The sequence below is a fragment of the Lepidochelys kempii genome, chromosome 1 (assembly GCF_965140265.1).
Source record: "Lepidochelys kempii isolate rLepKem1 chromosome 1, rLepKem1.hap2, whole genome shotgun sequence".
In the NCBI taxonomy this organism is placed as follows: Eukaryota; Metazoa; Chordata; order Testudines; family Cheloniidae; genus Lepidochelys; species Lepidochelys kempii.
In genome coordinates this window covers 213,096,592-213,168,680 of record NC_133256.1, presented here as the reverse complement: position 1 = coordinate 213,168,680, position 72,089 = coordinate 213,096,592, and the positions used below count along the sequence as shown (strand labels likewise).

Genomic DNA, 72,089 nt, shown 5'->3' with positions numbered 1-72,089 from the left:
GTAGTTATAGAAAACCAATTTCACCATATACCATGTTCTTTCGATCCCAAGAGATCAGTCACTTAGCCAGGTCAATATGTAACTCAGATCTTAACCAATAATCATGCTGATGCCAATCCTTTAGAAACTAAAAACTAAAGGTATAATAATAAAAAGAAGAAGAGAATTACAAATGGTTAATAGATCATATAAATACAAATGATATTTTTAGTGTTCATAGATCAGGATCACAGCAGTGATGGAATAAACTGCTATCTTGCAAAAGTCTCTCTGGAATTACTCAAACAGATTAGGGGTCATCAGTCCTTTTTCAAAGCTTCCTTGTCAAAAATCCAGTCCAGAGAAATGAACCACAAAATGAAGGGCTAATAATTGTGGATTAGGATCAACATTCAATATAAAGGACCATCATAACACATTAATGAAAAAGCCAAAACAAAATCAGTGAAAACATTTGAAACTTAGAAGATATGTAAAATTTATTTAAATTTTTTAAATTTTTTCGCTGAAGGAGATTTTTCCAAGGTTAAAATGCCTTGCTTGCTTGTTCTTTATATGTTATTAAAAACCCCAGTTGGGAAAGAAGGGGGTAGTTACGGGTGACAGCATTTATTTTGCCGTCGTTGAAGTCTGATTCTACTTCTTCCCAAGAAGAAATAAGAAACTCACAGACAGGGACAAAGGAAAGAACAGTGAAAATAAGGGGATGCAGCATCTGTCTCTCTGTCATCTTTGCTTGCAGTTTAGTTCCTGGAAAAAAATATCAGGAATGTCACACAATTCGCACAACTGTATTAGCCACATTAAGACATGGCAAAATATTTCAAGGATCAAGCTAACTGGTTGTTTATTGCCTATCATCTTTTGTTTGTTTGTTACAGCAGTGATGCAAGGGTAAGTTTGTCCTGGCAAGCTAAGCCAGACTTTTATTAGACAGAAGGCAAAAAGAGAAAGGTAGACAAGAGGTAGAAGAAAGTACAGATGGAGGAAGAAATTAACACACTTGGGAGGGGGTAACAGAGGAAACATTAGGTTCACATTCCAGGCCTTCCTGAGGATTTAGCCAAACCCAATGAAGGTGGTGGTGTAATGCGTTTGCCTTTTCTCCCCAGTCTGGCTAAGGCATATTGTAGGTTTATGATTGTCATAAATATAAAGGGAAGGGTAAACCCCTTTAAAATTCCTCCTGGCCAGAGGAAAAATCTTCTCACCTGTAAAGGGTTAAGAAGCTAAAGGTAACCTCGCTGGCACCTGACCAAAATGACCAATGATGAGACAAGATACTTTCAAAAGCTGGGAGGAGGGAGAAAAACAAAGGGTCTGTGTCTGTCTGTGTGATGCTTTTGCCAGGGACAGAACAGGAATGGAGTCTTAGAACTTAGTAAGTAATCTAGCTAGGTATGTGTTAGATTATGATTTCTTTAAATGGCTGAGAAAATAGCTGTGCTGAATAGAATGACTATTCCTGTCTGTGTGTCTTTTTTGTAACTTAAGGTTTTGCCTAGAGGGATTCTCTATGCTTGAATCTAATTACCCTGTAAGGTATCTACCATCCTGATTTTACAGAGGTGATTTCTTTTTACTCCTATTAAAAGTCTTCTTGTAAGAAAACTGAATGCTTTTTCATTGTTCTCAGATCCAAGGGTTTGGGTCTGTGGTCACCGATGCAAATTGGTGAGGATTTTTACCAAACCTTCCCCAGGAAGTGGGGTGCAAAGGTTGGGAGGATTTTTGGGGGGAAAGATGTGTCCAAACTATGTTTTCTCAGGAACCCAGATAAAGTTTGGTGGTGGCAGTGGAAATCCAAGGGCAAAGGGTAAAATAATTTGTACCTTGGGGAAGTTTTAACCTAAGCTGGTAAAAGGCTCCTTAGGATATTCTCAAAAAGAAAAGGAGTACTTGTGGCACCTTAGAGACTAACCAATTTATTTGAGCATGATCTTTCGTGAGCTACAGCTCACTTCATCGGATGCATATCGTGGAAACTGCAGCAGACTTTATATACACACAGAGAATATGAAACAATACCTCCTCCCACCCCACTGTCCTGCTGGTAATAGCTTATCTAAAGTGATCATCAGGTTGGGCCATTTCCAGCACAAATCCAGGTTTTCTCACCCTCCACCCCCCCACACAAATTCACTCTCCTGCTGGTGATAGCCCATCCAAAGTGACAACTCTTTACACAATGTGCATGATAATCAAGTTGGGCCATTTCCTGCACAAATCCAGGTATTATTCTCACTATAAAAACAATGGCAAACCAAAAAGGTATCAGCACTGACCCCTGGTACAGTCCAACACTTACTGGAAATTCTCTGCTGTAGCCCCATTTTGTTTTGATTATGGTAGTCACACCATCATACATATCCTAGATAACACAAACATAGTCTTCTGGCACACCTCTCTATCACAAACTCCACAAACTAATTCTCTTGGCACATGACTGTATGCCTTCCTCAAGTCCACAAAGACCATGCCCAGTTGCTGTCTCTTTTTTCTGAACTATTCCATGAGGTTTCATAGAGGAAATAGGCATCCTTTCTGGCATAAATCCATAGTGACCCGTCCAAATTTCAGCTGTTCCACACAGACCCTTTTCAATAATCTCCCACACTTTTATAACACATGAAATCAGCTTAAATGGGTGATAATTAGCACACAAAGTAATATCTTCTTTATGTTTAAAAATGGGCCCCACAAAGTTTTTACACCATTCATTTGGCATTTTCTCTTTCTTAAGAATATCACTGAACAGATTTGTAAAATACTTGACACCTCCTTTCCCAATGACTTCAACACATCTACCAGTACTTCAGCTGCCCAGGTTCTTCCTCTCCTTTTTCACTTTCCTAAATAACTCTACAACCTCTTCCTCAGGGCTGGCCTTACCATCAGGCGAACTGAGGAGGCCGCCTCAGGTGCCAGACTGTGGGGGGCGCCACTAGGACCCAGAGTGTAGGAAATTGTGTCTGCTGCTGGTGCATATGTATTCTCTCTGCTCTAGATGCACAGAGATGGTGGAGTGCTGTGCTGGAGGAAGGAGGGCACTAGAGACATAACAGGCAGGCAGGAGAAAAGGGGAGAGGGAATAACAGAAAGCAGAAGGATCTGCAGGGGGAGAGAGGAGGAGGAGCCTCTTATGTACCTCTCTAGCACCCCCAGGAGCCTGGACTGATTAACACCAGCTTTTCAGGGAGCTTCCTGTTTCCTGCTGCTTCCCTGAACCCACTTGAGGAGAACAGGTAGCCAACTGAAGTAGTAGGAGCCAGTTAGGCCCTTAAGACGCTGATATCTTCCCTCACTCAGGCCCTGCTACCAGCCTGCTTATTTGTCCCCTTCAACTCAGTGTTGAGAGCCACTATAGCTGGCACAGAACAGCACTCGTGAGTGAAAGAAGAAAACATCCATCTGGGGCAGCATTCAGAAAAAGAAAGAAAGCAAAGGAAGCTTTTCTACCTAAGCAGGAAGGAGCTCTCTTGAGATACATAGACACAAATGTTCACAGTGAGCCTTCTGGCCCCAGTGAGGATGTGAGTGGTGAGGAGATGCCTGATCTTCCAGTTTGTCAGAGTGCAGGTGACCTGGCAGCTACTGCAGCACCCATATCTCCATCTCAAAGGGATGTAACCATGCACATTCCTGAAGAAAAGTGTAGATCAGAGAAGAGTGTGGTGGAGGCGCAAGAAACAGCAGCTGCTGAGTTTAGTTCCTTAAGTCTAGATGATCCAGGACTGTAGACCCACTTCAGCAGTAGCCTGAGGGACTTCCTTGTACTGCATGGGCTGCAGCAAGTGAAAAACTTCATGTTCCCCAAAGACAATGAAAATAGAAGTTTCCATCCAACACATTACTGGCGTGAAATCCCCAATGGTGACAAAGTGGAGAGGCCATGGCTTATGTACTCAAAACCCCAGAATGCTGCATACTGTTTTTGTTGCAAACTCTTCTAGTCTAATGTTCCAGCCACATTAGGTTCTACAGGAACAAAGGACTGGAAAAATCTGGCTAGAAATCTGGCATGCCATGAGAGAAGGCAGCAAATCACCAGAGAGCATTCTATCGGTGGAAAGAGCTTGAGATGAGACTAAGGTTAAAGGCCACCATGGATGATTAGCATCAAGAGAAGATTGCATCAGAGTCTCTTTACTGGCAAAATGTTCTGAAAAGGCTCATTGCCATTGTGAGAATGCTTGCTACCCAAAACCTAGCACTGCGTGGCACTTCACATCAGCTGTACGTGCCAAACAATGGAAACTTCCTTAACATTGTGGAGCTGATGGCTGAGTTTGATGCTGTACTCCAGCAGCATCTAAGGGTATATCTACACTACAAAATTGCCTCCAGGACCACAAGCAGGGAGGAAATGCTGGATGGATCCTCCTGGAGATCTCCTGACTGTGTGGCCTTCTCCAGGGTTTACCTCAGGAGGTGGAGATCTGACCCTGGCAAGAAAATAATTATAGTCAACTATCAACATCCATACGGAAATAGGAGATTCCTTCTATCAGTATCTATCCTCCACTTTCCCCTGTACAAATGAGATCTCCCTCTCTGTTGTCCTTCAGACTGTGTCCCTTACTCCTCACTTTTCATACACACTCTGCTTCCCATTAACCCCACTAAGTACTACAGGCCACTATGCTCTGACCCCACTGAGGAGTACCAAAAGAAACTACACCATCTGCTCAAGAAACTCCCTGCTACAGCTCAGGAACAAATCTACATGGACACAACCCCAGAGCCCTGACTAGGGGTATTCTATCTGCTACCCAAGATCCATAGATCTGGAAACCCTGGACACCACATCATCTCAAGCATCGTCACTCTTACAGCAGGATTATCTGGCTATTTGGACTCTCTCCTCAGACCCTACGCTACCAGCATTCCTAGCTATCTTCGAGACACCACCAACTTTCTAAGGAAATTACAAGGCATTGGTGATCTTCCTGAAAACACTGTCCTGGTGACCATTGTCAAGGTTCCTCCCCCACTCTGAACTCTAGGGTACAGATGTGGAGACCTGCATGAAAAACCTCCTAAGCTTATCTTTACCAGCTTAGGTCAAAACTTCCCCAAGGTACAAAATATTCCACCCGTTGTCCTTGGACTGGCCGCTACCACCACCAAACTAATACTGGTTACTGGGGAAGAGCTGTTTGGACGCGTCCTTCCCCTCAAAATACTTCCCAAAACCTTGTACCCCACTTCCTGGACAAGGTTTGGTAAAAAGCCTCACCAATTTGCCTAGGTGACTACAGACCCAGACCCTTGGATCTTAAGAACAATGAATAATCCTCCCAACACTTGCACCCCCCCTTTCCTGGGAAATGTTGGATAAAAAGCCTCACCAATTTGCATAGGTGACCACAGACCCAAACCCTTGGATCTGAGAACAATGAAAAAGCATTCAATTTTCTTACAAGAAGACTTTTAATAAAAATAGAAGTAAATAGAAATAAAGAAATCCCCCCTGTAAAATCAGGATGGTAGATATCTTACAGGGTAATTAGATTCAAAAACATAGAGAACCCCTCTAGGCAAAACCTTAAGTTACAAAAAAGATACACAGACAGAAATAGTTATTCTATTCAGCACAATTCTTTTCTCAGCCATTTAAAGAAATCATAATCTAACACATACCTAGCTAGATTACTTACTAAAAGTTCTAAGACTCCATTCCTGGTCTATCCCCGACAAAGACCAGCATATAGACAGACACAGACCCTTTGTTTCCCTCCCTCCTCCCAGCTTTTGAAAGTATCTTGTCTCCTCATTGGTCATTTTGGTCAGGTGCCAGCGAGGTTACCTTTAGCTTCTTAACCCTTTACAGGTGAGAGGAGCTTTCACCTGGCCAGGAGGGATTTCAAAGGGGTTTACCCTTCCCTTTATATTTATGACAACCATACATGTAGAAGCTCTTTATACCAATATTCCACATAAGAATGGACTACAAGCTGTCAAGAAAAGTATCCCTGATGAGGCCATGGCACACCTGGTGGCTGAGTTTTGTGACTTTGTCCTCACCCACAACCATTTCAGATTTGGGGACAACTTATACCTTCAAGTCAGCGGCACTGCTGTGGGTCCCCGCATGGCCCCACAGTATGCCAACATTTTTATGGCTGACTTAGAACAACGCTTCCTCAGCTCTTGTCCCCTAGGATCCCTCCTCTACTTGCGCTACATTGATGACATCTTCATCATATGGACCCACGGGAAGGAGGCCCTTGAAGAATTACACCTGGATTTCAACAATTTCCACCCCACCATCAACCTCAGCCTGGACCAGTCCACACAAGAGATCCACTTCCTGGACACTACAGTGCAAATAAGTGATGGTCACATAAACACCACCCTATACTGGAAATCTACTGACTGCTATACTTACCTACATGCCTCCAGCTTCCATCAAGGACACATCACATGATCCACTGTCTATAGGCAAGCCCTAAAATACAACCGAAATTGCTCCAATCCCTCAGACAGAGACAAACACCTACAAGATCTTTATCAAGCATTCTTAAAACGACAATACCTACTTGGGGAAGTGAGGAAACAGACTGACAGAGTGAGACAGGTACCCAGAAATCACCTACTACAGGACATGGAAAATAACAAGGAAAATAACAGAACTCCACTGGCTATCAAGTACATCCCCAGGTAAAACCTCTCCAGCACATTATCAATGGTCTACAACCTATCCTGGAAAATGATCCCTTACTCTCCCAGACCTTGGGAGGCAGGCCAGTCCTCGCTTACAGACAGCCCCGCAAGCTGAAGCAAATACTCACCAACAACTACACACCACACCACAGAAACACTAACCCAGGAACCAATCCCTGTAGCAAACCACGTTTCCTACTCTGTCCCCATATCTACTCTAGCGGCACCATCAGAGGACCCAACCACATCAGCCACACCATCCGAGGCTCATTCACTAGCACGTCTACTAATGTTATATATGCCATCATGTGCCAGCAATGCCCCTCTGCCATGTAGATTGGCCAAACTGGACAGTCGCTACATAAAAGAATAAATGGACACAAATCGGACATCAGGAATGGTAACATACAAAAACCAGAAGGAAAACACTTCAGTCTTCCTGGACATTCTATAACAGATTTGAAGGTAGCTGTACTTGAACAAAAAAACTTCAGAAACAGACTTCAAAGAGAAACAGCAGAACTAAAATTCATTTCCAAATTTAACACCATCAGTTTGGGCTTGAACAGGGCCTGGGAGTGGCTGGCTCCTTACAAAAGCAGCTTTGCCGCTCCTGGAATTGACACCTCCTCATCTATTATTGGGAGTGGACTACATCCACCCTGATCTAATTGGTCCTGTCAACACTGGATCTCCACTTGTGAGGTACTCCCTTCTCTTCATGTGTCAGTATATTTATGTCTGCATCTGTAATCTTCACTCCATGCATCTGAAGAAGTGAGTTTTTACCCATGAAAGAATCATAGAATCATAGAATATCAGGGTTGGAAGGGACCCCAGAAGGTCATCTAGTCCAACCCCCTGCTTGAAGCAGGACCAATTCCCAGTTAAATCATCCCAGCCAGGGCTTTGTCAAGCCTGACCTTAAAAACCTCTAAGGAAGGAGATTCTACCACCTCCCTAGGTAACGCATTCCAGTGTTTCACCACCCTCTTAGTGAAAAAGTTTTTCCTAATATCCAATCTAAACCTTCCCCACTGCAACTTGAGACCATTATGCCTCGTTCTGTCATCTGCTACCATTGAGAACAGTCTAGAGCCATCCTCTTTGGAACCCCCTTTCAGGTAGTTGAAAGCAGCTATCAAATCCCCCCTCATTCTTCTCTTCTGCAGGCTAAACAATCCCAGTTCCCTCAGCCTCTCCTCATAAATCATGTGTTCTAGACCCCTAATCATTTTTGTTGCCCTTCGCTGGATTGTCTCCAATTTATCCACATCCTTCTTGTAGTGTGGGGCCCAAAACTGGACACAGTACTCCAGATGAGGCCTCACCAATGTCAAATAGAGGGGAACGATCACGTCCCTCGATCTGCTCGCTATGCCCCTACTTATACATCCCAAAATGCCATTGGCCTTCTTGGCAACAAGGGCACACTGCTGACTCATATCCAGCTTCTCGTCCACTGTCACCCCTAGGTCCTTTTCCGCAGAACTGCTGCCTAGCCATTCGGCCCCTCGTCTGTAGCTGTGCATTGGGTTCTTCCGTCCTAAGTGCAGGACCCTGCACTTATCCTCATTGAACCTCATTGAAACCCCCGATTTCTTTTGGCCCAATCCTCCAATTTGTCTAGGTCTTTCTGTATCCTATCCCTCCCCTCCAGCGTATCTACCACTCCTCCCAGTTTAGTATCATCCGCAAATTTGCTGAGAGTGCAATCCACACCATCCTCCAGATCATTTATGAAGATATTGAACAAAACCGGCCCCAGGACCGACCCTTGGGGCACTCCACTTGATACCAGCTGCCAACTAGACATGGAGCCATTGATCACTACCCGTTGAGCCCGACAATCTAGCCAGCTTTCTACCCACCTTATAGTGCATTCATCCAGCCCATACTTCCTTAACTTGCTGACAAGAATACTGTGGGAGACCGTGTCAAAAGCTTTGCTAAAGTCAAGAAACAATACATCCACTGCTTTCCCTTCATCCACAGAACCAGTAATCTCATCATAAAAGGCAATTAGTTTAGTCAGGCATGACCTTCCCTTGGTGAATCCGTGCTGGCTGTTCCTGATCACTTTCCTCTCATGCAAGTGCTTCAGGATTGATTCTTTGAGGACCTGCTCCATGATTTTTCCAGGGACTGAGGTGAGGCCTGTAGTTCCCAGGATCCTCCTTCTTCCCTTTTTTAAAGATTGGCACTACATTAGCCTTTTTCCAGTCATCCGGGACTTCCCCAGTTCGCCACGAGTTTTCAAAGATAATGGCCAATGGCTCTGCAATCACAGCCGCCAATTCCTTCAGCACTCTCGGATGCAACTCGTCCGGCCCCATGGACTTCTGCACGTCCAGCTTTTCTAAATAGTCCCTAACCACCTCTATCTCCACAGAGGGCTGGCCATCTCTTCCCCATTTTGTGATGCCCAGCGCAGCAGTCTGGGAGCTGACCTTGTTAGTGAAAACAGAGGCAAAAAAAGCATTGAGTACATTAGCTTTTTCCACATCCTCTGTCACTAGGTTGCCTCCCTCATTCAGTAAGGGGCCCACACTTTCCTTGGCTTTCTTCTTGTTGCCAACATACCTGAAGAAACCCTTCTTGTTACTCTTAACATCTCTTGCTAGCTGCAGCTCCAGGTGCGATTTGGCCCTCCTGATATCATTCCTACATGCCCGAGCAATATTTTTATACTCTTCCCTGGTCATATGTCCAACCTTCCACTTCTTGTAAGCTTCTTTTTTATGTTTAAGATCCGCTAGGATTTCACCATTAAGCCAAGCTGGTCGCCTGCCATATTTACTATTCTTTCGACTCGTTGGGATGGTTTGTCCCTGTAACCTCAACAGAGATTCCTTGAAATACAGCCAGCTCTCCTGGACTCCTTTCCCCTTCAAGTTAGTCCCCCAGGGGATCCTGGCCATCCGTTCCCTGAGGGAGTCGAAGTCTGCTTTCCTGAAGTCCAGGGTCCGTATCCTGCTGCTTACCTTTCTTCCCTGCGTCAGGATCCTGAACTCAACCAACTCATGGTCACTGCCTCCCAGATTCCCATCCACTTTTGCTTCCCCCACTAATTCTACCCAGTTTGTGAGCAGCAGGTCAAGAAAAGCGCCCCCCCCTAGTTGGCTCCTCTAGCACTTGCGCCAGGAAATTGTCCCCTACGCTTTCCAAAAACTTCCTGGATTGTCTATGCACCGCTGTATTGCTCTCCCAGCAGATATCAGGAAAATTAAAGTCACCCATGAGAATCAGGGCATGCGATCTAGTAGCTTCCGTGAGCTGCCGGAAGAAAGCCTCATCTACCTCATCCCCCTATTCCAGTGGTCTATAGCAGACTCCCAGCACTACATCACTCTTGTTGCACACACTTCTAAACTTAATCCAGAGACACTCAGGTTTTTCTGCAGTTTCGTACCGGAGCTCTGAGCAGTCATACTGCTCCCTTACATACAGTGCTACTCCCCCACCTTTTCTGCCCTGCCTGTCCTTCCTGAACAGTTTATAACCATCCATGGCAGTACTCCAGTCATGTGAGTTATCCCACCAAGTCTCTGTTATTCCGATCACGTCATAGTTCCTTGACATCACCAGGACCTCCAGTTCTCCCTGCTTGTTTCCAAGGCTTTGTGCATTTGTATATAAGCACTTGAGATAACCTGTTGATCGCCCCTCATTGCCAGTATGAGGCAGGAGCCCTCCCCTCACAGACATTCCTGCCTGTGCTTCCTCCCGGTATCCCGCTTTCCCACTTACCTCAGGGCTTTGGTCTCCTTCCCCCGGTGAACCTAGTTTAAAGCCCTCCTCACTAGGTTAGCCAGCCTGCTGGCAAAGATGCTCTTCCCTCTCTTCGTAAGATGGAGCCCGTCTCTGCCCAGCACTCCTCCTTCATGGAACACCATCCCATGGTCAAAGAATCCAAAGCCTTCTCTCCGAAAACCACCTGCGTAGCCATTCGTTGACTTCCACGATTCGACAGTCCCTACCCAGGCCTTTTCCTTCCATGGGGAGGATGGACGAGAACACCACTTGCGCCTCCAACTCCTTTATCCTTCTTCCCAGAGCCACGTAGTCCGCAGTGATCCGCTCAAGGTCATTCTTGGCAGTATCATTGGTGCCCACGTGGAGAAGCAGGAAGGGGTAGCGATCCGAGGGCTTGATGAGTCTCGGCAGTCTCTCCGTCACATCGTGAATCTTAGCCCCTGGCAAGCAACAGACTTCCCGGTTTTCCCGGTCAGGACGGCAGATAGATGACTCAGTCCCCCGGAGGAGAGAGTCCCCGACCACAACCACCCGCCTTCTCCTCTTGGGAGTGGTGGTCGTGGAACCCCCAACCTCAGGAGATCGCATCTCATGCCTTCCAACCAGCGGAGTCTCCTTCTGCTTTCTTGCCCCAGACATATCATCTGGTCCACTCTCCGCAACGGTACCTGTGGAGAGAACATGAAAGCAGTTAGTTACCTGTGTCTGTGTTACTGGAACCCGGACATTCCGCTTACCTCTTCTGGAGGTCACATGTTGCCACGCTTCTTCACTGGCCTCTTGGCTTCTCTGTGCAACCTGCTCTATATCTGTAGAGCTTTGTGCCCCTAGAAGCCTATCCTGAGTTTTGTCCAGAAAATCCTCAGTTTCTCGTATGCAATGCAGGGTTGTTATCTGTTGCTCCAGACCTTCAATCTTCTCTTCCAATATGGAGACCAGCTTGCACTTTGTACAGACAAAGTCGCTTCTGTCCTGTGGAAGAAAGACAAACATGGCACATCCAGTGCAGGTCACAACAGCTGAACCCCCCCCTTCCATATCACCTTCCTACTATGAGCTTCCTCAGAGCAGTTTGCAAGACGTAAGCCTCACTGGGCTCACTCCAGGCGAACTCCCAGGCAAACTCCTGCTGTGAGCTGCTCTGCTATCCCCTGCTGCTCAGCTGGTTCGCGAAGCTCTGGCTATTTTTAAACAGCCAGGCTTCCCTGACGCAAACAAACAGACACCCTAATGCCCGCCCCCTGCAGGCTAGCAGCCAATCAGACACTCACTCAGGCTCTCACACTGCCCTCCCAGCAAACACATGCTCGGATACTTCCTCAGCAAGCACACAAACACACACTCGGATACTTACCAGTCCCAGGCAAACTCCTGCTGTGAGCTGCTCTGCTGTCCCCCGCTGCTCAGCTGGTTCGCCGCCGCTCAGCTGGTTTGCGAAGCTCTGGCTATTTTTAAACAGCCAGGCTTCCCTAACGCAAACAAACAGACACAAACAGACACATAAGAAAGCTTATGCTCAAATAAATCTGTTAGTCTTTAAGGTGCCACCAGAATCCTTGTTGTTTTTGTGGATACAGACTAACATGGCTACCCCCTGATATTACGAAATTAGGTCAATATTATAGAAGTCGATTTTTAGAAATTGATTTTATACAGTCAATTGCATATGTCCACACTAAGTGCATTAAATCGGTGAAGTGCGTCCTCACTACCGTGGCTAGCTTTGACTTTCGGAGCGTTGCACTGTAGGTAGCTATCCCACAGTTCCCGCAGTTGCCACTGCCCTTTGGAATTCTGGGTTGAGCTCCCAGTGCCTGATGGGGCAAAAACATTGTCGTGGGTGGTTTGGAGTACATGTCGTCAGCCGCCCCTCCCTCCGTGAAAGCAACGGCAGACAATCGTTTCGCGCCTTTTTTCTGTGCAGATGCCATACTGCTGTCAGCAGATGGTGCAGTAGAACTGTTAACCGTCATCATCCACCACTTCCGCTGCAACTCTGCTCTCCTGGTGCCATGAATCCACATCGCAGGTTCTCTCGTTGCTCTGTATAAATATCTATTCTCGTGACATCCGTCGTCATCCACCACTTCCGCTGCAACTCTGCTCTCCTTCTCTCCTGCAGACACCATACCACGGCAAGCATGGAGCCCGCTCAGCTCACCAATGCTGTTGTGAGTATTGCAAACACCTCGCATTATCCTGCAATATGTGCAGAACCTGCAAAAGCAGGCGAGGAGGTGACGACAGCACGATTACGATAGTAATGAGGACATGGACACAGACTTCTCTCAAAGTACGGGCTCTGGCAATTTGGACATCATGGTGGTAATGGGACAGGTTCATGCTCTGGAATGCCAATTCTGGGCCCAGGAAACAAGCACAGACTGGTGGGACCACATAGTGTTGCAGGTCTGGGATGATTCCCAGTGGCTGCGAAACTTTTGCGGGTGTAAGGGCACTTTCATGGAACTTGTGACTTGCTTTCCCCTGCCCTGAAGCGCAATAATACCAAGATGAGAGCAGGCCTCACAGTTGAGAAGAGAGTGGTGATAGCCCAGTGGAAGCTTGTAACGCCAGACAGCTACCGGTCAGTCGGGAACCAATTTGGAGTGGATAAATCTACTGTGGGGGCTGCTGTGATCCAAGTAGCCTACGCAATCACTGAGCTGCTGCTATCAAGGGTAGTGACTCTGGGAAATGCGCAGGTCATTGTGGATGGCTTTGCTGCAATGTGATTCCCCAATTGTGGTAGGGTGATAGACGGAACACATATCCCTATCTTGGGACTGGACCACCTTAGCAGCCAGTACGTAAACCACAAGGGGTACTTTTCAATGGTGCTGCAAGCACTGGTGGATCACAAGGGACGTTTCACCGACATCAACGTGGGATGGCCAGGAAAGGTGCATGACGCTCGCATCTTCAGGAACTCTGGTCTGTTTGAACAGCTGCAGGAAGGAACTTACTTCCCAGACCAGAAAATTACCATTGGGGATGTTGAAATGCCTATAGTTATCCTTGGGGACCCAACCTACCCCTTAATGCCATGGCTCATGAAGCCATACACAGGCAGCCTGGACAGTAGTCAGGAGCAGTTCAACTATAGGCTCAGCAAGTGCAGAATGGTGCATTTGGACATTTAAAAGCTCGCTGGCACAGTTTACTGAGTAGGTTAGACCTCAGCGAAACCAATATTCCCATTTCAGAGTAGCAGCCGTGTTAGTCTGTATTCGCAAAAAGAAAAGGAGTACTAGTGGCACCTAAGGGACTAACCAATTTAAATTGGTTAGTCTCTAAGGTGCCACTAGTACTCCTTTTCTTTTTGCAAATATTCCCATTGTTATTGCTGCTTGCTGTGTGCTCCACAATCTCTGTGAGAGTAAGGGGGAGACATTTATGGTCCTAAGACTTTGTGTACCATTTTCAGTAATATTAACTTTAATTTGTACCAGTTATCCTCCACCCATTCCTCTGTGTAATCACGAAAACTACATATTACTTCTTGTTTAAAGATTTTTTTCATTCCCATCTTTAAATTTCTACCACTTAGGCCTTACCAGCACCCAAGAGTTCAGATGTTTCCAAGATCTCTGCATTCTGAAGTCCATAAGAAGAAGTCTGTGCTGGTTCACAAATCTCTCACTGGGTATTATCTTATTCTTGATTATTGGTTATCTATCACTTTTCTTTGCTGAAAAGAAATCAGTTTCGGACTTGTGTCCTCCACTGGCAGGAGTTATGAGGTGGCTTTCCCTCTTCTGAAAGTGCATGGTTGCAATCACTACATCCAGTGCCAGACAAGTATGTAGGACCACTGCTCCCTTGGAGTTTCTGGTTCCAATGCCTTGCCCCCCGTGGAGTGTTTCATCTACAGTCTTTGCAGTTCCAACATGTGCATTTAGATCTGCTCTGATAATTCTCATTGGGTGGTATGTTTCCAGTAAGACATAACAAGTAATCAGAAAACTCCTCCTTTACCTTTTGATGCTCTCCCAACTGTGGTTCATATCCACTTACTATATGGACAGTTACCTCTTCCCAACACAGTTTAAAAATCATCACTTGGTCCAACCTTCTGGTAACCTTTATCACATGCCTCTGCATGGTTTAATCCAGAATAACTTCAACACCATTTATATCAGTTCAATTTGTATTCTGGTATTTTTTCACCATAAACATGTATGTACTATACCCAAATCAATAATAAATAGCATCCTGACAAACCTGCTATGTATAGTTTGGGATATTCAACCGTTCATATAAAAAGAAGAATAACTAGACTCTACCGGCTCTTCCTTGTTTTCTATCTTCATCAGTCTGGAGGCCAGGGAAGAGCAATACACTCTGGGTTTTACACTCAGACCAACTCTTTATTTTAATAGAAAAGTATTAGAGAATCATCATAGGATCATAGAATATCAGGGTTAGAGAATGGCTCTAGAGTTGGTTAGAGCACTCAGAGATGTGGGAGGCCAGGCTCCCATCCCCCTACTCTAATGACTGTTTAGTTATTTATCTTGAGTACAACAGCTTCAACTCGAGAGACTTAGGGAGCCTGACTTCAGAATATCCCATGGCCCCAATGGTTAGAGTACTCCTGAGTGATAGATCCCTGTTGAAATCCTTTCTTCCCCTCAGGTGGACAGGGGACTTGTAATGGTTATGAGGGAAGTCCCAATCCCCCATGTGTTCATGCTAAAGTGGCATAAGGAACCAAACTCTGAGGGGGTGGGACATAGCACACAACCCTCTTGTCAGTATTTCCCATTTGCTAACTTAGGCAGTTCCCTGACTAGCATGGTGGCTTTTGTGCATCACAGTCTCAGGCACCCTCTCTCTCCCCATTCATTCTACGGAGAGCCAAGGTACCTAACTCAGGCCTTGTGGATCACAATGATTTTTTCAGGCACCTAAAAGTTAGGTGTTGTGACACTGAGCACTACAACATCTAATTCCTTTTCAACATTCAGCCCTAAGATATTTTGAAAACTTCAATGCCAATGGAGCTACAGGGTGAAAATGAACAGAATGATATAGACAGTGGTGTATCAGCGGCAAGCAAAGATCTTTATAGGTTTCAGAATGATTTGTTAGTCAGAAGACTCCAATCTTAAATTTCATCACATCCAATAACACAGAACTCTGACCAATTCATGTATGTATTTTCTTTCGATGGAAACAAGTGCATAATCCGTTCAAAGGACAAATTGATGCAAAATGGTGAGGACTGTTACTACTTTTCCAGTCCCTGGAAAAATCATGAAGCAGGTCCTCAAGGAATCAATTCTGAAGCACTTAGAGGAGAGGAAAGAGATCAGGAACAGTCAGCATGGATTCACCAAGGGCAAGTCATGCCTGACTAATATAATTGCCTTCTATGATGAGATAACTGGCTCTGTGGATGAGGGGAAAGCAGTGGACGTGTTATTCCTTGACTTTAGCAAAGCTTTTGATATGGTCTCCCACAGTATTCTTGCCAGCAAGTTAAAGAACTATGGGTAGATGAATGGACTATAAGGTGGATAGAAAGCTGGCTAGATCGTCGGGCTCAATGGGTAGTGATAAATGGCTCCATGTCTACTTGGCAGCCAGTATCAAGCGGAGTGCCCCAAGGGTCAGTCCTGGGGCCTGTTTTGTTCAATATCTTCATTAATGATCTGGAGGATGGCGTGGATTGCACCCTCAGCAAGTTTGCAGATGACACTAAACAGGGAGGAGTGGTAGATATGCTGGAGGGTAGGGATAGGACACAGAGGGACCTAGAGTAATTAGAGGATTGGGCCAAAAGTAATCCCATGGGGTTCAACAAAGACAAATGCAGAGTCCTGCACTTAGGACGGAAGAATCCCATGCACTGCTACAGACTAGGGACCAAGTGGCTGGGCAGCAGTTCTGCAGAAAAGGACGTAAGGGTTACAGTGGGTGAGAAGCTGGATATGAGTCAACAGTGTGCCCTTGTTGCCAAGAAGGCTAACAGCATTTTGGGCTGTATAAGTAGGAGCATTGCTAGCAGATCGAGGGACGTGATCATTCCCCTCTATTCGACATTGGTGAGGCCTCATCTGGAGTACTGTGTCCAGTTTTGGGCCCCACACTACAAGAAGGATGTGGAAAAATTGGAAAGCGTCCAGCGGAGGGCAAAAAAATGATTCGGGGACTGGAACACATGACTTATGAGGAGAGGCTGAGGGAGCTGGGATTATTTAGTCTGCAGAAGAGAAGAATGAGGGGGGATTTGATAGCTGCTTTCAACTACCTGAAAGGGGGTTCCAAAGAGGATGGATCTAGGCTGTTCTCAGTGGTAGCAGATGACAGAACAAGGAGTCTCAAGTTGCAGTGGGGGAGGTTTAGGTTGGATATTAGGAAAAACCTTTTTCACTAGGAGGGTGGTGAGGCACTGGAATGGGTTACCTAGGGAGGTAGTGGAATCCCCTTCCTGAGAGGTTTTTAAGATCAGGCTTGTCAAAGCCCTGGCTGGGATGATTTAGTTGGGGATTAGGTCCTGCTTCGATCAGGGGGTTGGGCTAGATGACCTCCTGAGATCCTTCCAACCCTGATATTCTAGGATTCTATGATGATTCTTTACTGCAAACCTATGACAGAATAAAATGTAGAATAAAACTAGAATGAAGTAAGTCATTCTAGTTATATCTCTAGTACTACCTTATTTTTTTAGGCAAAAATGTTTGTAACTTAAACATATGACAAAACCAAATAATTTTAACAATAACAAAACAATTGTGATGAAGCTGAGTGGCCATTATTAAAAAAAATCATCAGTAAATTTGATATTTATGAATGTGAGGAAATAATTACATTGGCTAGAGTCAGGAGTAGTGCATCACATGCTGTGCAAACTTTTCACTTTACTGCCAGTGCACCTCAGCCATGACAAACCTCCTCTCTACTCTTCGTTTTTCTTAAATTTCTACTGCCCTCAGTTGTGCCAATGCACTCCATTCTTGACCTGCAGCACCCGCTTCCCCTCCACTTTTGGTATTTCATCAGCTATAGCTTTTGATCAATACATCTCAGCCTTGACTTGCACCATCAGCTCCTGATTTGGGCCCCGATAAAATTTTAAAAAATATATTTCAGTGATGACATATTGCACTCCTTTTTATTGAAGCTTGGGTTTCTTTCTGTCATAGCACTGTCAATTCACTTCATTGAAATGAGAAGATTCTAGTTGTGCCTGGAATTTACTAGTAAGTGGAGAAAGCTGTGGGATTCACCCACATCCATGGTCTGTCAGTCTTGTCACTTGATAATCCTGTCCTGTTAGAAGTTGCCAGGGGGCTTATGAAATCCTATACAAAGACAAAGCCAGTTCATTCCTTTCCCTGCTCATTTCATGGGTGTATGTACATCAGGTTTTTGCTCATTTCACAACTGTCTGGATATCAGGTACAGTGATGTGATTAACAGGTCCCGATGTCCTGAGGTAGCCTCATGGTTAGGGCCCTACCAAATTCATGGCCAGGAAAACCACGTCAAAGACCATGAAATCTAGTCTCCCCCCAACACATGAAATCTGGTCTTTTGTGTGCTTTTACCCTATCCTACACAGATTTCACAGGGAATACCAGCATTTCTTAAACTGGGGATCCTGACCCAAAAGGGAGTTGCAGGGGGGTCGCAAGCTTATTTTAAGTGGGTTGCGGTATTGCCACCCTTACTTCTGCACTGCTACAGAGCTGGGTGGCCGCAGAGCAGTGGCTGTTACCCGGGTGCCCAGCTCTGAAGGCAGTGCCCCTCCAGCAGCAGGGCACAAGTAATGGTGGCAATACCGTACCATGCCACCCTTCCTTCTGCGCTGCTGCCTTCAGAGCTGGGTGGCTGGAGAGTGTCAGCTGCTGACTGAGGGTCCAGCTCTGCAGGCAGCGGCGCAGAAGTAATACCATACTGTGCCATCCTTACTTCTGCGCTGGGGGTCACAAGGTTATTGTAGGGGGGGTTGCAGTACTGCTACCTTTACTTCTGCGCTGCTGCTGGTGGTGCTGCCTTCAGAGCTGGGCTCCCAGCCACCAGCCGCCGCTCTCCAGCTGCCCAGCTCTGAAGGCAGCGCCGCAGCCAGCAGCAGCGCAGAAGTAAAGGTAGCAAAGGTAGCAGTACTGCTTCCCCCCCCCACACACACACACACAACTCCTTTTGGGGTCAGGGCCCTTAGAATTACACCATTGTGAAATTTCAGACTAAAATAGCTGAAATCATGAAATTTATGATTTTTAAAATCCTATGACTGTGAAATTGAACAAAATGGACTGTGAATTTGGTAGGGCCCTACTCATGGTTGATCAACTCCATTAGCCAACCTGATCACATTCTTCATTTCCTTCACAAGTGTTTCCTGTAGAAATTGTGACAGCTTTCTTTGTTGGTTAATCTCTATTCACTCTCCTGTCTAGAGGACAATACCTCCCCTAGATCACTTCTGAGACAGAGAAAAATGCCCAGAGCGATGTACAGGGTTTTTTTTATACTACAGTAATCAATGTACCTTGAATATGTAAAGTGCTGGTGACATTGGTGATTTGCCTTGCACCAGGTGCCTTTTAATTGAATTTAGGGTTCAGTTATGGCTCTAATGCTGGGGAGAGATGAGGCAGTGTGAGGTAATTAGCCTTCTAGAAAAAAAATCCTAAAGTAAGACACGAAATGAAGCCAAATCTCATTTTCCACAATCCTCTTTTCACTGAAAAATCTTCTATTGGCTGTTTTGAATAGACAAAGCTACTCCACCAGCTCTTCTTTGTTTTCTATCAGGAGGAGCCAGGAGAAGAGCAGGCCTTTTGACTCTCCAGCCAAGGTTTGGGGGTGGAGAGGGATTACAATAGGTTCATAGGAGCAAATACACATATGTATGGAGTATGTTATGATAGATTTCAGGATTCTAAAGAACAGATTAAGGACAATGGATTTTAAAAAAGTCAAGTTTAACAAATTCAGAGAACTGGTAGGTAAGATCCCAATGGAAGAAAATCAAAGGGAAAAGGGAATTTAGGAAAGCTGGCAGTTTCTCAAAGAGACAATATTAAAAGTACAACAAATTATCATGAAATTAAGGTGTCACCAGTCCTTGCTGTGGTCTTTCATGGGATCTCTATTGCCCCTTGACTGACCTACTTTGGTTAGCCCCTACTCAGGAAAATTCTTGACCCCTGGCCTCTAATTGGGCAGAATGATCTGCTTCAGTCCCGTTGGGTTGCATTTCTGGAGGCAGCCTGCTGCAGCGGTGTTACTCCTTTGCTGTCCCAGGCCTTTCTGCCTCCCTTCCTTCTGTGAGCTCTCTCCTTTTATAGCAGGCCCTGTTTTCCCTATTGTATGCAGCCCTGGGTCCCTGCATCTATGACTGGCAATTGTGGCAGCTGCATGGGTGTATGATCAGGCTGTTTCCCCATAGGAAGGAGAGGCTCCCCTCCCCCTTCTGCCTGTTCTCAGTATGGGTTTTGTAGACTCCGTTACAGAAGGAAAGATAGGAAGAAGCAAATATAGCCCCACCAAGAGCTCTTTCACAAACTGAGTATCAAAAATAAATCCTATGAAAAATGGAACATGGACAAACTGTGAAGGATGAGTACAAAAGAATGGCACAAGGATGAAGGAACAAAAACAGAAAGGTCAAGGCACAAAATGAGTTATACCTAGCAAAGAACATAAAAGGTAATAAAAAGGGTTTCTCTAAATACATTAGGCACAAGAGAAAGATGAAGGAAAGTGTAGGTCCTCAACTTAGCACAAAGGACAGCTAATAGCAGATGATATCAAGAAGGCTGAGGTGTTTAATGCCTATCTTGCTTCTGTCTTCACTAAATAGGTAATTATACCAAATATTTAAGCAAAATTAATATTAACAGTATGGGGGAAGAAACAGAAGCCAAAACAGGGAAAAAACAGGATAAATAATAGTTAGATAAGTTACATGTGTTCAAGTGAGCAGGGCCTGAGGAAATTCACGCTAGAGTACTTAAGGAACTAGCTGAAGCACTCTTGGCACCATTAGGAAATATCTTTGAGAACTCTGGGGAAGTTCAGAGGACTGGAGAAGGGCAAACATAGTACTGATCTTAAAAAGGGGGAACAAAGAGGACCTGGGGAATTATAGAACAGGCAGCCTAACTTTGATACCTGGAAAGATACTGGAAAAAATTATGAAACAATCAATTTGTAAGCACCTAGAGTATAATAGGCTGATACTTAATAGATAACATAGATTGATCAAGAAAAAATCATTCCAAACCAACTTAATTTCCTTCTTTGACATGGCTACTGATCTAGTGGATAGAAGGGAAAGTGTAGATATTACATATCTTGATTTTAGTAAGTCTTTAGACACAGTCCCACATGACATTATCATAAGTAAGCTAAGGTAATGTGGTGTATATGAAATTAATATAAGCTGGGTACAAAACTGGTTGAAAGACCTTACGTAAAGAGTAGTAGTCCTGGTCCTGGGTCCAGTATATTCAATATTTGCATTAGAGACGTAGCTAATGGAGTAAAAAGCATGCTTATAAAATTTGTGGATAACACCAAGCTGGGAGGAGTTGCTAGCACGTTTGAGGGCAGGTTTAGTATGAAAAATGATCTTGACAAATTAGAGAATTGGTCTGAAATCAACAAGATGAAAATCACTAAAGAAAAGTGCAAAGTACTGCACTTAGGAAAGAAAAATTAAATCCACAACTACAGAATGGAGAACAGCTGGCTAGGCCGTGATACTGCTGAAAAGGATCTGGAGTTTATAGTGGATCACAAACTGAATATGAACCCCCAATGTAATGGAGTTACAAAAAAGTCTAATATCATTTTTGGGTGTATTAACATGAATGTCATATGTAAGACATCAGAGGTAACTGACCCGCTTGTATTCAGCACTGGTGAGGCCTCAGCTTGAGTCCTGTGTCCATTTTTGGGTGCCACATTTAGGAAAGATGTGGACATTTTGGAGGAAGTCCAGAGGAAAGCACCAAAAATGATCACCTGACCTATGAGGAATGGTTGAAAGCACTAGGTATGCTTAGTAAAGAGAAAAGAAGACTGAGGCGTGACCTGATAACAGTCTTTAGATATGTTAAGGGCTGTTATAAAGAGGCTGGTGATCAACTGTTCTCAATGTTCACTGAAGATAGAGCAAGAAGTAATCAATTTAATCTTCAGCAGGAGAAATTATGGTTAGATATTAGAGAGGTTGTGGAATCCTCATCTTTGGAGGTTTTTATGAACAGGGTAGACAAACACCTGTCAGGGATGGTCTAGGTATATTTGCAGGTGGGTGGACTAGAAGACCTCTTGAGGTCCTTCCCAGGTCTACATTTCTCTGATTGCTATATTCTTATTCCCTCCTGTTAACTGTTTTTTTCTTGCTACACACCTCTCTGGTGGTCTTTCAACATGTGACCTAAAACAGCTTAGCCTCCTTTACATTTCCTTAAGACTCACTTCTGAGTTATACAGTGAGTGTACATTTTTGGTAAATAAGGATAAAAAGAATTGGAATCCAATGAACCCAAAATCTCATAATCTGCTATTCATCAGTGTAGCAACAGTGTTGAAGATTTAATATGAAATTATTTTAGTCTATTATTTCAGCACATAGACAAAAACTTTTTTGCCCCGTTCATAAAATCTTAGAGTCATAGAAGATTAGGGATGGAAGAGACCTCAGGAGGTCATCCAGTCCAACCCGGGCCTTAAAATCCTCTAAGGATGGAGATTCCGCCACCTCCCTAGTAATCCATTCCAGTGCTTTACCACCTTCCTAGTGAAATAGTGTTTCCTAATATCCAACCTAGACCTCCCCCACTGCAACTTGAGAACATTGCTCCTCGTTCTGTCATTTGTCAACACTGAGAACAGCCGAGCTCCATCCTCTTTGGAACTCCCCCTGCAGGTAGTTGAAGGCTGCTATCAAATCCCCCCTCACTTTTGTCTTCTGCAGACTAAACAAGTCCAGTTCCATCAGCCTCTTCTTGTAAGACATGCGCCCCAGCCCCCTGATCATTTTCGTTGCCCTCTGCTGGACTCTCTCCAATTAAAATATTTTGTCATCCAAAAATTAATTTTGGAAGTGGAATGTCAATTAGATATAAAATGTTATGTTTAGAGCTGACATTTCATATTAAAATGATATGGAATTCAAAATGACAAATATAAAATATTGCTTCATAAAACTGAAAAAATGTTGAAATCAACATTTTCCCATGGATAAAACTACATTTTTGACTGATATATGACTAGATCTAGTTACCAGATTGATAGATATAAATGAGATTATAATTTTCCCCTCAAAGAACCATCCTTTCCTGAAATGACATCCACATGTATCTTCAGAGTCCACCAAATAATCTCTCATTCTAACCCTCTCCCCATTTTTAGAGTTGTTTGGGGATATATCTGGGTTCCTGCTTTGATTTCAATGTCACACACAATAAGCATTTCCCAGAATCTTCCCATTGTCCCAAATTTAGCTTGTCTTTTTCTTGGGACTGTTTCCACTCTTGTCTCCAGTATTGCAGTGTCTAGTCCAAATTAAATAAAGGAACTTCTAGGGCTGTAGAAGCAGAAACTGACAGATTCAATGTTTCTCATGATGTTGATGTTTGCCGTTCCAGTCTCATGCATGCACACTCTGCTCATGCCAATACTACTTGCACCCAGTGGTTTTGTAGCCTCTTTCGGGTGATGATACTGGTTGCACTGATGGCGATGTTACTGAGTAAAAGAAAGTGCAAAGAAGTAGAGAGATTCCCCAGTATCCCTCTGGTCCAGGCCATGTGACAGGAGCTCCCTCTTTGGAAAAACTGGTTGGCAAAGATTTCATCCTGGCAGTAACAGAAGAAAGGTAAGACCAGGCTTTTAAAAGTGCTTAGACACAGGCTGAGCATTTGTTTCTTAGTCACAGTTGCTTCATGCAGTAATTCAAGTATGTAAGTGTCCAAACCAAGCTCTATAGTTAATGCCTGAGGCCTAGTCACCTGGAAAGATGAAAAATCCTTTCATCTGAGCGTATTGTGTAGGTGCAACATCCATCTAAGTAGCAGAGCGAGAACTTCCTGTGCGGTTTCAGTCGGAACATCACAGAGCAAATAATTTTCCTCTCTCATTCATGCTGACCCTCTTATAGCCAGAGAGATTGTTTCTGCCTCTCTCTGACTCCTCAGAGGATTTTGAGACAGGACTAGACGGGTACACCTCCTCAAGTTCTATTCCCGGACTCCTGTTCACCGACCAGAGGACACCTCCACAGGTATCATCTCCAAGTGCTCCTGGGGTCTTTCATTGTTAGGGACTGTAACTGCTGAAAGATTTTCCTTTTCTGTCTAAATCAGGAAGTGAGTATTAATGGGTGACATTTTCAAAAGTACCTAAGAACCAGATTGAAATCAATGGGATTAAGGAGCCTAAATACCTTTAAAAATATGGCTCTAAGTGAATTAGAAACATAATTATTGTTGAAAGTCAATGGGACTTTAGCAGGAGTGGTCTGTCCCCTTTAAGGGTATTAGGGACTAGGGGTCAGTCAAGCCGTGTTCTTTGGTACGTCTCTTCAAGGTTTTGGGAGTTTGGTTATAAACAAGGGCCTAGGAAGAGACAGAGGCAGATATTGGGAGGGGGGAAGCAGTCTCGGGGGAATAGTTAGTGTTTGGGGGAATCCATGCTACTGTTCTTTTAAGGACTCAGGAGCAGGAGTCTTGTAGTGCAGGGTGGGGCAAAGCTCCCCGCTCTCCCAGCCTACCAGGATGAGTCCTGGGAAGGAAGCCCACATATATGCTCCTTCCTCCCTCATAAAAGGGAGACTCTAGCAGGAGGAGGACTGCTGCCTGCTTACCTCTCCCCACTGACAGGTGAAAGGACAGAGTAAAAAGGGGCCAGCTGGGGAGAAGCTGACTGAGGGTTGCCGCTGGGTTATAATAGAACTTGTCTAGGTGAAGGGCTGGGTTCAAGGGGCTAAAGAAGAGGTTTTGTACTCTGTGGGAAAGGTTAAATAAATGAGACCCCCACAAAGGGGTACCTGTTTGAAGTACTCACGTCTCAGAAAATGATTGCAGGCACTAAGGGAGATCACAGAACAGCATTCATGGAGATCCAGGAAGAGCCACAAGAGGACTTGCTCGAGGGTGGTGTCCCATTGCAGGCACTTACACTCCTGTGTCAGTTGGGCACTTTTGAAAATCCTACCCATTATCTTTATTTAAAAGGATTTTCAACATCTCTAACTTTTGTATTGTTCTTTCCTCCTCTGATAAAGTTTAGTCTAAGCAGCAAAACATGTGTTTGGGATATATGATGTTGGTCAATCCATATAGCTTATAGTTCTGCATTTGTATCTGAATGCTCTTTTTACCATATTCACCAAATTTACAAGATTGCCAAAAAGCAGAGTAGCAATTTTACAGTATTAACAAAGTCCATCAATGACTATTAGCCAGGATGGGCAGGAAAGGTATCCCTAACCTCTGTTTGCCAGAAGCTGGGATTGAGTGACAGGGCATGAATCACTTGATGATAACCGGTCTGTTCATTCCCTCTGGGGCACCTGCCATTGGCCACTGTCAGAGGACAGGATACTGGGCTTGGACCTTTGGTCTGACCCAGTATGGCCGTTCTTATGTTCTTATCTGGTCCTGTCTGAAGAAACAAGGTAGTAACTTAGCAAGGAACATAAACTTATTAACTGAGAATTTGCCAGGGGACCATAAAAATAAAGCTAACGGTAAACATCTGTATGCATCCGATGAAGTGAGCTGTAGCTCATGAAAGCTTATGCTCAAATAAATTTGTTAGTCTCTAAGATGCCACAAGTACTCCTTTTCTTTTTGCGAATACAGACTTACACGGCTGCTACTCTGAAATCTATATAGTGAATCCAGGGCTAGTTGTCCAGGCAGGTGCTAACTGGGAATGAATGAGAGGTGCTCATTTATATAACATCTGATGAAATGTTTTGGAAGAGAGCACAAGAAAAATGTTTATAAAATTTCTAGATGATACTATATTGGAAGGCATTTGGAACCATAGAGAAGTCTGAGAAATAATATTTAAGGATTAGAGAATGAGAAATATGGGCAGGACACAAAAAAGTTAAACTGAGTCAAACAAACTGGTCTCTATGCAACACACTCACAACTGAGATCACCTAAGATGCTTATGTTAATAAGCCTAGATATGGAAGCCTTGTATTTGCCTACCATAGGTCAGCTCCCAACTCCACCAGCCACAGGCAACACAAACACTCCCCTCTAGGCCTCCCAGGCACCACTCTCACACTTCAGGTTAGCAACAGGTACACACCAACCGTCCAAATATCTCTAGGAGTGTCCAGTCCCTGGTCCACTGGACACTCACAGTGTTCACAGATTTGCAGCTTCCAAAGAAGCAGTGCACCCCAGCTCACTAGTTCCTCCTCAGATCACTGCTCTGCTTAGCACACAGCACTTAGATATGTATATAGTGAAATCAAATAGAAGAGTATTTAACAAAGCACAGGGATTCAAGTTGTAGCAAGTAGAAATACTGGAAACAAATGGTTACATATAAAATAAAAATCATAACATACTGTCAAATGCCTACACTTAATAGACATGCTACTCTCAAGACTTGTAGAATATTGCTCACCCAAAATCTTTGCAGCATTTTTCAGCCAGGCTAGCAGCAACCCTCCTTTCATGAGACAAGCACGCTGCCAAATTGCCTCCTAGACGAAGGATACAACACAACCCCTTGCCCTCCAAGATTTACCAGAACAATCTTTTGGTTTTATTCATGAACAGTATACCTCACTGCTGTGTGTCTTCCTGTAGATTTTCTTTTGTAGATTTCACAGTTTCTCAATAAGCAAATAGGCATCCATTGTGAGGCATGAAATGCACAAATGACCAGACAGGGAAATAGGTGTCTATTACTTCCTTCCTGAAAAGAACATTTCTAAGGTTTGAAGATTGTTCAATATCTTCATAAATGATCTGGAGGATGGTGTGGATTGCACTCTCAGCAAATTTGCGGATGATACTAAACTGGGAGGAGTGGTACATATGCTGAAGGGTAGGGATAGGATACAGAGGGACCTAGACAAATTGGAGGATTGGGCCAAAAGAAATCTGATGAGGTTCAATAAGGATAAGTGCAGGGTCCTGCACTTAGGATGGAAGAATCCAATGCACCGCTACAGACTAGGGACCGAATGGCTAGGCAGCAGTTCTGCGGAAAAGGACCTAGGGGTGACAGTGGACGAGAAGCTGGATATGAGTCAGCAGTGTGCCCTTGTTGCCAAGAAGGCCAATGGCATTTTGGGATGTATAAGTAGGGGCATAGCGAGCAGATCGAGGGACGTGATCATTCCCCTCTATTCGACATTGGTGAGGCCTCATCTGGAGTACTGTGTCCAGTTTTGGGCCCCACACTACAAGAAGGATGTGGATAAATTGGAGAGAGTCCAGCGAAGGGCAACAAAAATGATTAGGGGTCTAGAACACATGACTTATGAGGAGAGGCTGAGGGAGCTGGGATTGTTTAGCCTGCAGAAGAGAAGAATGAGGGGGGATTTGATAGCTGCTTTCAACTACCTGAAAGGGGGTTCCAAAGAGGATGGCTCTAGACTGTTCTCAATGGTAGCAGATGACAGAACGAGGAGTAATGGTCTCAAGTTGCAGTGGGGGAGGTTTAGATTGGATATTCGGAAAAACTTTTTCACTAAGAGGGTGGTGAAACACTGGAATGCGTTACCTAGGGAGGTGGTAGAATCTCCTTCCTTAGAGGTTTTTAAGGTCAGGCTTGACAAAGCCCTGGCTGGGATGATTTAAATGGGAATTGGTCCTGCTTCGAGCAGGGGGTTGGACTAGATGACCTTCAGGGGTCCCTTCCAACCCTGATATTCTATGATTCTATGATAAGGTATGTCACCTCCTGGTGATCTGCCTTAACTGTTAATTTTCAGTATAGCTACATAATTTCTTAAGTATTACTTATACTTTGCAATGATCATGATGACCAGTAGGCTACTGGCTCGTGGTAGAGACCTCACATGTTATCCTTCGGTTAACAGATATGAAGATGTCTAACCCAGGGAATCCCTGTAAAAGTGTATTCAACCCTGCACACTCTGCTGGTTGGCACCAAGTGGTCCCTGGGCCACACCCATAGCTTCACAGCTGTCTTTTACCTGGCCTGGCTCTAAGGAACATTTAAAGGGATTTTTAAAATTGTGCCTCTATATTGTAAACCATAGTTTAGTTTTGAAGGGCACTTTTTGGTGTGGTAATATTGTGAATTCATTTTTTTTTCATTTCCCATTAAGCAAACAGATGGCAGGAAAAGTTCACCCAGCAGCAGGAAATTCTTGAAAATCTCACCCAGAAGCTGCAAGAAATTCAGGAGAAAACCTCTCAGGAAAAGGAAGATCTCCAGGCCAACAACCCAGAGCTTTCAAAGTCTTTGCAGTCCTTACAGTCAAAACTTACCAGTCTATGGCCTTCCAATGGCAACAATCATGTGTTTCTTGTATGTGACTTCAGACTGAAATAAATTGTGAGCAGAATCCCCTACACTGATTAAACACCTGGAGCCAGACTCTGAGTTGTTAGAACATAAGAATGGCCGTAGAGGGTCAGATCAATGGTCCATCTAGCCCAGTAACCTGTCTTCAGACAGTCACAAATTCCAGGTGCTTCTGAGGCAATGAACAGAACAGGCAATTATTGAGTGATCCATCCCCTGTCGCCCACTCCCAGCTTCTGGCAATCAGAGGGTAGGGACATGCAGAACATGGGGTTACATCCCTGACCATCTTGGCTAATAGCCATCGATGGACCTATCCCCCAGGAATGCATCTAATTCTTTTCTGAACCCAGTTATCTTTTTGGCCTTCATAACATTCCCTGGCAAGGAGTTCCACAGTTCTGTGAAGAAGTGTTTCCTTTTATTTGTTTGAAACCTGCAACCTATTAATTTCATTGGGTTACCCCTGGTTCTTGTGTTATCTGACCTTGGTCTTGTCCCATGCATAACAGATCCCCAGTCCTGAATAGCTCCTCTCGGGATGCCCATATTGCAAGCAAATAGTAATAAAGCTGGAATGAAACAAATGCAAAGAAGAGATTCCAATGGCCTGAACTCAGCCGTGTGTGTGACTATGGGTTAGGATCTTTGCTTTATAATCTCCTTGCCTCCAAGTCAGTGCCATAGGTAGCAAAGTGGAGTAGGGTGGGATGGAGTTAATAATATAACCTGAATAATAATATATGAAATAAATAATAATAATAATATAACCTGTTGTAATATAACCTGAAATCCAGAAAAAAGCAGATTTCTTAGCTGTATTTTTGAAAGAAAATACTTTTGAAAGAAAATTTTTTGAAAGAAAATACTTTTGAAAAAAGCTGTATTTTTCAAAGGAGTCTATAAGAGCTCTTCCTCCCCACACATGCATGGTTCTCACCAGATGTAGTACTCCCCACTTTCATAGCCATCAGTTAATATAATTTTAAAACAACTCTCCTACCCACCAGCATGACACGGTGTTAATAACTACTTATGATTTTGCCAGGTCATTGGAATGGCTGACAGTAATGTGTGTCTTTCCTTCCCACTTCTTTAGTATAGAAAAATTACGGTGAAGAATGTGCAGCTTTCTTTGTTTCTGAAATCCACTCCAGTGTTTGTACAACCACCAGTAGGTGTGCCTGTGAGAAGGAGGCAGTGGAGCTGAATTCCCTTCCACTGTTATGAGGAAAAACATAGAAACTCTGAGATTCATATCTGGAAACATTCCAGGCTGCAAGAGAAACTCAGAAAGAATTGCTGCTTCTTGGCTTTGCTGAGCTCTGTGTTGCTATTTTTATATAGTACTGCAGTTATCAAATTCTTTGCTATATAACTATATATAATGTAAAATATCTGTAATAGTCTTTTCCTTACTTATGATTGTAAAAATGGAGATGATGAATTTTCTATCCTTTTTCACATGTCTGCTGTCAACCACATTTTGGGCCAAATTTTGCCATTGGGTATATGTGTGTTTGGCTGTATGGAGGTTAGCTGGAAGGGACATGGAAAGGGGTAGGAGCTTCACGTCTCTGCCAGCCAATTAGATCATTTGTTACTCCTACTACTCTCTGTTTTCCCATTGCTCAATGTCAGATATTATTGCTTTCTAGTTCTAAGACCCAACTGTGTGTTGTTAACTGGAGAAGGGCTGCCCAGGGACGCAGGGAGCTCAGTGTTGACTAGTATTTTTTTTCCTGTAAAATTTTCCAAGCTCAGTATGGGCAGAGATTGTGTTTTGAAAATACAAGCTCTGCAGACCACCTGAGTCTAGCATAAGATCACTGGTTGATGTCTGCATCTACTCTGGAAAAGGGAGAGTAAGTATAAATAGGGAATCTTTGTCAAAAGTATGCGTTTCAAGTTCTGACCATTCTAGCTGGTGGAAGCCCTTCTCAAATTAGCAACTTGAGTATGAGAACTTCCTGTGTGATTTCAGCCAGAACTGTTAAGTGAATATTTCTTTCCCCGTCCAAACCCACTGTACCTGTGTATATGTTTGGCTATGATTCAGGCAAAGATTGAGGATTGTTCTTCTTGTACCCAAACCACTTCATTGCACCCCAGGTTCCAGAGAGGTGAAGTGACTTGGCTGTAGTCAGCAGATCCAGGGTAGAGCCAGGAAGTGCACTCAGCTCTCCATTGGGCTCCATTTGCCTCCCTCGTAAGGCAAGTAGGGAACATGAACACAGAGACTATGGGGTAGACTCTAATCTTGTTCATATCACTATAAATAGGGAGTGAATATATTAACTTCAATGGAGTTACATTGGGTTTACAAAAAGAAAAGGAGTACTTGTGGCACCTTAGAGACTAACCAATTTATTTGAGCATGAGCTTTCGTGAGCTACAGCTCACTTCATCGGATGCATACCATGGAAACTGCAGCAGACTTTATATTCACACAGAGAATATGAAAAAATACCTCCTCCCACCCCACTGTCCTGCTGGTAATAGCTTATCTAAAGTGATCATCAGGTGGGCCATTTCCAGCACAAATCCAGGTTTTCTCACCCTCCACCCCCCACACAAATTCACTCTCCTGCACCAATTTACACCAGTTTACACCAATGTAACTGACAGAAGAATCTTGCCCCATGTTTTAAGAAGTGCAGAAGCACTAGCGGATCAATGGTTTCTGAAGCAACCTTGTTTAATAAATTCAATATTTAACTGACCTCAAGCAGGTTAAATTTAACACCTTAGGCCTTGCGTAAACCTACAAAGAGAGAAGATCCTGTGAGCGCTTTGTGAGGGCGCAGCGCACTTCAAACTAGCAGGGTGAGAACTTCCTGTGCGGTTTCAGATGGAGCATTGCAGAGTGAATAATTCTTCCCCTCTCAGCTCCTGTTGTCCATCTCCTTACACGGCAGTGACAGGGTGATACGAGACTCGCTCTCTCTCCGTCCCCAAGGGCTTTTCATGAAAGACAAAAACATCTTCAGCACTTCAAGGCCTAGTTCCTGCCCTCCAGCCTGCTATCAAAAAGCTACAAAGGTATAATCTCCACATTGTTCCGGGGCTTTAATTGGTAGAGTGCATATTTGTTACAAGAGGTATAGGTGATTGCTTCTCTATAATTCAAAAAATGAGTGAAGTTAGTTATTCTGAAATAGACTTATTTCTGCATCCTGTACAATATTTTTCTTCTGATTAAAATTTGAGACACTATGAAATATAGTATTATTTTATCATTATTATTTTTAGAATAAGAAAGGACTTATCTCAGCCAAACCAGTATTAGAAGTTTACATTTCTATATTTTTTCATCTCCTGTGCAGTATGTAGACTTGATCACTATATACACCAAATCTACAAGATCAACATAAACTGGAAAAGACAGGAAATATACTATCCTGATTTTAGTGAGGAATTTGACAGTTTCTCAAGAAAGCTTACTTGGGTAATTAATTCAAAAAGTCTTGGATAAGAACATTATCACTGAACAAAAAACTGGTTGAAGTACAGTGTACTAAGGTTAATGATAAACAGAAATGGGCTGAGTTTAGTGGCAGGATCTTTGTTATTTATCATCTTCATAAATAGGCTGGAAACTGCAGTGAATAGACTGTTAATATATTGTATGTTTACAAATTCCATTCTCAGATGATGCTAAATGGAGGGGTGTTACAAACACAAACAAGACCCGATAGATAACTCAAAGCAGTTGGGAAACTTTAGCAAAATGATCCGAAAATAAAATTAAAACTATTACATCTGTTGTAATAATTCAACACACAGCTATTCAGTGGTAGGGAGAAATGGAAAACGGTAATGAAGTAGGAAAGTGAGGGCAGGTCTACACTACAGCCTAAGTAAATCTAATTTATGTCTCTCAGGGGTGTGAAAAAGCCCCCTCCACCCTTGCCTGAGCAAAGCATGTTTTGTGCTGTCCACACCAGTGCTATGTTGGTGGGAGATGTTCTCCCACTGACATAGCTTACGTTTCTTGCTGAGGTGGAGTAATTGTACCAATGGGAGAGTGCTCTCCTGTGTGCATAGTGCGTCTTCACCAGACATGGTACAGCGGCTCAGCTGCATCAGTGCACCTGTGCCAATGTCTCACTGTAGTGTAGACTTGCCATGAGAGTGGATAGCACATTGGATATATTCTTGCAATTCAATATGTTAGTGAAAAAGCTAATAAAATTTTGTGCATAGATAGGTGCATCTTGCTACAGGACAGTCTCTCTCTCTCTATGGCTCTGATGAGAGCATGCCTAGAATTCAGTTCTGTGCATTTCCATTTTGATTAATTATTAGTAGTATTTTATTATTTATTTGTTGAACATCTACTGTGTAGCTAATTATATAGCACAGAGAGGAGATGGGCCAAGATTTTCAAAAATGGGTGCCTAAAGTTGGCCTCTTTAAACCACATCTATACACCTAAAAATTAATTTCTGTTCAAAAACATTGAGCACCCATCAGCCCCTCTGAAAAGTCTATAGTTGCTACTTGGTGTTGAGCACTTTTGAAAACCAGGCTTCATAAAAAGGCAGCCTCACATAGACTTAGAAGCCTAATTTTTAGCACCTGTTTTTGAACATTTTGGTCATGGTCCCTGACCCAAAGATTTAGATAAACACATCTTCTAAAAAAAAGAAGCAGGAAGTGGGCAGTTTGGAAGGAATTCAGAAAAGAAGATATTTGTTTTATTAAAGGGGCTGGATGGATTGACTTATAAAGAAAGCCTGAAGAACTAAATATATGTAATGAATTTACAAACCATTGTTAAAAGGGGATGAATGATGACTGTCTAGAAATATTGAAAGTGTATCATCATCAAATAGGAAAATTGGTGGTTTAGGGTGGTGTGAAATTGTAGAACTTGATGTAAAGGGAAGGAATTAAAACAAAAGAAAGTTTCCCAAGGCAAATGGTGGAAATCCCTCTGCAAGAAACATTTAAAATTACACTAGATAAAGCATTTGAAAGAATCATGCCATAAACATATGAATGGGAACAAACAAAAATGAGAAAAATAACTCAAATGAAAACAGTGATCATAATCCTCCCTCCCTCAAGCAGCTAGTGGGAAAGAGGACCCCCTGCCCCTTGTGATATTTCTGAACTCAGAACTATATGCCATATTCCAAGTGCAATGGGACAGAGGCTTTGTTCTTCCAAAACACCCAGTTATTCTGCTATGATAATTACTGTTATGGTTCCTTAGTATTAGTATCAGTTTCCACCAGATCCCATTGTTTATCTCAGTCTACTAAATCCAACCTTTTTATCCCAGAATGTACCAGAAATGAGTGAACAGGCAGTGACATATGTAGACTTGATATTTAACGCTCCTTCTGAGCAGCATAAGAAACAGAGAGAGAAGAACACCAGGGCCAAAGGTGTAGGTATGTTTATAAACATCTGAGACCATATCTGCTATTACTGATATTTTATTGTCCATGTTAAATCTCTTCTGTGAGCTGTACATATTTTACTTGGCTTTAGATTATTAGCTTTTTCTTCATTGTTAGGCACAGTTATTTTAGTAACTTAACATCTTTCAGCTACTGAAGTGCCCCAAGAATGATACACAGTAATTTGGAAGTGGGGAATAAAAACCATCAAACCTCCAGAACCCTGGAACACAGTACTGTGATTATATTTTTGCAAACCATTCCTTGTCAAAGAATGTTGTTTGAATCGCCCCATGTTCAAAGAGACATGGCCTCTTTAAGTCATGCCTTGTTGTGGGAGGATTAAAGGAGGTGATATCTGAATTCTACTTTCCCTTCTGAAGCATATTCATACTCAATAAAGTACCAGTTTCTCTCTGCTTTGCCTGATTGTCATAGTCAACGTCATGAAGTCATGACTCATCCTTAACTGGCCATATTTATTTACTATCCCAGAGACATTAAACTCATTCCTGTCCAGCAGAGGATTTCTTGACCTGTGGAAGAATTCCAGTGAGCATCAAAGACATTGATCAGTCAGTTTTTGAGACCATGACATTTAAAAATGCTCCTTTTTAAAAAGATGATGATGAAGAAGAAGGAAAACATTGTCTTCACCAAGAAGAGCATAATGTCAAGTGCCACGTTTCTCTGAAATCAGTTGTAAAACAGCCATTGACTTCAATGACAGCAGGAGCAAGCTTTAAATTAAAGAAATAACACTAAATGTGTTGCATGAGTTTATAAATGTGTATTGTAGATCAGAGTTAAATTTGTGTTAGAATCATAGAAATGAAGGGCTGGAAGGGACTTGAGACGTCATCAAGTTCAGCCCTCTGTGCTGTGACAGGGCCAAGTAAACCTAGCCCATCCTTGACAGGCATTTGTCCAACTTTTTTTTTAAATGGTTCCAATGCCAGGGTCCCCATGACCTCCCTTGGAAGCCTCTTTCAGAGTTTAACTACCCTTAAAATAAGGAAGTTTTTCCTAATATCTAACCTAAATCTCCCTTGCTGCAGATTAAGCCCATTACTTCTTGTCCTATTTTCAGTGTACATGGAGAACAATTGATCACCCTCATCTTTATAACAACCCTTAAGATTTTGGAAGACTGTTATCAGGTCCCACTTCAGTCTTCTTTTCTCAAGACTAAGCATGCCCAGTTTTGTCAGTCTTTCCCCATTGGTCAGGTTTTCTAAACCTTTTATCATTTTTGTTGATGTCCTCTGGACTCTTTCCAATTTGTCCACATCCTTCCTAAATTGTGATGTCCAGAACTGAACACAGTACTTCAGCTGGGGCCTCACCAATGCTGAGTAGAGGTGATCCATTACCTCCTGTGTCTTACATCCAACACTCCTGTTAATTCCCTCACAATCAGATTAGCCTTTTTTTCAGCTGCAGCATATTGACGATTCATATTCAGTTTGTGGTCCACTGTAGCCCCCAGTACTGCTACCTAGACAGTTATTCCCCATTTGTAGTTGTTGTGGTTCAAATACAAGACAGAACAAGGCTTTAAGCAAGCAAGCAGGCTGGTCTGCCGATGGGCTGGTCTGCTGTCAGCTTTCCACCCTCTCTTTTATTCTTTCTCTCCCCCCGCGCATTACATACTCCAACAGATAAAAGGAATACACTGGCTTTGTTTAATATTCTTATTTACCAATATCTATCTACCGCATTCCTTGCTCTCAGGCCTTGAGCCCAGTCCTGGGAGGCTTCCCACAGTTCATGTCATCTGGGCGAGATTCCAAGGTTCATGCCCTTGAGAGGAGCCGTGTGTGCACTGCTCCTACACAGCACTCCGGGTGTGCCCTGAATGTTGCCAAGTGCATGAACCTTGCATGAATGCTACATCCCCTCCTTTTTTGTTTATTTGTGCTCAACCATCTCATGATAGCCAACAATTTGCTTTTGCAAGCCAATTAACTCCCGGACAGACAAGGTCATAACTCGTGGAGCCTGCCAGGGCGGGTCTCGACAAAGCCTTAACAAAAAGGAAATACATTGCACACAGCAACAGCAAAAAATAAGCCCAAGAAGGTAAAGTGTAATTGGCCGGGCCCCAATTAGCCATGCTAGAGTACTGGGAAGAGAGGTTCGCGTAAGCAGCGAGCATCATCTCATTCCCTATTTTCTCAGGGTGATGACGTACTGGAATAAGGCACGTACCTAAAAATTCTTCAGCTGCTACAAAATCAGATAAACAAAAGTGGGTAACATTTGCTATTGAAGCCAATCTTTCCCATAGGTTATATGTCATTCGGGCCCGTAACGGAGGAGGTGCTCCCGAGTCAACTCCTACAGGAAATAGCAGGCACATAAGGCACACAATCAATACAGAATTAGCAGTGATTTGGGTGAGAATGGCCACAAACAGAGTCTCAGGAGTCTCTGGCTGTTGGTTTGCTGCCAGTCTTCGTTGAGCCGCGGCGACCAATGCTTTCACTGCTCCCCATGTCACGGGCTGGCTTGGGACGCTACGTCTCCTTCATCTCCGTCCCGCCATTGTCGACCCGGGAGGCACCGCGTTCTCCTCCAAGGTCAGCTGAAACTCCGGTATGGGGTTCGACAGCCCCTGGTGCCACGCCATGCTGTTTCAGTGCCAGTCGCACACACCGGGCCGGAACCCACAACGGTCCTGCAGGGAGAGACACAGCAGCATATCCCCCACCCCAAAGGTACTGGGCCCAACCATTGCGGATCGGGCAGCTGACGGTAATAGACACGCGGTCTTTCCAGTACCTCGGATTTGTGAAAATGCCAATCCGCGGGGGTCTGCTGATCTGTATTCAGTGTTAAATTATTTAAAGTAAATAAAAGGACATGCAATTGTTGCTGAATGTCTCCTAAGGTTCGGAGACGCAGCTCCCCTTGTTTTAATTGTTTGTCGAGCAAAGTTTTTAGCGTGCGATTTGCACGTTCAACAATGGCTTGGCCCGTGGAATTATAAGGGATCCCGTGTTTGAGACGGACGTCCCATTGGGCACAAAAGGTGGAAAGGGCTGTGGAGCAATAGGCTGGGGCATTATCTGTTTTTATCTGGCTCGGGCGACCCATAACAGCAAAACAGGCTAGCAAGTGGTGAATAACTTTGGGAGTGGCTTCCCCACGCTGTGGGGTTGCCCAGAAGAATCCCGAATAGGTATCAATGGAAACATGTAAAAACGAATAGGGGCGGAATTGTGGCACGTGAGTGACATCCATTTGCCACAGCTGATTCGCAGTGGCACCCCTGGGGTTAACGGCATAAAAAAAGGTAGGGGCAGCAGCAGCACAGTGGGGGCAGGAGCGAACAATAGAACGTGCATGATCAGCAGGAAGGTGAAACTGTCGGGCCAAAACAGAGGCAGACTGATGAAAAAAAGGAATGGCTTTCAATGGGGTCAGAAAAAAGGGAATTTACCTGACCACGTAATGCGTGATCAGCATGCGCATTGCCCTCAGTAAGTAGCCCAGGGAGGGGGGTAAGACTGCAAATATGAGCAACAAAATAAGGGAAATTACGAGTGGTGATAAAATACTGTAAGGACAAAAACAGGAGAAGAAGGTCTGCATCGACCTGAGGGGTAATGAGGGTAAGGGGTAAATGATCAATTACCTGATAAACATAATGGGTGTCCACAATTAAATTAAAGGGACAATCAGCAAAAAATTGAAAGGCCAAAATAACAGCAGCCAGTTCTGAGCGCTGCGCGGAATGCTGAGGCAGCGTAAAATGAGAATGCCAACAAGGGGGGTCACCTAATTGATAGGTGACAACACCGCAATGTGGAGAGCCATCAGTAAAAAAAAGTGATAGCTGAAACAATAGGTCGAGAGCGGCTAAGATGATGAATGATTCGTGGCACCTTTTGTGTGATCACCAACCGAGGATCTTTTGGGGAATTATAAGAAATCTCTCCCACATAATCACAAAGAGCAACCTGCCAGGCCAAAGAGGTGTGGTACAAGGAATCAAATTCACTATGTGATAAGGGGAAAACAACGGCAACTAAATCAGTGCCTGTGAGTTGCACTGCACGGTGGCGGGCTTTACGAACAAGGTCGGACAGGGCGTCTAAATAAGGATAAATGTTCCGAGGAGGAGTGGAAGACAAATATATCCACTCTATGACAGAGACAGCTGTGTTTGTACGAGGTACAAACAGAGCAGCAGTAGGCATATGAGGGGTGGCAAGGAGAACTAACCACAGGGGACGAACCTCAGTGAGTCTATCCACAAACTGCTGACTCAACACTGCATTAATCTGTTGAATGCAGGCAATGTGCTCCTCAGTAATAGCAATAACTGTGCCCGGTGCCCAAGCTCCACGTAGGAGCTCGAACAACGGCTACAGCATCGATGTGGGGAGACGGAAGTAGGGTCGAATCCAATTTAAATGACCCAAAATTTGTTGTAATTTAACAAGGGTTAGGGGTTGGGGTAGGACCACTTCCGGGCGAACAGGGGCAGCATAGGTTTGTAAAACCTTATGCCCGAGGTATTGGTAGGGATAAGAGCGTTGGATCTTTTCTGGTGCCACTAACAGGCCATTTCGGCCGAGAATCTGGGACAAATATTCAAGCTGTTGTGCCGTGACCTGGGGACCACTAAGCAAAATGTCATCCATATAATGGTAGACCTTTAGTGTGGGGTATCGGGCACGAAAAGGGGCGAGGGCCCGATCCACAAAAAGTTGACACAAGGTTGGACTATTTTGCATTCCCTGGGGCAAGACCTTCCACTGATACCTTTGAGAAGGTCGCTGATTATTATATTCTGGCACTGTAAACGCGAATTTTTTGCGATCTTGTGGGCAAAGGGGGATGGTAAAGAAACAATCTTTTAAATCTAACACACAAAGCTGATCGGTTTGAGGAATTAAATTCAGGTTTGGCAACCCAAACTGCAAGGGGCCCATGGGTTGGATGCGTTTATTTATTTCCCTTAAATCATGTAACAGCCGCCATGCACCCGATTTTTTCTTAATAACGAACACCGGGGTGTTCCAAGGACTAGTGGAGTTTTCCAAGCGCTGTGCATGCAAATGTTGTTGCACAAGCGAATGAAGCGCTTTCAGCTTCTCTAGAGGGAGGGGCCACTGGTCAATCCATACGGGCTCTAAGGATTGCCACACCAAGTGTAATGCGGAGGGCAAGGTGGGTGCGGGAAGGTTTTGGGCCATTATATATTAATATCGAGGGTGGTGTCCAGCTTTACAAGTAAGTCACGGCCCCAAATATTGAGGTGGACAGGGAGCACAAAAGAGCGGATCGTAGCAAGGGCACGGCCTCCTGGTTTAGAGACCGTGACCCAAGACAAACTTTGGTGCCCAGGTTTGCTACCCCCGATCCCCCACAACTCTTTAGAAGGAACTCTTGGCCAACTGACCGGCCAGTCCTGATCACGAATCACTGTAACATCAGCTCCAGTGTCCACCAGCCCTGTAAAAGGAAAATTATTTAAAAGAAGTGTTAACTGAGGTTTCGAGGAGTGGAGCGACATTGTTAGAGCAACAAGTGGAGAGGACGTGTTGTGAGACGGCAACTGAGACAGCGTTGATCCAAAGCCGTTCCCGCCCCAGGCCCAATCCTCTGTGGCTGGCACCTGAGAGGGGACTAAAATCAATTGTGCAATTGATCGTCCACATGGGAGCGACTGCGGAAGATGGGTCCACACCTGAACCTTAATAACGCCGGTGTAATCGGCGTCAATGACCCCTGGGATGACAAAAAAAACCTGTTTCCCAGCGTGTGAGCGAGGAAGAACCAGACCCACAAATCCGGCAGGGAGAGGTCCCGTCACCTGTGTAGGTATGGCGCAAACCTCCCCCGGCAACCGAAAATCAGTGTCCTCCTGCATAATCAAATCAAGCCCAGCACTTCCGGCAGTCGCCGCCCTCATGGATTGTATGGATTTTAAGGCAGAGGAACAGTTGTCTGAGTGGGAAACACCCCCGTTTGGCCCTGGGTTCGGGGGGGACCCATCGTGCGGTTTCCCGACCTGCTATGACACTGATTAGCCCAGTGATAGCCCTTCCGACACTTGGGGCACTTCTCTGAGGGGCGAGCGGGTACCGTCGAGGAGCGGCACTCCCGCTGAAAGTGACCCGCCTTACCACAGCGGTAACAACGCTTCCCCTCCTTTCCGCTTTTTCGCAGGGCAGCAGCCAGAACTCCAGCTTTATGTGCTTGTGTGCCGATGTTTTGGCATGCCCGCAGCATGTCCGACAGCTCTAGAACGCCAGCGGCTTGTGCCGCCTGGAGAGCACGGCAGCAATCCTCGTTCGCATTTTCAACCGCCATTTTTAACAGGATCTCCTGAGCTGCTGCAGGGCTATCCACCTGTCGGAGGATAGCCTCCTGCAATCTGTTGGTAAAATCCATAAAGGACTCTGATGCACCCTGACGGATACTGGCAAAACTTTTAGTAGGCCTGCCTGAATCCGGGACCTTCCGGAAGGCATGCTGGGCGCAGGTGGAAATAATGGGGAAGACGGCCTGAGGGAGTTGAGACTGCATCTGAACCGTAGCAAACTGGCCCTCCCCTGCCAAGTGCTCATAAATGACACCTTGCTCTCTATATACCTGGGCTTGGCGTTCCGCCATCTGCCGAAACTCACTAAGCCAAATAACATACTGACTGGGCGTCAGCATCATGCGCAACAGCGCCTTCCAGTCTTCAGGGACCAGGGTGTACCCAGTACCTAGCCCTTCAATGAGACCACGCACATACGTGCTAGTGAGGCCAAACTCGCAAATCGCTTTCTTTACCTCTCGGATCACCGAGTAAGGCAAACTGACCCAGTTTGCAAGCTGGTTGCCCTGGCCATCATCCTGCCAGGTCACCGGACAAACTGAGACCAGATCAGCCACCTCCTCTGCTGTAATATCTGAGCGAGTCTTCGCTGTGTGAACCATTTGTTGCACCAGCGAAAGCCCCTGAGCAGACGCGGACGACCCCCTGGGGGGCCCCGGAGCATGGGGCCCCACGGGGGGATGGTGATCACACACTGGCTCCGGTGGGGAAGACAGGGGAGGCGGTGGTAATTGAGGCGCTGGGGGCGAAGCAGGGGGAGGGATGGCTGCAGGAGCAAACGGGGGTGGCGAGATCGGCAGCCCTTCTACTGGCGCGGGAGAGGATCTTTCCGAGGCGACACGCTGTATCGCGTCGCGGCAGAGGTGCCAGGCATGTAAAGCCTGCACGGGCACCTGAGGCTCTTTGTGCAATGTCTGGCCCAACCGCTCCCAGTCCGCTAGCTTAAGGGTTCTGGCTTCAGGGTACCACGGGCATTGGGCACTCACCTCCTGTAGCAGAAGAGTGAGTTCTTGAGTGGGGCAATCATGCTGAGCCTTACGCAGCAAATACTGTAGCTCTTTGCGGTGTTGCACTTGCAAAGCAGAGATGGAGCTTCCCATACTTACCACAATGAAAAATACTCACTGGGATCCGCGAAACAGATGAGTGACGCGTCTGAAACCCTTGCCAGGCGAGGTGAGTGCTGAGGGCCCCACGTTTGGGTGCCAGTTGTTGCGGTTCAAATACAAGACAGAACAAGGCTTTAAGCAAGCAAGCAAGCAGGCTGGTCTGCCGACGGGCTGGTCTGCTGTCAGCTTTCCACCCTCTCTTTTATTCTTTCTCTCCCCCCGCGCATTACATACTCCAACAGATAAAAGGAATACACTGGCTTTGTTTAATATTCTTATTTACCAATATCTATCTACCGCATTCCTTGCTCTCGGGCCTTGAGCCCAGTCCTGGGAGGCTTCCCACGGTTCATGTCATCTGGGCGAGATTCCAAGGTTCATGCCCTTGAGAGGAGTCATGTGTGCACTGCTCCTACACAACACTCCGGGTGTGCCCTGAATGTTGCCAAGTGCATGAACCTTGCATGAATGCTACAGTAGTTGTGCATTCAATTTTCCCTTCCTAAGTGAAGTACTTTGCACTTGTCTTCATTGAATTTCATCCTGTTGAATTCAGACCAATTCTCCAATTGGTCAAGGTCATTTTGAATTTTAAACTTGTCCTCCAAACTGCTTTCAACCCATACCAGTTAGGTGTCATCTGCAAATTCTATAAGCATACTCTCTACTCCATTATCCAAGCCATTAATGAAAATATTGAATAGACCCAGATCCAGAACTGATCCCTGAAAGATACCACTAGATATATCTTCTCAATTTGACAGCAAACCATTGATAACTACTCTCTGAGTAGAGTCTTTTAGCCAGTTGTGCACCCAATTTATTGTAATTCCATCTAGACCACGTTTCCCTAGTTTACTTATGAGAATATCATGTAGAAGTGTGTTAAAAGCCTTACTAAAATCAAGGTATATCATATCTACTTCTGCCCCACATCCACTAGGTCTGTAACCCTATCAAAGAAGGAAGTTAAGTTGGTTTGGCATGATTTGTTCTTGACAAATCCATGCTGACTATTCCTTATAACCCTATTATCCTCCAGGTGCTTACATATTGACTGACAATTTGCTCCAGTATCTTTCCAGGTATTGCAATTATGCTGATTGGTCTATAATTCCCAGGTGTTTTCTTGTTCTCTTTTTAAAGCTAGGTACTATGTTTGCCCTTCTCCAGTCTTCTGGAACCCCTCCCATGTCCCAAGTGTTCTCAAAGATAATTGCTAATGGCTCCAATACTGCTTCAGCTAGTTTCTTAAGTACCCTAGGATGAATTTCATCGGGCCCTGACAACTTGCATACATCTAACTTATCTAAATATTTTTAGCCTGTTCTTTCCTTATTTTGACTTGCATTCCTTCTCCCTGGTTGTCAATATTAATTGTGTTGAGTATCTGGTCATCATGAACCTTTTTAGTGAAGACTTAAGCAAAATAGGCATTAAGCACAATAGATTTCTTGATGTCATCATTTATTAGCTCTCTTTCCCTACTAAGTAGAGGTCTTACACTTTCCTTTGTCTTTCTTTTGCTCCTAATGTATTTAAAGAATTACTTCTTATTGCCTTTTATGTCCCGTGCCAGCTTTAACTCAATTTGTGCCTCAACCTTTCTGATTTTATCCCTACATACTTTTGCTGTTGTTTTACACTCTTCCTTATCAATTTGACTGTTTCCACTTTTTTTAGGATTCCTTTTTCATTTTCAGGTCATTAAAGAGCTCCTGATGGAGGGCATATTGGCCTCTTACTATTGTTCCTATCTTTTCTTTGCATCAGAATAGTTTGTAGTGTGGCTTTAATATTGTCTCCTTGAGGAACTTCCAGCTCACTTGAATTCCTTTTTCCCTTAGATTTTCTTCCCATGAGATCTCAGCTGTCAGTTCTCTGAGTTTGTTAGTCTGCTTTTTTGAAGTCCATTATCCTTATTCTGCTGCTCTCACTCCTTTCATTCCTTAGAATCATAAAAATTTGTCATTTGATGGTCAATGTCACCCAAATTGCCTTTCACCTTCGCTACCAATACCTCCCTGTTGGTCAGAATCAAGTCTAAATGGCTGTCCCCGGTTACTTCCTCCACTTTCTGGAACAAAAAGTTGTCCCTTATACATTCCAAGAACTTACTGGAGGTTTTGTGTTTTGATGTATTACTTTCCCAATAGGTGATGGGTTGTTAAAGTCCCCCCTTTATTACCAGGTCCTGTGTTTTGATTATTTCTGTTATTTGTTTTAGAACTGCCTCATCCTAATTTGGTGGTCTATAGTAGATCCCCACTGTCAGGAAAGAGTTAAAATTTAGCTAACAGCTAAAACAAGCAGGAATGTTTCAATAAGCATTCAGTAGGAAGGACAGGAACAACTGTAAATAATTGATGAGCTTATATGGTCAATGCCTGCCCAGTAACTCAGCTCTTAGAACAATGCTGACCCACCCTTCACAGCCCACCAGATATCTGTAAGCACTCATCCATACACCCCCACCCTGCCTCTTCCCCCCGCAAGGTAGCCATAAATGCTTAATGCAATAGGATGACCTCTATATGTACGTACTGTTCTTAGTTTTGTCTTTGTTTAGGCTTCTCTCTTGACTTGTAACAAATGCCTGTCTCTATATGTACAAATAAATGCAAATAAATTAATAAAAAAATTATATAATTGGCCACTATAGCACCATATCTTTAAAGCTGCTTGTCAGTCTTCCCGGTACCGTAAATAAACCCCCTTCAGTATTGTATGTGTTTGCCTGATTCTTGGGGAAAAAATCTTTTTGCCTAACACCACCATGATATCGCCCCTATTTTTAACCCTTTTATCTTTACCCAGAGACTCTCAACTGGTCTGCCTCCCACCATCTTAGGGACCTCCAAACAATTGTATATATCCTTTATGTATAATGCAACCCCTCCTCCCTTTTTTCCTACCTGTCCTTTCTGAACAAGCTATAACCCTCAATATTAATATTCCAGTCATGAGACTTATCCCGTCAAGTCTCTGTGATGCCAATTAAATCAAAATTTAGCTTATGTACCAATGCTTCCAGTTCTTCCTGTTTATTCCCCCTATTCCTTACATTTGTTTACAGATATCTAAAATGTTGATCCGATTGCCCCACTGATTTCTTCTTTGTTGCTTCTTTGCCCTAATGAAATTTCCCATGTCCCCCCCACCAACATCTAACCTTCTGCTAAGGTCACCTTTTTATGCTTACCTTTGGGATTTTGTCACCTGACCGCATGCGCAACTATGCTCTTCCCATTCTTGGTCAGGAGGACCCCATTCATGTCCAGCAGATCTTCTTTCCAGAACCACATCCCCTGGTTAAAAGAAGCCAAAGCCCTACCATCGACCCCATTTGCCTTGCCATGCTTTCCTCTCCAGGATGCTTGTGTCCCTGCCAGGGCCCTTACTCTCAACAGGGAGGATGGACAGGGAGGATGGATGAGAACACCACCTTCACCCCTGACTCCTTCACCCTAGCTCTCAGAGCCCTGTAGTCATGTTGATCTGCTCTGGCTCAGACCTGGCAGTACCATTAGTGCCCACATGGATGAGTAGCATAGGGTAGCACTCAAGAGGGACAGATGAGCATTGTCAAACTTTCCATAATGTTTCAGACAGAGGCACCAGGCAGGCCCCCCAGTACATCATGTCAGGTCAGCAGATGGATGCCTTCATTCTCCTCAGAAGAGAGTCCCCGACCACCAGCACCCTATATGTCCTCCTCCCATGTGTGGTGGCAGTGAGCCTTCCAGCCTTGGGGCAAATGGCTCCTCCTCCTCAGCCACTGGGATCTGCTCCTCACCTCCTGTTGTCAGTATAGCACACCAGTTCTTGACATTGATTAACATGGAACCAGCGGGGGGTGGGGGGGAGCACTGTCTACTGACTGAGGTGGCCAACTAGTCTGTCAGCTCCTTGCAGAGCTTCCCTTTCTCCCATTTCCTCTGCAGCTGCTGCAGTCATCTGTAGCTGGCTAGCATCTGTAGTAGGAAGAGAGTCACAGTGTCCTCCATCTCAGATGTCTCCATGTGTGTCCAGTCGATGAAGTTCTCATGCTCCCAGATGCTAGGCAGACAAGCCACTTACAGCTCTCTTACCTGCTTCCCAAGGGACTCCTCCAGAAGACACTTCTTACATCTGCTTGTTCCCCCTGCTTGGTTGCATTGGCAGGGAAATTCTGGACACATTCCCAGCAAGTCAAGACCACAACCTGCATGGAAATCTCTCGGATCAGGGTGCCTTTTTGGTCGGGGACCCCACCAGTGTAGACAGACAAAGAGATAGTAGTGGTAATGGAAACATGCCCTGATGGGTTCTTCCTTATACAGTACCTGCAAGTTTAAGGAAACAGAATGGAAAAAAACAAACAAACAGAAACACACACAAACCTATCTGTCTCCACTGGCAAACTCAGCTGGTTAACTCCCTTGGTCTCCCAGCTTTTGCTCTCCTACTCTTTTGAAGTATATACAATGAAATTTTACATTTCAAGATTTTGATAAGCCAAATGCATGAGTCGTAGGGGTATGTGAGTAGATACATTATCTTAATTGGTGATTTCCCTAACTTTTAATGCTTACCTTTCTAACTGTACTTTTCTGGTTATATAGTATATGCAAAGGGTTATATTAATCACTTGAACAACTTTTAAGTGGAAGTTAGCAACATTTTTGGGTAAGACTCTAAATAGGAGTCAGATATCAGAAAAAAGTGATTAGCTGCATCTGCTGAATTCACAGATATTTGTTGATCCCAGTTCACTGATAGGTTCCTGAAGGCCATTGTACTGTAGGACAAAACCTTTTCATACAAAAGTTCTGCCTCACATACTGCAATGACAGTTTTATACCTCTATAGATTGCAATCAGAGCTGTCCACTTTGTCAGTGCAATGAATGGAATTTGCTATTTCTATGCTATAATCCACTAGAAATAAACGAGGAGGTGGTGACCTTCACAGAACTGAAATGCCAGAATGCTTCTGAGCAGCAGAGGAGACAAAGGACTACGAACCCCCAGGGCTAAGGTACTGTGAGCGACATGCTGCTGACTCTGCACATACTACTGTTTAACTGTCCATAGTCTAAGACACACCTTCCTTGAACTGTATGAGAACATTAAAAGCAAAACTCCACATAAAGATTTCTCCCTTTTCTCTCTCTACACAGGTTCTTCTGCTCCATCTTCTGTATGGAGGCTCATTGTAGTGATTCTTGGGATCTTCTTCCTGGCTTTGCTGATAGCAGTGGGTTTCTTGAGTGTCAAAGGTAAAGTATGATCAAAGAAGGCACTAAAACGCCAAATAATTCTGAGCTGACATAGTCTTTAATTAATGGAGTGTGAATTGCATTGTGTGTGCTGCACTTCTGAAAATCACTTCTTTATTTATCTAATTATGGATTTAGGGAACAGGACAGGGGAACCAGCTGGGCTCCTACACGTTCTTCTTCACCCTGCAGGATTTTCTAGGGACAGCTTCAGCAAGAGAGTCCCTGACATCACAACAACTATGTAGCTGTCTTGCCCAGGAACCAAAGATCCATACAGGTCCCTGGCCCTCAACGCAAAGCACAGACATTCTGGTGGAATCTGGGGTCTGAACCTCCAGCATCTGCCACATGAAGCAACCTATGGCCAACAATAAAATACTTCCTAGGAAGCTTCAGGGCTTGAAACTTCTGGAATTTTCTCTGCCTAATGCAGTTATTCCTTGGCTTCCTTGCATTTGCAAAGATTCCAGTTACCATTTTCTTCTTAAATTTCTAATTTTCTCCTTGGGTGCCTAACTTGGAAAATGACATGTTTGTGCTTTGTAGTAATTTCAAACAATCACTCTTGTGACTAAAAGGTTAGAAACCAGGATATTTCCAATTGCATTTTTCTCAGCATCTTCATAGAGTCAGGATTTTTAGCCACACACAATTTTTATTTTTAATTTCAAGATGTTTATTTTTAAGTTAATATTTACTTACTATTATAAACATATATTATATATATACAGTATATTATATATATATATATATATATATATATATATATATATATATATATATATATATATATATATATATATATATATATATTTGATATAGTAGATATAGATATAGATATATAGATATAGATTAGATATGTTAGATATATATTAGATATACAGTAACTGATGGCACAATTGGGCCCTTTGTATCCCTGAAAGGCACAGTGCATTGATCTGTAACACTATGATTAAATTTAGTTTTAAGCGGTCCGTCATTTTGTTATGCTATTTTGGCTTTCAGTTTTTCAGGTCTCTGATCCACCATGTGAATAGCTGGAAAACCTCACAAAAGAAATGGAAATTATCCAAAGTGAGAATGCAAACCTACCATAGGTTTTGAATAGGAATGATATAGATCAATTTCCTTCAAAATACAAGTGTTTTTTATCTGTGCATTACCTGTTGACTGAAATAGTTTCAACTTGAATCCCCAACACCTGTAGCAGCACTGATCAATAATACACAGATCATGACATTTGGGGTGAATCAGAACACTGGTCTTTTTATCCCTATTTACTAAAGAATCTCCCCATATCCTCACTAGGCAAAATTCAGAGGTGAGCCATAGGGAAGGTCAGGGAAGTTAAACTGATCTAAGTGACATGCTGAAAGGCCATAGAGAGAAGTACAGCAAGAAAAGCAGTCAGCTGGAGAGAATAAGAAACTGTAAAATAAGCCCCTCAACCTCCCACTTTACCTTACACCTTGCGCTGGCTTCTCAGCACATTAGTTAAGCCATCTTACACTCCCTGACTCTCACATGTCTGTACAAGAGTAAGAGTGATAGGACCCTAAATTGTATTTTCTTTTTAAGGATGGAAGTCTCTTTGCCCAGAACATTGGTTTCAACATGGAAAGAAATGTTACTGCTTTTCTACTGGATACAAACTTTGGCTGGAGAGTCGAGAGGCCTGCTCTTCTCATGGCTCCAGACTCCTTCTGATAGAAGACAAAGAAGAGCTGGTAGAGTATCTTCCTTTTTCGGAGATCTGCATATTCAAATCTGCCAATAGAAGATTTGTCAGTGAAAACAGGATTGGAGAGAATGAGATTTGGCTTCATTTGGTATTTTGATTTATTATATATTTTTTCTTGAAGGCTAATTATCTTGAGTTTTCTCCACTCCTGCAAGTATTGGAATCATCACTAAATTCTAAATTAAAATCAAATACATCTCCGGCAAGGCAGTAACCCAATGTCACCAGTACTTTTCATATTCATATTCAAGGTACAGCTATTACTGTAGTATAAAATGGAACTGCACGTTGCACTGAGCATTTTTCTCTGTCTCAGATAATGTCCTCCAGATAAGAGTGAATAGAGATTAATCAACACTGAAGAAATGAAGTAGTTGAAAGAACTGACAGAGTTTAAGGAAAAGCAATAGCACCAGGATTAGTGTCCTAGGAATTAGTGCTGTGTACTTCTCTGGAAGAGATCAAGGTTGGAATCCCCTGTCCAGCCTTTCACTGCATGGGGCCAGCAAGCACAGGGAATTGCTCAGGGGGTGTACTTATCCTCTGGGACGAGGCAGTGCATAAATGGAGCAGGACTGGCAGTTTCCAATGGAAACTTCTTCAGTCTCCTGAGGGTTTTGATGGAGACAAAGGTGTTAAAATATGGTTGGGACAGGAAGAGAGAATATTAACACAGTTTCTACAAGACTTAAACTTATGTTTTTGGAGAAAATGAAGAACTTGATCAGTTTGGCCAATAGAGTTGCTCCAACCTGAGGTTACCTGAGCATATCAGGATGTGTTAATCAGATTACCATACCTGGTATCTATTTGCCCATGAAAGAAGCAGGGAAATGAATGCAATTGTATGAATTGGTTTTGTTCTTGTTCAGGATTTCGTAAACCCACTGGCAGCTTTTCGCTGGATAGGATTATCACGTGACAAGACCTACAGACCCTGGATGTGGGGAAATGGCACAGCTCTCTCCACTGATTGGTGAGTCACAGACACTTCTACAAACTTCTCATTTCTGTGAGGATTATTTTGCAGCATTTCTATGGTGCCCAATATGAAGCCAAAAGACAAAGGAGATCCCAAATCGTGAGCTCAGAAATATTTGAAATAATGTGAGCCAGAGCTCTGATATGAACCAAATTACCCCCTTTTCCAACCAGTGTCTGGTGGCACTAATGAATGAAAAATACTGTTCAGTATATCATAGAATCATAGAAGATTAGGGTTGGAAGAGACCTCAGATGGTCATCTAGACCAACCCCCTGCTCAAAGCAGGACCAACACCAACTAAATTATCCCAGCCAGGGCTTTGTCAAGCTGGGCCTTAAAAACCTCTAAGGAAGGAGATTCCACCACCTCCTTGAGAACAGCCGAGCTCCATCCTCATTGGAACCCCTCTTCAGGTAGTTGAAGGCTGCTATCAAATCCCCCCTCACTCTTCTCTTCTGCAGACTAAACAAGCCCAGTTCCCTCAGCCTCTCCTCATAAGTCATGTAGCCCACCCCCGATCATTTTCGTTGCCCTCCTCTGGACTCTCTCCAATTTGTCCACATCCTTTCTGTAGTGCGGGGCCCAAAACTGGGTGCAGTACTCCAGATGTGGCCTCACCAGTGCCGAATAGAGGGGAATAATCACTTCCCTCGATTGGCTGGCAGTGCTCCTACTAATGCAGCCCAATATGCTGTTAGCCATCTTGGCAACAAGGGCACACTGCTGACTCATATCCAGCTTCTTGTCCACTGTAATCCCTAGGTCTCTTTCTGCAGAACTGCTGCTTAGCCAGTAGGTTCCCAGCCTGTAGCTGTGCATGGGATTCTTCCGTCCTCAGTGCAGGACTCTGCACTTGTCCTTGTTGAACTCATCAGATTCCTTTTGGCCCAATCCTCCAATTTGTCTAGGTCACTCTGGACCCTATCCCTACTCTCCAGCGTCTCTACCTCTCCCCCCAGCTTATATAGATAAAATTGCATTGCTGTCTCATTTATGAATGTAATCTAGATTTCCCTTCCCTTCATTCATTTTTACAATTGGCCATTTACATGAAAACTGGATCTTTGATTCCTCAGGCTTCATCTGCTATTGAAACTACAGTAACTCCTAACTTAAAGTCGTCCCGAATAATGTTTTTTCGGTGTTACATTGCTGATCAATTAGAGAACATGCTCCTTTGAAGTTGCACAATGCTCCCTTATAATGTTTTTTGGCAGCTGCCTGCTTTGTCCACGGCTTGCAGAAAGAGCAGCCCAGTGGAGCTAGCTGGTGGGGGCTTGGAACCAGGGTGGGCCGGCAGCCCCACTATCAGCTTCCTGCTCCCCTAAGTTCCCTGTGCAGCAGCCGCCCAGCAGGCTATCAATTGCCAGCAGTTCAGCTGTCCCTCCCCCCACTGCCCTGCTCCTGCCCTCTGCCTTGGAGTTGCTCCAGGGAGCCTCCTGCTTGCTGCGCAAAGGGGCAGGGGCTAGGGTTAGGGTGCTAATGTTAGTGTGTCCCCTTTCCCCCTCTCTTGCCCTTCCCCTGCTTCTGTACCTTATCTCCAAAGAGCATGGGCAGGGGACAGGACAGGGCTCAGGTCGGAGGGAGCTTGCTTGCAGCAGCTGCTGTCTCAATTTGCTAATCTATTTAAAAAGGCAATGTACTTAGAGCAGCATCAGCGTACTTAAAGGGACATCTCTATCTCACACACATGGTGTGTGTCTCTATCTCTCTCTACCATGCTGTCTCACCTCCCTCCATTCCTGTTGCCTTGTAGAGTGTAAGGCTATATTAATAGCAATATGCTAACCCTTGAGGACTCAGCATTTAGTTCATCATTTAGCAGTAATGACAGGTTTCAGAGTAACAGCCGTGTTAGTCTGTATTCACAAAAAGAAAAGGAGTACTTGTGGCACCTTAGAGACTAACCAATTTATCTGAGCATGAGCTTTCGTGAGCATCCGATGAAGTGAGCTGTAGCTCACGAAAGCTCATGCTCAAATAAATTGGTTAGTCTCTAAGGTGCCACAAGTACTCCTTTTCATTTAGCAGTAAGGCATTCCCTGGGAAATATCCCACCCTCTTCCACCCTCTGATTTCGCCACCTCAACCAAGCTTCACAATCATCATTGCTGTACAGTATTAAAATGTTTGTTTAAAACTTATACTGTGTATATGTGTATCTATCTATCTAATAGTCTTTTGTCTGGTGAAAAAAATTTCCCTGGAACCTAGCGCCCCCATTTAAATTAATTCTATGGGGAAATTGGATTTGCTTAACATCATTTTTTTTTCAGGAATATAACTGCAATGTTAAGCGAGGAGTTACTGTATTGAATTTTAATTTTGATTTTCAAGATGTAAATGTGAGTTAGATAATGTCTTGTCTTATTCTACATTAGTTGGCATCTGAAAATCAATGTAAAATTTGGTATGGCTGGCTGATTAGAATAGTAAGGGGTGATGCCGGTCTTTTATATATCTAGCTAGCTATTTAAGGATTTATACCACTCTTAACATCATGGTATGTGTGTACATGAAGGTCATGGCCAAAGATAATTGACAGAATAGTGTGGGAGAAAAACCCAGGATGCAATACCAGGACATCATCACCGAACTGTATTTTCAGAATTCTGGGAGTGGCCCGAGACAGCAGAGTATGGTTGCAAGTCAAAACTGAGATATACTCATTGAAATCTATAGATGATGCAGCATCAGAAATGAAATAGCAGAGGATGCTGAAGATCAGGACAGAGCTGAGAGTGGAGTGGGACTCAGGACTGAAAAATGGAGACAGGAAGTTGTGTGTCATGGCATAGGTGCAGTTCTAGAGTTATACAAAAAGTTTACACAGTATCTGGGGCACTACTCCCTGCTTAGCCAATGTAGTTATTCCCTTATAGTCACAACCACCAAATTTACTAATTAATCTTTTAATAATGTTCCCTCTGCTTCTCCACAATTGTTCTGTTATTAATAAAACTATTTGGCAATGCCATATACCATGGCACTCACATTCCAGAGTGATTTGGCACCTTAGAAAAAACTAAAATTGTGATGTATCTATTACAAGAATTGCTGAAATAACTCCCCTACCGCCTTCCCCCATTTTAGGTTTCCAGTAAAGAAAGGATACGTGGATGGGAACTGTGGGGTTGTCAGAGGTGGAGAGCTCTTCTCTGATGACTGCAAAGATAAAAAGCGCTATATTTGTGAGCAGCCAGCACTTCTGATGAAAGCTGACATATCATCACACAATGGAACTTGGAAACCATGAGACTTTTATCTTGGGCAATCACTTATCCTCTTATAAATGCATGGGAGAAATGCATGCACTTTACTTTTTCACTTCAAAGGCTGTGTTTATATTTTAAATAAGTCTGTCAATTAATCACAGTTAACTCAAGCAATTAACTAAAACAAATGAACTTGATTTAAAAAATTAATAGCAATTAACCACAGTTTTAATTGCACTGTTAAACAATAATAGAATACCATTTATTTAAATATTTTTGGATGTTTTCTACATTTTCAAATATGTTGATAAAAATTACAACATAGAAAACAACGTGTACAGTTGTCACTGTATATTATAATTTTTATTACAAATATTTGTACCATAAAAAGATTAACAAAATAAATAGTATTTTTCAATTAACCTCATACAAGTACTGAAATGCAATCTCTTTATCATGAAAGTGTAACTTAAAAATGCAGATTTTTTGGTTACATAACTGTAAATGTAAAATAAAAATGAAAAATAAAACAACAAAAGCTTTTGAGCCTACAAGTCCACTCAGTCCTACTTCTTGTTTGGCCAGTCGCTAAGACAAACAAGTTTGTTTACATTTACAGGAAATAATGCTGCCCGCTTCTTATTTACAATGTCCCTTGAAAGTGAGAAAAGGCATTCACATGGCAGAAATTTGTTCAATGTCTGCTACAAATAATTTACAAACCATTCCTACTTGTGCTACTGATAATAATAAGTCTCTGGAGATGAGAAGAACTGAAATATTTTTTAAATGTCTCATTTAATTATTTACTTTTTGCTTCCTTTGTTATACTTCATTCAAACACAGAAAAAGAGCACAGACAAATGCATTCAAATACAAGGATACCGGTACTCTCACTACAAACACATTTCTGGGGAAATCACTTTAAGGTGTTGTTTAGAAGTTCAGTAGGATGAACTGAAATGGATATCAAAGGGAATTAAGTTCCATGCCACAGGACCCATCAAAGCAAAATCATAATTATCTGCCGTATACACTTTCTCTGTCTCCTTTTGTGTCCATTGCCATGTTATTTAAGATCTAAGACCTTGATGGTGGTGGGATTCCTAAAAGTCTTGTTTCATTGGAGTACAAATACTCATCAGGGTGGGCTGAAGGAGGAGCTCTGAAAAATAACCAGAGCTTCAAAACTCAGTAGGGCTAGTTTATGACAGCCTCTTACAAAATAGGCAGCCAATGTAAAAAATATAAAGCAAGATGTAATATAATCCCAACCTCTCAAACCAATAAGCAGAGCTACAGATGCATAAAGAACAAGTTGAGAGCTATGAAGGAGTCCTGCTATGAGCTCTTGTATTCATAAGGATAGAGATTGTTGCTGTTATGGTAGGATAATTAAGGGTGCATTTGTAAAAATTGCACAACTGTGTGTAAGGGGGAGGGAAACCATGGGATGTTGTTCCAAGAAGGATTGTTAGGCAGCGACGGGCTCCACCTAATGAAGACAGAGAAGAGCATCTTTGCAAGCAGGCTGGCTCACCTGGTGAGGAGGGCTTTAAACTAGGTTCATGGGGGAAGGCGACCAAAGCCCTGAAGTAAGTGGGGAAGTGGGATAGCAGGAGGAAGCATGAGCAGGAGAGCGCAAGAGGGGAGGACTCCTGCCTCATATTGAGAAAGCAGGACGATCAGCAAGTTATGTTAAATGCCTATACACAAATGCAAGAAGCCTGGGAAACAAACAGGGAGAACTGGAAGTCCTAACACAGTCACGGAATTATGATGTGATTGCAATAACAGAGACTTGGTGGGATAACTCACATGACTGGAGTACTGTCATGGATGGATATAAACTGTTCAGGAAGGACAGGCAGGGCAGAAAAGGTGGGGGAGTTGCATTGTATGTAAGAGAGCAGTATGATTGCTCAGAGCTCCAGTATGGAACTGGAGAAAAACCTGAGAATTTCTGGATTAAGTTTAGAAGTGTGAGCAACAAGGGTGATGTCATGGTGGGAGTCTGCTCTAGACCCCAAGACCAAGGGGATGAGGTGGACAAAGCTTTCTTCAGGCAACTAACGGAAGTTACTAGATCACAGGCCCTGGTTTTCATGGGAGACTTCAATCACCTCAATATCTGCTAGGAGAGCAATAGATTGCACAGACAATTCAATAAGGTTTTGGAAAGTGTAGGGGACAATTTCCTGGTGCAAGTCCTGGAGGAACCAACTAGGGACAGAGCTCATCTTGACCTGCTGCTCACAAACAGGGAAGAATTAGTAGGAGAAGCAAAAGTGGATGGGAACCTGGGAGGTAGTGACCATGAGATGGTCGAGTTCAGGATCCTGACACGGGGAAGAAAAGAGAGCTGCAGAATATGGACCCTGGACTTCAGAAAAGCAGATTTTGACTCCCTCAGGGAACTGATGGACAGGATCCCCTTGGAGAATAACATCAGGGGGAAAGGAATACAGGAGAGCTGGCTTTATTTTAAAGAGTCCTTATTGAGGTTGCAGGAACAAACCATCCCAATGTGTAGAAAGAATAGTAAATATGGCAGGTGACCAGCTTGGCTTAACAGTGAACTCCTTGCTGATCTTAAACACAAAAAAGAAGCTTACAAGAAGTGGAAGCTTGGACAAATGACCACGGAGGAGTATAAAAATATTGCTCAGGCATGCAGGGGTGAAATCAGAAAGGCCAAATCACAATTGGAGTTGCAGCTAGAAAGGGATGTTAAGAGTAACAAGAAGGGTTTCTTCAGGTATGTTAGCAACAAGAAGAAGGTCAGAGAAAGTGTGGGCCCCTTGCTGAATGGGGGAGGCAACCTAGTGACAGAGGATGTGGAAAAAGCTAATGTACTCAATGTTTTTTTGCCTCTGTCTTCATGAACAAAGTCAGCTCCCAGACTACTGCACTGGGCAGCACAGTATGGGGAGGGGGTGACCAGCCCTCTGTGGAGAAAGAAGTGGTTCAGGACTAGTTAGAAAAGCTGGACAAGCACAAGTCCATGGGGCTGGCTGCATTGTATCCAAGGGTGCTAAATGAGTTGGCGGATGTAATCACAGAGCCATTGGTCATTATCTTTGAAAATGCATGGCGACTGGGGAAGATCCCAGATTACTGGAAAAAGCCTAATGTAGTGCCCATCTTTAAAAAAGGGAAGAAGGAGGATCTTGGGAACTACAGGCCAGTCAGCCTCACCTCAGTCTCTGGAAAAATCATGGAGCAGGCCCTCAAGGAATCAATTTTGAAGGACTTAGAGGAGAGGAAGGTGATCAGGAACAGTCAGCATGGATTCACCAAGCGCAAGTCATGCCTGACTAACCTAATTGCCTTCTATGATGAGATAACTGGCTCTGTGGATGAGGGGAAAGCAGTGGGTGTGTATTCCTTGACTTTAGCAAAGCTTTTGATATGGTCTCCCACAGCATTCTTGCCAGCAAGTTAAAGAAGTAGGGGCTGGATGAATGGACTATAAGGTGGATAGAAAGCTGGCTAGATTGTTGGGCTCAACAGGCAATGATCAATGACTCCATGTCTAGTTGGCAGCTGGTATCAAGTGGAGTGCCCCAAACATCGGTCCTGGGGCCAGTTTTGTTCATTATCTTCATTAATGATCTGGAGGATGGTGTGGATTGCACCCTCAGAGGGTTTGCAGATAACACTAAACTGGGAGGAGGAGTAGATATGCTGGAGGGTAGGGATAGGACACAGAGGGAACTAGATAAATTAGAGGATTGGGCCAAAAGAAATCTGATGAGGTTCAACAAGGACAAGTGCAGAGTCCTGCACTTAGGAAGGAAGAATTCCATGCACCGCTACAGACGAGGGACCAAATGGCTAGGCAGCAGTTCTGCAGAAAAGGACCTAGGGGTTACAGTGGATGAGAAGCTGGATATGAGTCAACAGTGTGCCCTTGTTGCCAAGAAGGCCAATGGCATTTTGGGATGTATAAGTAGGGGCATTGCCAGCAGATCGAGGGACATGATTGTTCCCCTCTATTCAACATTGGTGAGGCCTCATCTGGAGTACTATGTCCAGTTTTGGGCCCCACACTATAATAAGGATTTGGAAAAATCCAGTGGAGGGCAACAAAAATGATTAGGGGACTGGAGCACCTGACTTATGAGGAAAGGCTGAGGGAACTGGGATTTTTTAGTCTCCAGAAGAGAATAATGAGGGGGGATTTGATAGCTGCTTTCAGCTACCTGAAAGGAGGTTCCAAAGAGGATGGATCTAAACTGTTCTCAGTGGTAGTAGATGACAGAACAAAGAGTAATGGTCTCAAGTTGCAGTGGGGGAGGTTTAGGTTGGATATTAGGAAAAACCTTTTTCACTAGGAGGGTGGTGAGGCACTGGAATGGGTTACCTAGGGAGGTGGTGGAATCCCCTTCCTGAGAGGTTTTTAAGATCAGGCTTGTCAAAACCCTGGCTGGGATTATTTAGTTGGGAATTAGGTCCTGCTTCGATCAGGGGGTTGGGCTAGATGACCTCCTGAGATCCTTCCAACCCTGATATTCTATGATTCTATGAAACCCACTTTTGTACCATATTTAATGCAAGGATGTCCATGGTCAAAAGTGATGACAAAATTCTTAACCTCATCTGTGAATGAGCCTCTACAATAATGGTATGACAGAAGAAGAAAAACCAGAAGGAGTTCCAGTCCAACAGAAAGAATTCCATCTTTCCAGGGTTGAAGATAATGTATCTCTGACACACACATCTGGAAACGCCCCTAGCCCTAAGGTTGAGCTTTCAGGATCCACTTTGAGGAGTTTGCCCATGTCAAGGTTCTTTCCCCACTCTGAACTCTAGGGTAGAGATGTGAGGACCTGCATGAAAGACCCCCTAAGCTTATTCTTTACCAGCTTAGGTTAAAAACTTCCTCAAGGTACAAACTTTGCCTTGTCCTTGAACCCTATGCTGCCACCACCAAGCATGTTACACAAAGAACAGGGAAGAGCCCTCTTGAAGACGTCTTCCCCCAAAATATCCCCCCAAGCCCTACACCCCCTTTCCTGGGGAAGGCTTGATGAAAATCCTCACCAATTTGCATAGGTGAACACAGACCCAAACCCTTCGATCTTAAGAACAATGAAAAAGCAATCAGGATCTTAAAAGAAGAATTTTAATAAAGAAAAAGGTAAAAGAATCACCTCTGTAAAATCAGGATGGTAAATACCTTACAGGGTAATCAGATTCAAAACACAGAGAATCCCTTTAGGCAAAACATTAAGTTACAAAAAGACACAAAAACAGGAATATACATTCCATTCAGCACAGCTTACTTACCAGCCATTTAAACAAAAGGAAATCTAACACATTTCTAGCTAGATTACTTACTAACAAGTTCTAATACTCCATTCCTGTTCTGTTCCTGACAAAAGCATCGCACAGACAGACAGACCCTTTGTTCCCCCTCCCGCCTCCAGCTTTGAAAATATCTTGTCTCCTCATTGGTCATTTTGGTCAGGTGTCAGCGAGGTTATCTTAGCTTCTTAACCCTTCACAGTTGAAAGGGTTTTGCCTCTGGCCAGGAGGGATTTTATAGTTCTGTATACAGAAAGGTGAGTACCCTTCCCTTATATTTATGACAGCCCAGTACTCTAACTCCAGCACCCTGTGCTGGTACAAAGATGTCCTTGCTACACAAGATGGTTCTACTGCTCATGACCCAGTCACCTCACTCTTGTCTACACTGGAGAAGTGTACCGTGGTAGGAACCCTATGGTCCCCCTAGTATCATTATCTTGTGTCCACTCACAAAAGCACTTCAAATGCATGACAAATACCAGTTGAAGTAGACTTGCTTTCTGCAGTGTTTAATGCTGTGTTAGTCTCTTGACCCATTTTAGACTGAAGCATTTTTTGTGACCTGGATGGTTCAACCAGTCCTCAGTGGTGACATTTCAAAAATCCAAATCTTTCAGGAGTTGTGTTGGGAACGTGGCAAGGTACCAAGAAGCCTTTGTATTTGAAAGGGTTTACCACAATGGTATTGTGTATGGATGAATCAATATGGCTAGAGTGGATGCACTTAAACCAACGCTAGCCTACCCATTCAATAGCAAACAGTTCAGTTCTCTAGTGTGGAAACAGCCTGGTGCAAGCTAGAGCAGCCTGAAGTCATGAGATGTTGTGTATGAATAACTGAGCTGTTACTCTGAGCAGTTGATAATTAACCACAGCCAGCTTCCTGCAAGGTGAGGTAATCAGGTTAGCAGTATAAGAAACACCTTGAAAGCTCTGCAGTGTGGCAGAAAATATAAATTATTCTAGCAGGGTGAGGAGTGGGGAACCCTGGACCACCCCAGGTCCCACTACCCATTGTTTGCCCTGTCTTCTCCCCTGTATTCAGTCCTAAGGGCTTGTCTCCCAGGGGTTTACTGTCTATCCCTCTTCTTGGAGCACATTGCTTCACTGTCAGCCAGGGTGGCTACAGGAGCAGTGTGTCTTGCAACTGTCTCCTCCTCAGCTGGACTACCTCTGTTACCAGCAGCCCTGGGTGGAGCAGCCTTCCTCCTATTCACCACCCCTTCCTGTAGTAAATTCCCCCTTATAAGTTCCTCCTCCTCCAGGCTGAACAAGCTTTGCAGGTGTATCTTGTTTGCGTGGAACAGGCCCCAAAGAGCTGGTTAGTTTCCTCCATACCACTGTAAGGGCATGTCCCTTCAGATGGGGCTTTCTAGTGTGCTTGTTTGCTGTGTATTTCTATATGAAATCTCAGAATCGAAGGAAGTAGAGAAAACTCTACCGAAAGGTCCTAGAAACTAAGAGATTTTGATAAGAACATAAAGAATAAAAGATATTAACATAAGAACAGCCACACTGGGTCAGACCAATGGCCCATCTAGATCAATATCTTGTCTTCCAACAGCGGCCAATACTAGGTGCTTCAAAGAGAATTAACAGAACAGCTTCTGGCATCCAGAGGCTGGGGACAACTAGAGCATGAGGTTTCATCTCTGACCACCTTGGCTAATAGCCGTTGATGGACCTATCCTCCAGGACCAGTTATATCTTCTCCAGCAACAAGTTCTACAGGTTGACTGTGTGTTTTCTGAAGAACTACTTCCTTATGTTTGTTTTAAACCTGCTACCTATTCATTTCATTGGGTGACCCCTGGTTCTTGTGTTATATGAAAGTGTAAATAACACTTCCTTATTCACTTTCTCCAGACCAGCCATGATTTTAGAAATCTCTATTATATTCCCCTTTAGTCATCTCTTTTCCAAGCTGAAAACTCCCAGTCTTTTTAATCTCTCCTCGTATGGAAGCTGTTACTTGTGCTTAACCATTTTTATTGTCTTTCTTTTCCAATTCTGATATTTCTTTTTTGAAAGGGGGTGACCAGAATGGCAAGGTATCTTGAAGGTATCTTGAAGATGTCTTCTTTCTACATGTAATCACACACAGATACTCACACTCTCACTTGCACATGCACATACAAGTTCAATAATTTAATTAACTTTGAAAACATAAGTTGATCTGAAAGAAAAACATTAGAATTTTACTTTTCTTAGCCAACTTGTTTTTAACTTCTAAAAGTTTCCAGGCTCTGAGTTCTCTGGTCAGGTGCAGGGCTTTTCATTAGAAATGTGAGTCTGAGGCTTTTTATGTGGTATAAGCCACAGGCTTCAATTTCCATTGCTGGCTGCTATTGACCCTTTATTATGAGGATAGTCAGAGAGTCTCATGTAACAGGAAAGAGTAGCCACATGTAGCCAAATTATTTGCAGACTAAGATGGAGTCAGCGTTTGCTGCCTGTGACATTTTTCCCTGTTCAATCTTCTCATCAAAGATCAGTTTGGAGAGCATGGTCCTCACCTTCCTAAAAAAGTTGCCATGTAGTGGGGAGAACACCCAGCATCTCTTGGCTGAATTTAACACTGTTTCTCAAGAAAGCCTGAGAAGTATTTGTTGCTCTCAGACCCCACCACAGTACCTATGCAGGATACAGAGAAGTGAAAACAATGCATGTAACATCTTATTAGTTTTCATGAAGTTTAAACACCAAATATATTCTTATACATTGAACAATCACTTTAATCAATTCTAATAGGCAAGTGAATTGGCCTGGGGCTTTGGCGTGAGCTGCCACCTTGTCTGCCAGAATCACAAATTGCAAGAAAAATGTGACTGAATTTTCTATAAAATCTGTGGGTTAATTAACTTGCAGAAGAAATAAATGTAACTCTTCAAGGACAATTGAGGGCAGGGCAGGAAGCTCAGCACATTGGCTCAGGCCAGGACTCCCCAGACACATCTGCTTCCCAGATAGCCAGACACTGATAAAATGGCCCAATAGGGTGGATTGGGGTTACATGATCTGGTTTTGTTCCCAAATCCCTGACATTTACTTACCACTGGATCGGACTATCCCATAAAATAGCCAATGAGCCCTGAGTGTGGGATGATGGCAGAGCTCTCACCAGTTACCTGTGAGTGCCTCTCAGTGGCAGAAGCTGTTTCCTTCTGTTTGAGTTAGTTTTATGTGTTGTGCAAGCACAGGGTTGTAACATGGCTGTTATGCCACAGCCCTGCATAGGGGATGTATGCAACTGCATGGCCCCGGAGAAGCATGGGAAAGATGGTTCTTTAGGTGAGCACAATTTTTTTTCTGGGGCTCCTACACACACACACAAACTGCTCCACCCCTCCACAATTTGTTTCATTCATTAGATTGGAGCACATTGCTTCCCCTGGCATGCCTGTCCCTCTTCACTGCGAATCTTTTAGTATTTTTCCTCATCTTATTATTCCTACGGGACAACCGGAAGAAAATGAGATCTCTGTTATGCAAGAGAGGGGGATGAGGTACATTGGTAAAGTTGTGGGGCGGGGGAGCCCTGGGCTGGAATAGCAGGGCGTGCTGCAGCTCAGAAGTCAAGGATATTGGGAGAGCTGTGATAGGAAGCTGTCTATGACTGGCCTAATTTTTTCCAACACTTTTTCCTCCTGATTTTCATGAACATTAGATTCATTCCCAAATTGTTTTAGAAACTATGCCCATCTCTCCCACCTGCTGCCCTACTAACTGAACAATGAGTATCACTGCTGGGGATTTGTACATGTCACTGGCAGGCTGTAAGTTGTGCCTTTCCTTCCTAGGTTTACAGTCACCCATCATGGTACTGTACAGCACTGTGTACTTTTCCTCAGTAGAGGAGCCAAGTCCAATTCTTGTGATGAGCCAAACCCCTGTATTTGTGAGAAGAAAGCTGTTCACCCAGAGCTCACTGCACTGTCAGAGCAAGGATGAAAAACCATGAAAATCATTTCCTGGTGTATCCTGATTCCTAAACAAAAAGATAATCCTTGGACTAATCCCGGCCCTGGCCTAATATATCACATTTATTGTTATTGACATTTATAGTAATTTTCAAATATTTTGTTGCAATCACAGAAAATGTTGATTAGTGGCAAGAAGGAGTTAGGTACTCAGAATGAGCAACAGCAACTTCATTTGATAAACCACTCACCTTTGGACTGGTGAACAGCCAATCAGAGCACCCTCACTGCGCTCTCACTAGCCCAAACTGTGGTATATTTAGCCATGAACCTGTGATGCCATTTTTTCCTGGGTATTGAACCTTAAAATTTCTAAGAACCCTGCCTTTCTTCAGCAAGAGCAGCCATTTTGGTCTCAGAGTTACCTCAGCCTGTTATGGAAGAGGAACACACACTGTTGTGTTTGGGGCATCCCAGGTTCATTAAGTAGGTCCCAAGTCCCAAACCACATGCCTAAAAGAACCCTACTTGCCTCACACAAGGCCCAACTCCAGTTTCCTTCCTCAGAAACAAATGCTCCATTCAGATAAAAAACAAAACTTGTATTTGGGCAGAGACAAAAGCTGGATTACAATAGAGACCATTCAGGAGCCCTCAAGGTTGTGGGGAGAGGCACACATACCTCCATCCACAGCAATGGACCAGCATACTGAATCCTCTATGCCCAGATGTAGAGAGGGATGCTCTGTAATCCAATTAAGAGTGAAGCTGGGCAGGAAACCTTTTCTTGTTGTGTGAGAATTTTCAATATTTCCCACCCCAATCAGGATGAAAAGTCAAAATATCTAATATTTTGCAAACCAAAAACCTTTAAAAAAAGGTCAATGGAAATCCTTCATTTAGACATTTTAAGATGTTTATTTTTTATTTTTACTACAATTAACTTAAATTTCAAAACAAAAAGTCATTTTGATCCCAAAAGAGAAAGTATTACCGAAAGGGACCTTGATGCGTCATCTAGTCCAATCCCCTGCACTGAGTCAGGACTAAGTATTATCTAGTCTGTTCCCTGGCAGGTGTTTGTCTGACCTGTTTTTAAAAATTTCCAAAGACAAAGATTCCACAGCCTCCCTAGGTAACTTGTTCCAGTGCTTAACTACCCTTACAGTTAAGAAGATTTTCCTAATGTCTAACCTAAATCTTCCTTGTTGCAATTTAAGCCCATTGTTTCCTGCACTATCCTCAGTGGTTAAGAAGAACAATTTATCACCCTTCTCTTTATAAAATCTTTTATGTGCTTGAAGACTCTTCTGCAGACTTTATGTCTCTTCTGCAGACTAAACAAAACCAATTTTTTTTCAATCTTTCTTAATTTTTGTTGCCCTCTTCTGGACTTTCTCTAAATTGTTCACATCTTTCCAGAAGTGTGGTGCCCAGAACTGGACACAGTATTCCAGGTGAGGTTTATCAGTGTTGAGTAGAATGAAGAATTACTTCCTCTGTCTTGCTTTCAACACTCCAGCTCATACATCCCACATTGGCATTGGCTTTTTTTGCAACAGTATTACATTGACTCATATTTAGTTTGTGATCCACTATAACCCTTAGAGCCTTTTCTTCAATACTTCTTTCTAGGCAGTCATTTTCCATTTTTGCATTTCTGCAACTGGTTATTTCTTTCTAAGTGGAGTACTTTCCCTTTGTCCTTATTGAATTTCATCCTATTTATTTCAGACCATTTCTCCAGTCAACATCATTTTGAATTCTAATCCTGTCCTCCAAAGCACTTGCAACCCCTCCCAACTTGGTATTGTCCACAAACTTTATAACTGTACTCTCTATGCCATTATCCAAATAATTTATGAAGATATTGAATAGAACTGGACCTGGGACAGCTCCCTGTGGGACCCCACTTGATATGCCCTTCTAATTTGACTGTGAGCCATTGATAACTACTCTCTGAGTATGGTTTTGCATCCAGTTGTGCACCAGCCTTATAGTAGGTTTGTGTAGTCTATATTTCCCTAGTTTGCTTATGAGAAGGTCATGTGAGACAGTATCAAACACCTTACTAAAGTCAAGATATTTCACATCTACTGCTTTCCCCCATCCACAAGGTTTGCTACCCTGTCAAAGCAGGATATCAGGTTGGTTTGACATGATTTGTTCATGAGAAACCCATGTAGAATGTTACTTATCACCTTATTATCTTCTAGGTGCTTACAAATTAATTGTTTGATTATTTGCTTCATTACCTTTCTGGGTACGGAAGTTAAGCTGACTGGTCTATAAATCCCTGGGTTGTCCTTATTCCCCTTTTTATAGATAGGTACTATATTTGCCCTTCTCTAGTCTTTTGCGATTTCTACCATCCTCCACTTGTTCTCAAAGATAATCACCAATGGCTCTGAGGTCTCTCAGGATTAGGATGAAAAAGAGCCGGGGACTCAGAAGAGACTGGCAGTGGCAGCCATGATGGTGGAGCTTGCTCCAGTAGCCTCTGTCTGTTCTTCCTCATTTTCCCCTAATATTTGACACACCAGTTTTGGTTCATTGATTTCCAGGCCCACATTTTCTTATTTACCAGCCATGATCTTTACACAGTCTTTGAATTATATCAGGAGGCATGTTTGTTTAGACTCATTCAGTCGTACTGTCTCCTTTTCATACCTTTTCCCATCCACATTTGTTATTATAAGTTATTGTGTCATCTTATGAACTTTCATACGCTTTCTACAGTTGAGCTCACAGTCAGAGTAAATTGGTAGGGCCAGTTTTCCCAAGAGTTCTCTATGTGAGAGTGTGAATCACGATTCATTCATTAGGTCAATAGAGACTAGAGAAACAACAAAATCTAGGTGTGATGATACTGAGCACACTGTGCCTAATTCTTAGGTGCCTGGAGAATCACTGGGTTATGTGCCCAGGCTCCCTATACAATGAATGGGGAAATATAGGATTAACAAAACCCAGCATACTAAGCAGCTCCCCATGAAAGCTAGCCAATGAAAGATAACAAGAGAAGAGGTATGTGCTAAGCTCCACCCCTCTCTGAGATAGGTGCCTTAAATTGGGGCTGGAGGGAGGCAACTTCCTATCCTTGGGATTCTCAGCTGCAAACCCTCTTTCGGGGTTAGGGTACTCATTGCGGGTATGGGAGACCCACAGTTCAAGTCCCCCCTCTGCCTGAGGGGGAGCAGTGATTTGAACAGGGGTCTGGCACCTCTCAGAGTAATCTAACCTCTGGGCTGTTGTGAAGCTGGGCTCCCTCAGTGTCTCCAGTTGAAACTGTTCCACTCTAGATACATAATTTTAAAAAGTATTGGAGCAGGGAAATTGGATCCTGGGTGTCCCACCCCGTAGATGGGGGCTTTAAACACCAGGCTACAGAATCATTCCCAGGCTCACTTCCTCTCTCTGGCCCGATGACTTTCTCATTATTTATTCACAGTGAAACAGCTTCAAGAGGAGAGATTGAGGAACCCCCACTTCAGCCTGGGCTCTCCCACATCCAAGGTCAGGACCCTAATCACTGGGCTAAAAGTTGTGAGTGAGATCCTCCTCCTTGCCATTTTGTGTAAGTGTAACCCATATGCCTAAGAGGGAGACACCCTTTAAGAGATGTAGAAAGAACCAGGAAGAGGAATGAGTTTTGTCTGGGTCAAAAATTGTCAGAGATTAGTACATCCCTATACATAATACAGAAAGAATAGATACATTACTCCCTTTCTGTCATTATATGATAAAGAGCTGGCTCTATGTCTCTTCTTGACTGTAACTGGAGGGGGCGCATCAGATTCATTCCTGGATTGACTTCCCATGCCAGTGTCACTATATAGGGTTTTCACACAAAGAAAACCCTTTTGCCAAAAGAAACGTATGTTCTGATGTTATCTTTGTACATTCTCAGTTCACCTGATTTGTGTAAAAGCATCATTATTTACAACTGAGAGGACCAACAGTTCTTCAGTATAATATATTACAGTGGGTCCTTCTTCCTCCATAATCATTCCTCCCTATCAGCTGTGACAATTATCCCTGATCAGCTACACAGATTTTTATATATATAAGCATTATATATTTAAGGAAAAGGTTTCCCAGACTATCTGGAGCTCTGTGGACATAGGGGCAACTGGGATTATTAAATACACTCTAACACATAGAATTCCTTAATAGGGTTACTTATACTTTCAAGGGTTAGTGTTCCGGGCTTTAGAATTCAATATATTCTTTGTTAATATATAAATAAATCAAATAGAAAGAAAAGAAATAGAGTCATTAATATTTACTAACAGATTCTAACAGGATGGTGGCTGAGCTGTGAAGAGGACCTCAAGGGAGGGGTTAAATTGCAATGAAAATTATTTCAATTTCTAATGATTTTATAGGTAAATTTTCCCAGGGAAAAGAAGAAATGTAATTACCAAAGGAGAGCTGTGGCAAGTGCAGGCCAGAACTTCGCACACGATTTCTCTTCCCTTCTGTCCATACATTGATAAGATGGAAGAATTGGATGCATGGTAGTTAAATGATTGAGTTTCCTTCCCAGATTGGATTTCATAAATTTCTTGACACATTTTATCACTGGGTCAGACTATCCTGCAAGGCAGTCAATGAACCCTGGGTCTTGGCAGATGGCACAGCTGTCTACAGGAACCTGAAAGCACATTCCCAATACAGAGCAGTCACTTCACCAATTTCACATTTTTACTCTTCAAATCACACCCTGTAAGGGAAAAAATCTCTCAATCTGTAATTAGTGTGGCCCGAGAATTGTGGTCAATATTTTAACAAATATTCCACCCAAATTTCCCTCTGAGCCTGTAATATGGCCCATGTGCCAGGGAGCATATCCTTTCACACAAGAGGGATGAGGTACAGGGGAATCCATTCATTTATCTTCCCACTGAAAAAATTGGTCTTGTATCCACAAGTAAGGAAAGAAACAAACATAAAATCTTCATTTGCTGGGAATGTTTACAATTTATTCATGAAAACTATCAGTGTACACTGATAGCATATGCTATATACTATAACATAGTCTTTTGTTTCTGCAATCTGAAAGGAGAGTGAAGGCTTTGTCCAGAAAACCATGCCAAGATGTATTTTGCAACCAAGGAAATTTTTGGAAAATACCTGCCATCTGGTATAATGTGGTCCATTCCAAAAACAGAAATATTTTCATTTCAAAGTATTTTTACATCCTATTGGATCAGGGAACTCAGTTTCTCTCCCCTTTTTTACTGTTTTCAAATGGACAAAGGAAAGAAGTAGAAAAAATGGGGGAAATAATTAATTTTTTTCCTGCTTTCTCCCTGAGAAAAAGAAAGAGAGGGAGAGAAAGTGGAACTTTTCACCACAATTTCAGTATGGAAAATTTTGACAATTTTTTAAAAAAAAACAAAAACTGTCTTTTGACAATTTTTTAAAATGATTCTGTAAAATGAAAAAAAAATTGAGAAAATATTTTTCCATGAAAAATGTCAGTAATCAAAACCCCATTTTTGGACAAACTTAAATATAACTTTTAAAAAATTGACCACCTCTAATTTGTAAGAGCTTTCAGGAATAAGGTAAATTGTCTCGGTCAGGGATGAATTAACATTATCCAGAAAGGAGATGAAGTCTACCAGAGGCAGGGATTTTAACAGAATTTTAACAAGGGGTTCCAGGGAATATATCAGAGCCCCCAGGACATCACTGGCTCTAGATTAAAACATGTTGGTTTAGTAGATAGTTTGCTCTGAAGATAACACAAAGACTAGAAAATGTGTGAGAGACTGAGCTGCTGCTCTTTGGTGGGAGGCAATTTTCTGCAAGGTGGGATGAAATGGTAAACAGGACCTATTACACTGTGAAAGTTGTGCACCACAGAAACTGACAAATGACTGATTATTAGAGATGGAAACAGAGAATCCATACAGCTGGGGGAAAACTGCTGAAAGACACTAAAATACAAGAATGTCGTTATCTTTTCCCACCTATAATTGTTCAGTTCCAGTAACATTTTAAGCACTCATAGAAAGTGCATGGAATTTGGAAGAAGATATATGGGCATAAAAAAGGCATGACAATTGTATCTCAGTCACCTTAACTCTGAGAATCGAAAGTGCCTTTGTTTTGAGTGTATTGTGTAAAGGCAGGGCATCTCAAAATAGCAGCAGAAGTCTGGTACTTCCTGTGTGGTTTTAACCAAAATCTTCAAACAAAATTAATATTTCCCCTATAGGCTGCTTCTGTATCTCTTGTAACAAACAGTCAGAGTCCATGGACATTCACGCACCAGGAGAGGGCATCCAAAGGGACTGACATACGATGAGGACAGAACCATCATTTTAATGCTATCTGAGTGGCAGCCTCTGCTTTCAGACATCTTCTTGAGATATTATACTGCCTCCCATCACCATAATATCTGAGCACGTTGCCCATAAAATCAATAGCTAGAGTAATAGAATCATAGAATCATAGAATATCAGGGTTGGAAGGGACCCCAGAAGGTCATCTAGTCCAACCCCCTGCTCAAAGCAGGACCAATTCCCAGTTAAATCATCCCAGCCAGGGCTTTGTCAAGCCTGACCTTAAAAACTTCTAAGGAAGGAGATTCTACCACCTCCCTAGGTAACGCATTCCAGTGTTTCACCACCCTCTTAGTGAAAAAATTTTTCCTAATATCCAATCTAAACCTCCCCCACTGCAACTTGAGACCATTACTCCTCGTTCTGTCATCTGCTACCATTGAGAACAGTCTAGAGCCATCCTCTTTGGAAACCCCTTTCAGGTAGTTGAAAGCAGCTATCAAATCCCCCCTCATTCTTCTCTTCTGCAGGCTAAACAATCCCAGCTCCCTCAGCCTCTCCTCATAACTCATGTGTTCCAGTCCCCTAATCATTTTTGTTGCCCTTCGCTGGACTCTCTCCAATTTATCCACATCCTTCTTGAAGTGTGGGGCCCAAAACTGGACACAGTACTCCAGATGAGGCCTCACCAATGTCGAATAGAGGGGAATGATCACGTCCCTCGATCTGCTCGCTATGCCCCTACTTATACATCCCAAAATGCCATTGGCCTTCTTGGCAACAAGGGCACACTGCTGACTCATATCCAGCTTCTCGTCCACTGTCACCCCTAGGTCCTTTTCTGCAGAACTGCTGCCTAGCCATTCGGTCCCTAGTCTGTAGCTGTGCATTGGGTTCTTCCGTCCTAAGTGCAGGACCCTGCACTTATCCTTATTGAACCTCATCAGATTCCTTTTGGCCCAATCTTCCAATTGGTCTAGGTCCTTCTGTATCCTATCCCTCCCCTCCAGCGTATCTACCACTCCTCCCAGTTTAGTATCATCCGCAAATTTGCTGAGAGTGCAATCCACACCATCCTCCAGATCATTTATGAAGATATTGAATAAAACCGGCCCCAGGACCGACCCTTGGGGCACTCCACTTGATACCGGCTGCCAACTAGACATGGAGCCATTGATCACTACCCGTTGAGCCCGACAATTTAGCCAGCTTTCTACCCACCTTATAGTGCATTCATCCAGCCCATACTTCCTTAACTTGCTGACAAGAATACTATGGGAGACCGTGACAAAAGCTTTGCTAAAGTCAAGAAACAATACATCCACTGCTTTCCCTTCATCCACAGAACCAGTAATCTCATCATAAAAGGCGATTAGATTAGTCAGGGATGACCTTCCCTTGGTGAATCCATGCTGACTGTTCCTGATCACTTTCCTCTCATGCAAGTGCTTCAGGATTGATTCTTTGAGGACCTGCTCCATGATAATAGCAAAGTCTTTATTGGAAATTATGGAGTCTCTGGAACTTCTCATTTTTAGGGGACAAAATTCTGATTGGGGCAGGTTTTTGGTTTTGGGGAGGCTTTGTGGGAGGAGGGGAGCTGGTAGGAATTTGAGAATAAAAGGAGTGTTTGAACTGTGAGCACCAATTATGGTGAAAAGGCTTTCTCAAAAAGGAAGGCCTTGCAATCTTTCCTAAAGATGGTCAGGCTCTGGATTTGCTTGATCTCTTCTGGAGGATTGTTCCACAGACAGTTCCCTTCTACTGTCAATGCCTCGTCCCCAGCTCTCACGAGTTTCATCCTGAGCTTTGTGATCTGCATCATCCCAGGGGAATGCAGCCATCAGAAGGATTCACAGAATGAAACGTGGCCTTTCCTGTAGCTGGGGCTTGTTTCATTAATTGCTTTGAAATTAGGATCAAGGCCTTAAACTAGCACTGGCAGCTGACTGAAGGGACTGATGTGGGCCTAAGCCATGAATAAGGCCGTCATCTGCATTCTGTACCAGACCTTAAGTTACAATGAGTTACAGTAATCCATCCTGGAGGTGTCACATGCATAGATCACTGCAGTCAGGTCCTCGTCCAAGAAAAAGGGACTGGGTTTCCTAGTAAGCTTGAGATAAAAGAAGGAATTTTTGGAAATTGAGGCTTCCAGGTTTTCCAGCCTTAGTGAGGAGTTAAGCAGGACTCTAAGGCCTCACAAAATTCTGGTAAATGGGGGCTGTATGTCTTCGATGGAACATGGAGATAACATCTTGGCCAGTGTTTCAAAGTATTTCTCCTTTCCAACAAGCATCACTTTGGTCTTGTCTAGGCTGAGCTGGAACCAGCTGTTCTTCATTCATGAGCTAATTTCCTGCTGGCATTCTGACAGTTTAGTACTGGTGGTGGTTGCATCTGTTGAGAATGAGATATAAAGTTGAGCGTCATTGAGATACTGTTGGAAGCTGAGTCCATGGTGTCTCACTATCTCTCCCAGTAGCCTCCTATCAGTATTGAAGAGAAGCAGATATAATATGCATCCCTGCAGCACCCCACAGGTAAGAGACTTCAGACAGGAGACCTTCCTGATCCTGACATATCTCATCAAAGGATATGACGTAACCATGCTATGATGTGAGCAGTAACAACCACCTCCTACCAAGCAGATCCATGACAGGTTGGTGTTAAAAAGCAGATCAGCCACGTTAGCCTGGAGATGCTAGTATAAATTCATTCAAGCACTGGAAAGAGGTCTACCTGGAAAGGGTGGAGAGAAAGAGCATATGGACATTGGGGAGATAGAATGGAGCAAGAAAGTCAATGAAGAATCAAGCTGGAGGGACAGAGGACACTGAGGGATGATGCCTGGGGACAATGGACACCAAGGGAATTATGCCAGAGGTTGGCAGATGCTAAATGATTGCATTCAGAAATGAAAAACAAGTGTGATGGAATACACCCAGTATTCACTCCCTACACACTATTGTAAAAATCTTTGTACAAAGTATGCCTTGTAAGGTATCATTTGAAAACTCATAATTTGCTGGTCAGTATTGTCCTGGTAAAATATGTGTGGCATGAAGTTGTAAGATTCCCCTGTCAGTTTTTAAAAATGTAATTTTTTTAATCAAAAAAAGTAAGTTCTATTACATATAATTACCATATCATGAGCAACACCTCAATCCTGAACTTTCAGCATGGCAGTACAAGTTGCTATCATGTGAATTACAGGACTGACTACATTAGTTCATAGCAGGACAAGGCTGTTACTCCAGAGGTGGAGGTGGTAGACTGCTGGGTCTGTAGGAAGAGTCTGCAAAGGCAAGCACTCAAGGTAATGCCAGAATTAAGGTTGCTCATACAATGAATGGACCTGTGTTTTTCTCTGTAGAAGGACTGACTTGTAGTACCTCATCATAAAGCAACTTTTTAATGCAAAATCACCTGAGATAGCACAAAGGGTTAATCCATGAATACATTATGTTCCCATATTTTATTCCTATAAATTACTATAAATATATTTTGATTCCTATAAATATATTTATTTCATGGATATATTGCTACATTTATAAAATCATAGAAATGTAGCTTTGGAAGAGACCTCTAGAGGTAATCAAGTCCAGGCCCCTGCATGGAGGCAGGACTAAGTAAACCTAGATCATCCATGAGAGGTGTTTGTCCAACCTGTTCTTAAAAACTTCCAATGATGGGGATTCCACAACCTCCTTTGGCAGCCTATTCCACAATTTAACTACTCTTATAGTTAAAAAGTTTTTCCTAATATGTAACCTAAATCTGCCTTGCTGCAGATTAAGTCCATTAGTTCTTGTCCTACCTTTAGAGGACATGGAGAACAATCGATCACCATTCTCTTTGTAACAGCCCTTAACATATTGAAGACTGTGATCAGTCCCCTTCTCAGTCTTCTTTTCTCATGACTAAACATGGTCAGTTTTTTTAAACTTTTCTTCATAGGTAAGTTTATATAAACCTCTTAGAATTTTTGTTGCTTTTGTCTGAATTCTCACCAATCTGTGCACATCTTTCCTAAAGTGTGGTACCCAGAACTGGACTCTGCACTCCAGCTGAGGCTTCAACAGTGCTAAGTGGAGAAGAACAATTACCTCTTTTATCTTTCAAATGATTCTCCTGTTAATACACCCCACAATGATATTAGCCTGTTTTGTAACTGCATCACATTGTTGACTCATATTCAATTTGTGATCCACTATAACCCCCAGGTCCTTTTCAGCAGTATTATCACCTAGCCAGTTACTCCTCATTTTGTAGTTGTGCATTTGATTTTTCCTTCATAAGTGTATTACTTTGCATTTGTCTTTATCAAACTTCATCTTCTTGATTTCAAACCAATTCTTCAATTTGTCAATGTTATTTTGAATTCTAATCCTTTCCTTCAAAGTGCTTGCAACCCCTCCCAGGGTGGTGTTATCCACAAATTTTATAAGCATACTCTTCACTCCATGATCCAAGTAATTAGTGAAAATATTGAACAGTAACAGACCCAGGAATGACCCCTGTGAGACCTCTACTAGGTAGGTCTTCCCAATTTAACAGCAAACCATTGATAACTAC

The 72,089-nt window shown here is 43.3% G+C and overlaps 2 protein-coding genes across 2 annotated transcripts; one reads left to right on the top strand and one right to left on the bottom strand.

Moving 5' to 3' along the window:
• Positions 1-34,948: 34,948 nt before the first annotated feature.
• Positions 34,949-44,007, bottom strand: LOC140906908 (endogenous retrovirus group K member 9 Gag polyprotein-like). The gene is made up of 5 exons (XM_073331862.1): positions 43,981-44,007; positions 42,777-42,855; positions 39,470-40,258; positions 38,743-38,795; positions 34,949-36,009 (listed from the first exon to the last, which is right to left on the bottom strand). The coding sequence occupies exons 1-5, from the start codon at positions 44,005-44,007 to the stop codon at positions 35,968-35,970; spliced, it is 990 nt and encodes a 329-aa protein (XP_073187963.1). The 3' UTR covers positions 34,949-35,967.
• Positions 44,006-52,099, top strand: LOC140906868 (natural killer cells antigen CD94-like). Its single transcript, XM_073331732.1, has 5 exons — positions 44,006-44,033; positions 45,940-46,038; positions 47,620-47,768; positions 48,655-48,758; positions 51,861-52,099. The coding sequence occupies exons 1-5, from the start codon at positions 44,006-44,008 to the stop codon at positions 52,021-52,023; spliced, it is 543 nt and encodes a 180-aa protein (XP_073187833.1). The 3' UTR covers positions 52,024-52,099.
• Positions 52,100-72,089: the final 19,990 nt, after the last annotated feature.

Coding starts and splice junctions, on each gene's coding strand:
- LOC140906868 (XM_073331732.1), top strand. CDS start 44,006: ATGCGCAACTATGCTCTTCCCATTCTTG. Junction 46,039..47,619: donor GGGTTTCTTGAGTGTCAAAG/GTAAAGTATGAT, acceptor TTTCTTTTTAAG/GATGGAAGTCTCTTTGCCCA. Junction 48,759..51,860: donor ACAGCTCTCTCCACTGATTG/GTGAGTCACAGA, acceptor CCCCCATTTTAG/GTTTCCAGTAAAGAAAGGAT.
- LOC140906908 (XM_073331862.1), bottom strand. CDS start 44,007: ATGCGGTCAGGTGACAAAATCCCAAAG. Junction 40,259..42,776: donor ATTGGTAGCGAAGGTGAAAG/GCAATTTGGGTG, acceptor TGGTTCACACAG/CGAAGACTCGCTCAGATATT. Junction 36,010..38,742: donor TTCGTGATCAGGACTGGCCG/GTCAGTTGGCCA, acceptor CTCTCCCTGCAG/GACCGTTGTGGGTTCCGGCC.